Source organism: Scardinius erythrophthalmus, assembly GCF_964197995.2.
Source record: "Scardinius erythrophthalmus genome assembly, chromosome: 3".
NCBI lineage: Eukaryota > Metazoa > Chordata > Actinopteri > Cypriniformes > Leuciscidae > Scardinius > Scardinius erythrophthalmus.
The window spans coordinates 9,216,336-9,288,424 of NC_138223.1; the positions used below are offsets into that span (position 1 = coordinate 9,216,336).

At 37.2% G+C, this 72,089-nt stretch overlaps 4 protein-coding genes across 5 annotated transcripts; 3 read left to right on the plus strand and 1 right to left on the minus strand.

The window, feature by feature from the left end:
* Positions 1 to 25,001: 25,001 nt before the first annotated feature.
* Positions 25,002 to 29,382, plus strand: eif3f (eukaryotic translation initiation factor 3, subunit F). 2 transcript variants are annotated; one of them, XM_081361449.1, is made up of 10 exons: positions 25,002 to 25,503; positions 25,701 to 25,757; positions 25,853 to 26,068; positions 26,270 to 26,340; positions 26,636 to 26,715; positions 27,239 to 27,376; positions 27,469 to 27,560; positions 27,739 to 27,875; positions 28,689 to 28,802; positions 29,264 to 29,382. In XM_081361449.1, the coding sequence occupies exons 3-10, from the start codon at positions 25,957 to 25,959 to the stop codon at positions 29,339 to 29,341; spliced, it is 822 nt and encodes a 273-aa protein (XP_081217575.1). In that variant the 5' UTR covers positions 25,002 to 25,503; positions 25,701 to 25,757; positions 25,853 to 25,956; the 3' UTR covers positions 29,342 to 29,382. The 2 variants fall into 2 exon arrangements, with proteins under 2 accessions (XP_081217575.1, XP_081217576.1); XM_081361450.1 differs by having other exon boundaries at positions 25,373 to 25,757.
* Positions 29,383 to 29,805: 423 nt separating this feature from the next.
* Positions 29,806 to 38,260, plus strand: LOC308688429 (palmitoyltransferase ZDHHC3). The gene is made up of 9 exons (XM_081361447.1): positions 29,806 to 29,951; positions 32,614 to 32,702; positions 33,666 to 33,739; positions 33,954 to 34,066; positions 35,147 to 35,208; positions 35,577 to 35,697; positions 35,815 to 35,887; positions 36,418 to 36,562; positions 37,443 to 38,260. Exons 1-9 carry the CDS (start codon positions 29,827 to 29,829, stop codon positions 37,532 to 37,534), a joined length of 894 nt encoding a protein of 297 aa, XP_081217573.1. The 5' UTR covers positions 29,806 to 29,826; the 3' UTR covers positions 37,535 to 38,260.
* A 1,216-nt stretch (positions 38,261 to 39,476) lies between these two features.
* pip4p1b (phosphatidylinositol-4,5-bisphosphate 4-phosphatase 1b) lies at positions 39,477 to 44,713 on the plus strand. Its single transcript, XM_081361451.1, has 7 exons — positions 39,477 to 39,718; positions 40,937 to 41,127; positions 41,246 to 41,352; positions 42,025 to 42,130; positions 42,238 to 42,290; positions 42,382 to 42,472; positions 42,570 to 44,713. The coding sequence occupies exons 1-7, from the start codon at positions 39,616 to 39,618 to the stop codon at positions 42,711 to 42,713; spliced, it is 795 nt and encodes a 264-aa protein (XP_081217577.1). The 5' UTR covers positions 39,477 to 39,615; the 3' UTR covers positions 42,714 to 44,713.
* A 2,738-nt stretch (positions 44,714 to 47,451) lies between these two features.
* Positions 47,452 to 59,773, minus strand: LOC308688426 (FERM domain-containing protein 7). The gene is made up of 12 exons (XM_081361443.1): positions 59,655 to 59,773; positions 55,083 to 55,187; positions 54,414 to 54,456; positions 53,344 to 53,422; positions 53,148 to 53,245; positions 52,916 to 53,030; positions 51,695 to 51,842; positions 51,468 to 51,563; positions 50,672 to 50,835; positions 49,552 to 49,620; positions 48,649 to 48,724; positions 47,452 to 48,576 (listed from the first exon to the last, which is right to left on the minus strand). The coding sequence occupies exons 1-12, from the start codon at positions 59,769 to 59,771 to the stop codon at positions 47,524 to 47,526; spliced, it is 2,163 nt and encodes a 720-aa protein (XP_081217569.1). The 5' UTR covers positions 59,772 to 59,773; the 3' UTR covers positions 47,452 to 47,523.
* Positions 59,774 to 72,089: the final 12,316 nt, after the last annotated feature.

Below are 72,089 nucleotides of genomic sequence, written 5' to 3' on the forward strand. Positions count from 1 at the left end.
CCAATGGATCACGTCCTTGTTGTGGCTTGAACAATAATCTTATCAACTGATCATTTCCTTTTGGTTTTTATGGGTAGTTAATGCTATAGGGCTGGGGATAAGGATTGGGTTTGGACTTTTTTGGACAGAAGATGTTAGAAGATCATAACTCATCCTACATTTCTTTCTGCCCAATAAGACGCCTTTTAAGGAAACACACATTCTTTCTTCTCTAAACAGCTGAATCACAACCTGAAAATGATAGTACAGTGGACACATGGTCTCCTTCACAATGAAGTATGACAACTTCCCTCAGTTCTGTGGCGAGAACAAGAATCTGCCTGCACAACCTCCAAAACAAAACCATTTTTCCAAAACAGAGGTTTATTTATGTGTACAGAGGACATGGTGTACCTCATTGTTTACAGCTAAAGAATCGTCACCAGTAACAGATCAAACAGACGGTTCGGTCACACCAGACACTGATGGGCTGGAGGTCAGAAAATTCACCGGCTATTACGCACAGTTTTGTGTAATATATCCAGGCAAAGAAGGTGATCTACAACCACCGAGGAAGGTTGCAGAGGTTCGTACATCAGCCTGCTGATAAAAATGACTGCATAAACTGAAGCCATGAATCACCCTACTGTTTAATGTGATTTTCCTAGAAGGACATCTTCCTGGATCGACATCCTTTTTGTTTCTGAAACAGCATTCCTATTAACCAATTGGATTTTATGGTCAGGTTGGTCTCATTATAAGCATAGAGAATAGAATACATATTGCACACAAAACTGCCAAAATCACAAGCTCTATTTAAATTTAGGAACTTGTTTTCAGTTAATTAGTAGCAATTGATCTACATTATGCAGTTTAAATCAGTACACCAGTAGGTGGCAACAAGTGAATGTCTTAATGAGTCATTGAGTCATTAACTGAACCGATTCGTTCAAACTTGCTGATTCATTCGTGAACAAAACAAGTGACTGTCCTTGTGAGCATTGAACAGTTTGTTAAACAACAATTTATTTAGAAATGAAAAGAGGGCCTGTCCCAATACTCTCACTTGCGATTTTGGCCACTTGGGGGCATGTGCAGGTGGCAGGAAGTGAGTGTGTAAGACTGTCCTAGATCTGAAAAATGCCAAAGCTCAGTGTCCTTAATGCACACTAAATCTAATCTACTAATCTTCACTGCTTCAGGGTGGTATAAGAAGCTAAGCTTATTCCTCCATTCATCACATTCAGTAACTCGTGCACGAAAGTGCTCAAATTTGAGGAAAACTATCCATTGTAATTAAATTGTTTAGGTATTACATATAATTTGGTGGTAAAATGTAAAGAGAAGAGTGTGTGTATTTTTTAAAGTCCCCCTGTGGTGAAAATCAAACACAGTTTAAAGAGCCCCTATTATGGATTTTTGAAAATGACCTTTTATGTAGTGTGTAACAAAGCTCTAAGTGAATGAAAACATCCTGCAAAGTTTTAAATCTGAAAGTGCACCGTATGTAAAGTTAATGTCTTTCAAAAGTAAGAGTCGACTCTGAGTCATTGAAATTAATCGTTTTTCAAACAAGTCATAAGCCGTTTCGTTGTGACATCGAGACGAAACATTAGCATATTGTCCGCCCACTTATTGCGCGCGCAGACACCAGGGAAAACTTGAACCCCCTCAAACCTGCAGATGATTCCTGTGGATGCCAGATAGCATCATGTCGAGAAGACGCTGTGCTCTACAATGTGAAGGTAAAGCCAGTTTTTTTTTTCACTGCCCAAGGACGAGCATGTGAAGAATCAGTGGTTAAAATTAATCTTTACTATGATACTACAGCAGTATAATCTTGTGTTCCCTTTATTTTACTGACAACTGCTTCTCAAATCTCGGAGTTCAATGCAGGATTCGCAAACCGCTAGCTCTTGAAAGATGGTGTTCAAAATACTTCGTTTTGAGTTTTATATTGAGTAGGTCTCCTGCTAACTGGCTAACTCACATTATCACTGTCTTACTGAAATACTTCTACTAATCAGTTGTGGGCCACTATTACCTATAACTGTGTCTATTAATGCAGATCGTCTGTCGTTCTCACTACTTTGAGGAAAGATTAAGCATGGAGCAAGATTTGTTTTACCAACGTTTATATTACACCAGTCATTCACGTTAGAGCTCGGCTAATGTATGCACTGTTATTGATACAGTTTCCACGTTCACCGCAATAAATTAGAAAAAACCTGGGTAAATAAATTAGTACAAGTAAAATAATTGGTTTGTTTGATGTACATGCACTTGGACATGCTGATGGTGAGGAATTACAGTTGCAACATCTCATAATATACCTCAAACTGAGTAGTGTATCACTGAGAAATGTCCTGCTCGAGTCGTCCTTGCGATGGAGGTTTGGGTTGAATAACTAGTTCTTCCAGTGTTTCATCATCGGACTCGCACTCACATTGATATGGTAAAATCAGCGTCATTGTTCGTTACTGTGTTTAGTTTATGGTGTAGGAAGCCTCAGGACAACCAGAGCTGACGTTGTTATGGCAATGGGTGGTTTTGTTTTCGACGCGCGCGCTGTACACGGTAAACCAATCACAACAGACTGAGCTGTCTGGCCAATCAGAGCAGAGTAGCTCGCGGAAAGGAGGGATTTAGAGAGATTGATTCATCTGACGAGTCGTTTGAGAATCATTGAAAATGTGGTGTTGTGCAAATGTATATTATGAGGAAATGATACCTTTGATGCATGTAAACATGTTGTAGGAGACTCCAAAACAACATTAGGAAACTTTAAAGGTCCCATTCTTCGTGATTCCATGTTTCAAACTTTAGTTAGTGTGTAATGTTGTTGTTAGAGTATAAATAATATCTGTAAAATTATAAAGCTCAAAGTTCAATGCCAAGCGAGCTATTTTATTTAACAGAAGTCGACTACATCGAACGGCCGGTTTGGACTACATCCCTCTACTTCCTTCTTTAATGACGTCACTAGAACAGTTTTTTGACTAACCTCCACCCACAGGAATACACAAAAAGGGGGCGTGGTCTTGTTGCGCTCCCACGGAGAAGAGGAAGAGTTGCGTTTGTAGAGTGTGTTTGTCGCCATGTCGTCGAGACGCTGTTATCTTCATCCCAGAGTCCAATCACCTTTGTTAGGCCTTCCCTGAGCGCATGCATCTCCACGTTATGGTAAGAGGCGTGACCTTTCCGGGCAACGTGCGCTAAGCTGTCGAATCACAACACAGGAACCGCTGGCACAATCAGAACTCGTTACGTATTTCTGAATGAGGGACTTCATAGAACAAGGAAGTCATCAGCCCGTTCTTAGGACAGTGAAACCAGCGGTATACAGATAAGTAAATTGTGTGAAAAATACAATTGTGTTTTTTTTACACGCGAAACATGAACACATGTTATATTGCACACTGTAAACACAATCAAAGCTTCAAAAACACACAAAAAACGGCACCTTTAAAATAGCATAATTGGGTCACTTTAAAATCGCTGGTGTTTCTGATGTCACAAACTACCTTTTAACCAATCACGTCAACCTGAGCTGGTGTGAGTGAGTGGAGGCGCTTCTAATTTGCATATTCATAGAACCGTGTTGACTAAATGAGGCAAGGGTGTAGAATTACTTTCAAACTATTTTAAGGCATGAAGGGAAAAAAACGTTTAAATATGTCATTTTGATGATCAAAGTTGAGTTTTAAGGGATCAAATTATTGACTACAGGGAGAATTTAAAACATTTGCTACTTGTTTAAAACACATAATTAGAGCCATCACATTTTATATATTACTGTCTGTTACATATTGACTACTGAATATACATTTAGATGTTTGTTTTAAAGTGGGTAAATATCAAAATGGGTAAATAAAGCTCTGTAAATGCTTTACTTTTTAATTTTACAACACTAAGTGGGTGATACCCATTAGGCAATCTTAAGTTCTACTCACATTTCCCGCCCACTTAAACCCTTGTCACGACCGTTTTGCAAGAAGAGGCGGTTGATACTGCTTTTAATTTCCTGGAACTGTTTCGTCGCAGGGGAAAAAAAATACACAAAATGTCTTCTTGTATTCAGGTGATGATGATGAGAATTTTACAGACATTACCCGAACCAGTTCTCTTGTCTATTATCAGAAAATTACATGCACGAAAATTGATGATTAGCAAACTAATTTAATACAGTAACAACTGTTGTTTTACAGTGACTTTTTCAGTGTCTGTTGAGGTAGAGAAATTATGACAATGCCACAGCATAATCAATCTAAGAGGCCTTAACTACTCTCAGATAGGATATTAGAATGTTATTTGTGTTAAAAACGTTTTTAAAGAGTGGATTTATTATCATATGAAGATATTCTTGAACTCAGCATGCCACATAAATCACGTGAAATTGCTGATGCTGAACTTTCAATCCAGAGGGTATTAGATGTTCGTTCTTCAGCCAGCATTTTTTGCTTAGGCTATTTTGGCTAGTTGCGGTTCATTAGATTACATTTTGATGAGCATATTCTGAAATAAGAGGCTATAGCAGGATGCTGTCAGCACAACTCAAGCTCAGTCTCTCTGGCTATTTTCCATCAAAATGTAATTCACAATTTGAAATGACTTAAGAAGAACATTGCATAATATGACACACAATCAAGAATCAGACCTTTTATATATGTCTGTGCTGTAAGCAAAATCCATCTGTTCTTTAATGTGATTCATTTAAAGCGGAGCCATAAGCCAACTTCCTGCTACTAATATAATGCCTGCGGTGTTTTTGTTACATTTCCCATGGAGAGAAACAGAGAGAGGAAACCTTACCACAAAAACAAAATGATTAAGGATCAAAAAAGTTTGGTTGGTTAGTATGGACAAAACTCAAATATGTGATTGAAATGGTAAAGTGTTTTTTAAAGCTCTGTTTTTCATTTTGACTGCCACAGGTCACTTTGAGCTGTCTCGCACGAAGAATCGCACTTTCCATGAAAATGTAAATGTAAACTTCATTGATTCCATCAGAGGGGGTGAAAATGACTTCTGCCGCCACAAATATGGCAAGTTTTTGATTGGTTTCCATGAGCGATGAACCCTGTAAATGTTATAGATGACTGTGCACTGTTTGCCAAGCAGCCGCAGGCCAGCTGCAGCCGTCAACACTTTTCTCTTCTCCGCTTAAGAATTATCTGTGATAACTGGGAAAATGGTGACAGTTAGCCACCATGGACCTACCGGATCAGAAGAAATGCATGTCATGTTTTTTTATAATTAGGATCATGGGAAGATTAAAAATAGAACTATAGACTTTCACATTTTCTGAAGAGAACATGAGTTCTCCACACTAAACTCACTGATGTGACTATATATATATATATATATTAATAATTAAGATAATATCTTGATATTATTTTAAAAATAAAATTACTAAAATAATTAAATAGCTATATATATATATATATGTTAAAGTTAATATAAAATAAAATAATGTAAAATTGTCCAGTAAAATACTTTTCAAAATTATTCATACCATGCTGTAAGATTTTGAACATACCGGCATTCCTATTAAATATGAATCTGTATTTTTCAATGACATATATATATTATTAATATATTAATTAATATGTTAATATATATAATTAATATAACATATTCTATTTTTTAATTTCATATAACATTTTTTATATTAATTTTTTTTCATTTCCAACAAAAAACTAAATTATTTGCATCCTGCTGTAAGATTTTGAACATACCTCCCATTGTATTATTCTGTGATATTCAATGGCATTCTCATCCCTAAATTTCTGATCCTTTCTGTATTATGTGATTTTTTTTGTTTGTGCCTTTTTTGAGTCTGATTGCTTAAAAAATAATAGCACACCTCTTCTCAACAAGCGGCATGATTGGATGTATCATTCTTGTCCTCTTCATAAATAGTGTAAGATTTATTCACCAAAGTTTAATACTTAGGGTTAGGGGGGTAATTTGTTCGAATTACTATCCCCAGTATGAGCATTAACAAACACCACTAATAAATAATGGATGATGCGGACAAAAGAAAAAGTCACAAAGGTGAAAAATGGTTGTTATGCAGTGAAAATGTAAGACAAGTAATCTGGCCAGCCATTATTTTGACTTGAAGTAGCACAGATCATTAGATAACAACGATTCATCATTCTAATTGGGAGTGGATGCATTGGGGGGGGGGGGGGGGGGTATAATACATGCATAAATGGAAATAAACACATCCCAACGGAGGAACTCGATAAGGGAGCATCAAAACAAACAGACCATTAGCTAGCTGCCAGAAACTTCAAACTTGCGTCCATCACTTCTTTATTTTTATCTATATTTATATTTTTTGTCACTAGATCTGTTCTTGTACAGTAATTCTCATATGTCCTGAAGTTTCCTGAGAATGGAAGTGTGTTTTATGCCACTCTCAAATTGTCATAAATTGCCCCACAGAAGCAGATCTCGATCAGGTTGCAACAAAGGCTCATTCCTCAATCAAAAGCCACCCTGGAGATTAATTAATTCTGCATTTTTAGGCTTCAAGTCAATTTGCTTTTCATAACATAACACTCCCAACAGAGTGCAGTTTCCTTTCTTTGATTGTCTATCATATGTTCTGATGATCTCAGCAGGCTCTCTGTCTTATAGAACAGAAATTATACAAACCACACCACGCTCCCTCGGTGTGTCAATTTAAAATAGCATAGGCTCTTTCTCAATTAGAAAGCAAAGAACGGACTTGAGTTCTCAGGAGACCGGTCTTGCCAGGCTATGTTGAAAGTACACAGAAGGACACAAGGACACAGAACACATCTTTGTGAGAATTGAGATGTGCTGCGATCTTGTTGCTGAACTGACTGTTCAAATATTAGGCTGTGGGACAGCACCATCCAATGCAGAATAAATAACACAGAACACAGATGTCATAACCTACATGTACAATACTATTATTGTTATTATTTGATATATTTTACATACGAGTATTTGCGTAAATGAGCCAATTAAAAAGTGCTACAGGTTTTCTCTATAACTTTATTAAAATTATACCGAACAAAGCGGCAAAGCTTTCTGCGGGAATCTCTTGATTGAGAACAAGCTTACAGGCTTCTGTACGTCGTCCACCTGTGATGACTTCTGGGATTTTTAACGGTTCGATTATTTAACGGTTTGATTTAACATTTCCGGGTTTCTCAAAAGCGGAAGTCGTCATTGTCAACTTCTATAGCAGTGAATGAGAGACTACATTGACTATATATTTTTTGTGTTCCCATTTGCTCAAATAGCAAAAGAATAACTCCATGATAGTGTTTTCACAACTTCCAAAAAGAGTAAAAAAAAAAAAAAAAAAAAGAGAGAGAGATTGATAATGGCAGTGAGAAGAGAGAAAGAAGCCAACTTTTCCATCACTCCCACAGCCGCTGTATTTATCTGTCACGTAAAGTGGTTGCAAGCACACGAAGATAAGGAGGAAAAGGAAACAGTATCTTTTAATGACAAAAACTCAGGAAACATAACACACACTATAACAGACGAGAACAGATGAAGAATGAGGGAGAACACAGGGTATAAACACAAGGGCAAACAAAGGAACTCAGTCAGGTAATTAACTGGCCACAGGTGAATGAAATGACTAATTACACCGACTGGGGAAAACTAGATCACAGGGACTGAACCAAAAATACAATGAAGGGGGAAAACACAGAACATACATGTCTCAAAAAGGCGAGTCCTCGCGCCATAACTAGACCAACTGAAGAGGGAGGGAGGGAGGGAGGGAGGGAGGGAGGGGGCTCTGGAGGAGGGCGTAGAGTAAAATAAAATGATACAGAGTCCGGGGAACAAAATACTGTCCATGGAGGAGTGGAAGGTGGGAAGATCCAGTGAGAGGCCAGGAGCAAGAGTCGGATGGATATCCAGAGACCAGCCAGGATGCTGCCCCATGGTGGAGTCGAGGGAGGGAGAAGCCATGGTGTAAATCTCCTCAACGAGGCCATGGGGATGATGGATAGAGACAGAGCCAGTGGAGAAGGAGCCCAGAGCACAGACAGAGAGCCAATGGCCAGACATGACACCGCAGGCTTATGGCGACGATCTCCCGAGGTGGAACCAGGGTACCAGAGGTCTGAGGTGGAGCCGGAGCGACTGAGGGCTGAGAAGGAGCCTGAGGGAGGGCGGAGCCAGACAGAGCCATAGGGGTGGAGAGGCGGCTCGCAGCAAACGACTCGCAAGTCCGTGGAGTAGGTGTGGTGTCATCCAACCTAGGTGCCAGTAGGTGGAGCCGGAGGGTTGAGGGAGCCCGGTGGAGCCAAATGGCTGATGGTCCCAGGTGGAACTGAGGGAGGGAGGAGCCAGGGTAGAGGAGTCTGGATGTCGGGCCGCAGTGGAGTGACACTGCGAGGCGGAGCTGGATCAGTAGCTGGAGGCGGAGCCAGGGGATCCGAACATCCAGACGGCGCTGTAGTACGGCTGGCCTGAGGTGTATCCACACCACAGAGGGCTGGTGGAGGAGGAACCGAGGGGCTGACGGGAGACAGCAGCAAATGGGAAGAGGAACTGGTGGGGATTTGAAGAGGATGCGGGAGAGCATTCTGGAAGCACAAGCGAACTTTTGCTGGACAGGACCAGCAGAAACACAGGATAACTTTTGCTGGACGGAATCAGCCGAGACTTAGGACTATAGTTGGGTGGGATCAGTGGGGGGAGGGGATCATCCTCTTCAAAAGAAAGTATGGGTGGGGCTCCACTCCATTCCCTAGAACTCTACGAGGACTCCTTCAACGGCACACGGTGTTGCCGGCTCACACACCGATTCAGACACTCGTTGAGGCTCCGGCTCTGCGGCGATGAAAGCTTGGTCCTTTTTGTTAGCTCCGGCTCATTCCTTGACCTCCATCTGCGGTGGGCTCTGGCTTATTGTCCGTGCAGCTGGGTGATGGTAGGCTGGGCTCTGGATAAGGAGCAGGGCTGGTGACTCCCTCCTCAGCGAGGCCGATGGTTAATGACGAATCGCAGTTCACCAGCACCCACTCCACATACTCTGTGAAATTCCCCCGAGGACCCACACCGGGCAGGCGTGCCTTTGTATCAGCGCTGAGGCTTGTATGGAAAAAGACACTCAGCGCTTCATCAGGGAAGTTGGTGAGGCACGCCAGATGTAGAAATCCGCAGGTGTGGGTCTCGAGGGATTGCTGCTCCTGGTCGAGGCATAACAGCAGGACAGCCAGTAAGTCCATTTTCAGTTAGGTCCATTCTTCTGTCACGTAACATGGTAGCAAAGCAGACGAGGAGGAAAAGGAAACAGGATCTTTTAATATCAAAAACTCAGGAAACAGACGAGAACGGGTGAAGAATGAGGGAAAACACAGGGTATAAATGCAAGGGCAAACAAAGGAACTCAATCAGGTAATTAACTGGACACAGGTGAATGAGATGACTTTACACTGACTGGGGAAAACTACCTGACTGGGTCACAGGGACTGAACCAAAAACACAATGAAGGGGGAAACACAGAACATACATGTTACAGTATCACAGCAGCATTATGCATTTTTTTATGCAAAGTTAATATTATACTAAGTTTAGTGTTATAAATTGTGTATATGTTAAAATTGTGGTTCAGTGTTGTATAGAAAATATTGAGAATATTTCACTAATAAAACCAAGAGATACATTTTCCAGATTTCTTTTAAGGAAACATACACAGTTTTGAGGCTTGAATTGAGGAACCGATTAAGCTGATGAAATGAAGGAAAAAAACGCTACCTATTTATTTTAAGAGAATTAGTTCAATTATGCAGTTTTATTTAGAGACCATTGTTAGTTCCCAACAGTCTTTGCATGGCTGGAAATGGAGAGTGAAGATTGAAATTCTCTCACCCACTTACACACACTATATTTAAGGACACACACTGATGATGACTCATGTGCCCTTCAATCATGTGTCCATTCCTAAATACCTCGTCCTGATAGAATCATCTGCCAATAATCCAAAATGTAGTGGGTGGTTGCCCAGGTCTTTGCTAAAATATGACCAGATCCATCATTTTGAATAGTTTTGACCCAGAAAAACACATTTGCACAGAATAAAAAAGGAAAGTATTTTATTGTGATTTTGTGTTCTCTAACTGTAAAATATTATTACAATTTAATATAACAGTTTTCTACTCATAAATGTAATTTATTCCTGTGATGCCAAAGCTGAATTTTTAGCATCATTCCTCCAGTCTTCAGTGTCACATGATCCTTCAGAAATCATTCTAATATGCTGATTTGCTGCTCAAGAAACATTATTTTTATTTTCAATATTGAAAACAGTTGTGTTGCTTAATGTATTTGTGAAAATGTGAACATTTATTTTCAGGATTCTTTGATAAATATTAAGTAGCTAACAAGCTTTGCACATTGAATGACTCTTCTGAGGGAAATGTAAATCAGGTGACTTCTTGTTCACAAGATATTTTATTAATGCCTTTTTGCATTTGAAAACGCGACTGATGAAATATTTACATTTCAGTAAGTAGTCTACTATATCTTTCAACATAGAATCTTGTTCATGCATGTTTTTATGCTAGTAGTGAAGAGGAAAAGATACTTGGTACATCTACAGATTTCTTTTTCATTCATTTTATTGTTTATGAGTAAAAAAAAGAAAGTGTGTTTGATGACTGCTGCAAAATATAGCTCACTTCACTTTTGCAGGAAATTAACACTTTCATTCAGCAAGAATGCTTTAATGTTTAAATGTTGTTCTTTTGAACTTTAACTTTCTATTCATCATAGAATCCTGAAAAAAAATGCATCACACTTTCCAGCAGCACAGCTGTTTTCAACATTGATAATAAATCTGCTGAGCATTAAATCAGCATATTAGAATGATTTCTGAAGGATCATGTGACACTGAAGACTGGAGTAATTATGCTGAAAATTCAGCTTTGCCATCACAGGAATAAATTGCATTTTAAAATATATTAAAATAGAAAACATTTATTTTAAATTATAATAATATTTCACATTGTTTACCGGTAATGTATTTATCATTTATATAGCATAAACAGTGCAGGATGTCCCTAAGTGTAATACATAAATTGATTTGTTCAAAACCTAACTGTAAACTATGAGCAATGTAGTTTAGGCAATGCATGCATCGTAATGCTCTTCGACACTGAAGCCCAAAGTTAGTATGCAGGTGTAAGAGGTCTGTGCTGTCAGTGTTCAGCAGGTGTTGGCTTGACAGTGTGTGCAGACATTGTTTGTCAGTGCTGGGTCAGTGAACGAGCTCAACTGTCGCAGCCTGGAGGCAAATCACCAAATCACCCTCAGTCACCCTGCCAGACACACGCGCGCTCCCAATCATTCTTACGCAAACATGCTTGTGCACACACAGATATGGATTTACAAATGCGCAAACATTCACACATGTATGTGTGTGTGTGTGCTCTCGCCTGGATGACATTGTAGTTGCATAGAAAATACATAATGATGGCTTTGTCTTACCTTCCAGTTGACTGAGAGTTCAGAGGTGAAGAGATACATCAGGACTCATGTTCCATACATCAGTGCATGCTCTCTGCTTCAACACTACAGAAAGTAGTCACTCAATACAACTGGAATAGAATAGAATAGAATAGAATAGAATAGAATAGAATAGAATAGAATAGAATAGAATAGAATAGAATAGAATAGAATAGAATAGAATAGAATAGAATAGAATAGAATATTTTTTGCACAATTCCTTTATAATAAACATATATACATGTAGCTTAATTTAGATCTGTTAGTAAGTTATGTGTTCTATTTTTATGACTTTATGAACTTTATTTCTACCTTTGATTTTACCTTGTCTCCAAAATAGCAAAGCACAAAACAAATGGCTAAAAATTACAATTTAACAGTGTTTTTTCTTTGTCTCTTTGGTTTTGTGTCCATTTCACACTTCAAAGACAAGCAAATTATGTTTAGTAATGTTGTGTTGTCTCTATGACAACTAAGTCAGCAAAACTTCTAATGGCTCAATATTTTAGCCATTCTGAAAGGTCTGCATCCATTTTTTTTTCATGAAAACACAGTAAACTTACTGCATGTAATGGAGCAGTTTAAATTCAGCATGGCACATTTTGGTTATATATATATATATATATATATATATATATATATATATATATATATATATATATATATATATATATATATACATTACATGTTATAAACACATCCCAGATCTATCCTAAATTCAATTACATAATGACGATTGCTGTGGAAGATGTAAAATTGTTAACACTGATATTGTAAAATTGAGCTGTAATGGTTGTTTGTGAAATCCAATCTCCAGATGCAATGCATAAAACAAAATTACTCATTGCATGTATAAATAAAAACTTGACTCGACTCCTCTTTCTGCACAAAATAGTAACCTTTGGCAGCCACCATAATGAAATGATGTAACTCATCCTTTACACATACCTCCCCCGCTGTCTGCTGGGAATAGCATGTTTCTAATTGAACAAATTCATCGCGGCAGGCAGTAATTGTTTACCTGTATACTTATGAGGGCCATCACCAACAGGAAGTCTGCTGAGTCATAGGAGCATCCCAATAGTATCCAGCATAGGAACAGCGCAATAATCTTAAACATCTCAGACACGCAGTGTCTTCAGTTATTGCGAGGAAATACACTTTTTAATGGTTTTAACTATAGCAGTTGCAATCTAGTCATATGGTGAGTCACTATTGCATCACAATAATGTTCAGAATATTGGTATGAGTATAGGTTTAGTCAGTCTTTCATCAACATACACTACCATTCAAAGTTTGAATAGTTTTGAAAGAAGTTTCTTATACTCATCAATGCTGCAGTTTATTACAATTTAAAATAACTTTATCTTTTAACATGTGATTTATTGATGCAAAGCTGAATTTTCAGCATCATTCCTCCAGTCTTTAGAGTCACATAATCCTTCAGAAATAATTCTAATATGCTGATTTGCTGCTTAAAGAAACATTTATTATTATCAATGTAAAAAACATTTAAAACAGTTGTGCTGCCTAAAATCAGCAAAAGCAGCATTAATTTTAATATTTTACTTTTTATTTAGTGTAAAAGTTGTCACTGTCACTTTTGACTGGTTTTAATGCATCCTTGCTGAATAAACGTTCATTTCTGTCACTTGCTGACCCCAAACTTTTAAACGGTATACTCTGAAATGACTTTCCTTCACACAGATCCCTTTTTTCATGATTTATAAAAACCACTTTTCACAATCCAGTCAATTACTGATGGATAAAATCAAGCCATATGCCACATTTTTTTCTCATTAGCGATTTCACACAAAGTATGTTAGATTATGCAAGTAAAATAATTTGTGAACAGCATTTCATGTTGACTTTAATATTTGCACATAAGGGTTCAACATTTCCCTTTTCCCAGAGTTTTAAAAACTTAATGTATAATAATATATCTGTGTCAAAGTTGGTTGAAACAAGGATGAGTTTGAGGCAGGATCTTAATGCAACAGTAAAACTTTAATAAACAATAACTCAAAACAACAAACACTTAGGAGATTATAAACACACAGTAACAGAACAACCACTCAAAACAGACACAAGAACGGACAAGGAACTAAACTAAACAGGGACTATTTGAGACTCAGGGGCCGTTTAAACGACACCGTTTTCAACTAAAAACAGAAAATCTTTTATGTGTTTTGGCTGTTCATTTACACGACAATTGCGTTTTGGGGTCTGAAAATGCAAACTTTTGAAATAGGTTTCAAAGTGCATGTTTTTGTAAACTACAAAAACGCAAATTTGTGTAAATGGTGACGTCATACGTTTGCGTAGGCTAATATGTGTTCAGATGGTAGTGTTTCTTTACAAAGTAACATCGCCAACTACTGGCCTGGTATGAATGATACAGCTTTTTTAGTCATTTTTGCAGATCCCTGTGAAAAGGAAATAATTTTGGCAATGTTGTTGTCTGTATGCGAAAAACACAAAGGAAAAACTTTTCAGTTTTTAGTACATCGTTGTCGTGTTCATGTGAGTTAACAATGGGCAGGTGGACACAATAGGTTGCTATAGTAACAAACTAGGAAACTATGTCGACTAAGGAAGACAGGAAATAAACACAGGAACTCGGAACACATAAAGTTAAACCAAAACAGAACCTAATGCTGACAATCTGTGTGATTCAGCTTGCATTGCATTTAATAACCACAGCACATAACTCTACCGGCCTTGTGTGCACACCTGCTCTAGTCTCTTCAGGGTGACCGCAGTGGACTGAGGCGTGCCATCTGTCCTCAGGACAGATGGAATAAATTCCTCCAGAGGCACGTCGTACAATCTGCATTGCTGGGTGGGACAGTTAGGCAAAGCTTTTTTTGGAACCTTGTACAAGAGATTCTCCAGAGTAATGCTACAGATGGCAGATGGCTACTAACACAGCTGGCAAAAAAACAAAAACAGACTGAAGTGAAACCTTGGAAGGTTGTGTTACTTCTCCTTGTGCTCCTTGTGATTTGTTTTTGCAGATTAACAGATTGGAGATTCCATGATGCACCCTAAACTGAAACAATGTCACCAGCATAAGGTATGTTTTGTATGCTGGGACCATGGGATGCTGGTTGCTTGTTTGAGGGATCATACCAGCATATGTTGTCTTTTGGGTGCTGGTATGATCCCAGCAAGACCACAACAAAACTTGCTTATGTGTTATATACCAGGTTTCCTAGTGTGTGTTCATAGTTAAAGACCAAGACAATTTTCCAAATTAATTTTAAAGGGGGGGTGAAATGCTCATTTTCACTCAATCTCCTGTTAATCTTGAGTACCTATAGAGTAGTATTGCATCCTTCATATCTCCAAAAAGTCTTTAGTTTTATTATATTTATAAAAGAAAGATAGGCTGTCCCGAGTCTTTCCGGAAAAAAAACGAGCGGCTGAAGGCGGGCCGTGTGGGCGGAGCTAAAGCTGTGTGCTAACGCACCGAGCTAACAACACACAGAGACATTTGAAGCAGTTTTACTTACCGCCCGGTTCCAACGCACGACCGCGAACCTTTATCATTGTGACTGCTCGATCCTTAAGCATTAGACTATCTGCAAATCCGTCGATCTGGGCTTTGTTTATAAAACAAGCATCGTCAAAATGCAGGGAACAAACAGTCTTGCACAACCTCCGTTGATGCTCTGAAAAAACAAACTCCATCCACTGGTCCCTTAACGCTGGGTTCTTTGGGAATCTGTGCAGGGTTGTCTTGCCCTGGCAACCAAAAACCCACTTCTTTGGTGACATTGACTTCCCTAAAGCCGAGCATAGCGCTTTGATGGGCGTACTGCTTTCGCTCTCTCACTCTGGTCTACGGGTGCGCGCGCGCCCGCGTCCTTTCGGAGAAGTGCCCTTAGGACCCATATAAGGAAATTCCGCCCCATCTGACGTCACACAGGCCCATACTCGAAAAAAACTTTCCGAAACTTGTGACAAACCGGAAGGAGCATTTTTGGAACAGAAATACTCCTTCAAACGTACAATTTAATTTTTGAAACTTTGTCCATGTTTAGATGGGAATCCAACTCTTTAACAGTGTAAAAAACTCAGTATGCATGAAATAGCATTTCACCCCCCCTTTAATAAATTATTTAATAAGGAAAAAGACATATTACTGGTTATATGTTTACTGGTACACAGTAAAATCCTCAGTGTTAAACAAACACTGCCCAGTTTTCATATGGTCCTCCCAATCTATAGAGAGTAAAAGTAACACTGAGGCAATGTTGCAGTTTGTGAAATAAAGTAGATTCACTCTACACATGATGTGAAGACATCTGCGGTTAACAAGCAGAATCACTGAAGATAAGAGGAACAACAAGAACAGTAATATCAATAATCAATAATATTTCACCAGAGGATGATTCAACTTTATTCACTTATTACAAACCGGTTTGGCTTTATTTCTTTCATATGATACATGTGCTAAGGTTGTTGAAGCCCTTCAGTATTGGCCATTGACTTTTTTGTTTTTGCAATGTACACAAGCTCTTTTTGACTGATTTGTGTGCAGATCTTTTAGAGACCATTTCGTTGATGCTTTGAAACATTTGACCAGTTTACCAGTGACATTGATTAATAATGTAATCATAACTAAACCAGTTAAGATTTTCAGTTCTACTTTCAGCAGAGGGAGCAAACGAAATTACAAAGTTATAATCATATAATTCAATAAATCATATGTTTTAACCTTATATTGTTTTTCCTTTACATCATTAATGTGTTAAATATAGAAATATGCAAGCAAAACAATGCTTGTCCTCAAAACACTGCTTGTGTACAGACAGCTGGCTTATTCACTCTCAACCCCGCAAGATCATGCTGGTGTACCAGTTTCACCAGCTCTCTTTTGAGAACAGCATGAATATGCTCGTCCACCAGCTAGACCAGCATTATACCAGCATAAATCAGCCTGGACCAGCATGGAATCCATGCTGTTTTTGCTGGATTTTTTAGCAGGGCATCCCTCTATATAAGCTTTTTATTGGAAAAAAAGATGAAACTGCTAAGATCAAGACATGACACGGTTCAACTTTCCCTGGAGCAGAAGCATTTCCCACTAAGTTCCAGCTATCAAATATTGAAATTTTAACATGAAACATCACTTAAACATGTTTTTAATCTTGACCTGGTTGGAAACACTCGTAAATTAAACACAGTTATGTGAACTCATAAAACAGAAACCTCTATGTGATCTCTGTGATTGAAGTACATGTACAAGTCTTGGGGATCATTGTCCTTTTCTCACATTCATAAAGACCAAAGAATTTCTTTAGGGTCAATGATATGACACTCACGCATTCATTTCTATATTTAACGATAAAAAACTTGAAATACTTTTTAGACTTGAACACTGATGAGCATGTTTTAAATTTCTGAAATGAATTCATTTTGATATGAAGACAAACATTTTGTGAATGGACTTAATGATGATAATTTATTTTTTTTAAAATGATTTGAGACATTCAGAAAAATTAATCTCTTCTATGGTGAATAAGTACAAAATTTCTAAATCAAATTGGATATTTTTCTGGTTTTATTATGGCTTAAAGTAACTGAAAATGCTCAATAGAAGTGTTAAAATCGTGCAAAAAAAGTTATTTTTTATTTCTAAAATTGTTAAAGTCGACATGAAATCAAAATTGACCCTATTTACTTTGTTAGCGCATATCTTGTGGTGAACAATTAATCCGTGCAATTTAATACACAGAAACAAATTGTTTGCCGTGGTAATCTTTAATCAAAATCTGAAAAGTTACTTCCGATCTGGAATGGCATTCCTTTTCTTATGACGGCTTGGGTTGAAAACGCTTAACACTCCCCTCAAACTGTTAGTCTGTTATGAGCAGAGATGGAGAGGCGGATCACTAAAGTAAAACCCTGCCCTCTGTTCAATATTTCACTTGGAAATACGCCACAACACTGGAGAAAAGTCGTTTGCAACTTCCGGTTCACAGGGACTTTAATAAAACAATATATAGGCCAGCCAAGCAACTGCCATTAAGATAAATGGGAACCCCATTGGACAGCTTTCAGTAGTATAACCAACATGCCATTTTGTTGTTAAATGACAAGAAAACCATAAAACAAAAAAAAAAATTATTCACAGACACAGTACTGCCCTTACAATAACATATTCAGATGTTTTGAGTGTCTCTCTTAGTATGTTAACAGCAGACCAATAATGATTAAAAAACAACAACTAGTGCACAAAAGCTACCTGCTCAAATATCCACATCTGTCTTGACTCAGTTAATGCTAAAGATAAACGTTAAACTAATGAAGCAATGGAGCGCGATGAGAACATTGGCTTAAAACGAGATAAGACAGTGAAACTGTCTGATATGGATTTTGACCAGCTGTACAGCTTATTATTCTGTATCATTTGTTTGGATGCTGGCCTCTGCAAAACACATTTTGCATTATTAACTATGATATTTTCCCTAGACACTTGGGTGGACAGATACCAGTAGGTGGTAGGCGATGGCCTTATTATTACACAAATCAAAGCTTCAAGCCTTCCATGCTTAGCTAATTAGACTGTGCGACCACATTTGCTCACTCATCAGTGCTGTCCTTGATAGCAGGGGAGATTTTTAAGTGGCCATGCATCCTTCAATAGTTCTCTTGTGGGGAAAATGTACGTTTGTTGTGGCCTGAGAGGGAGACAGCAATTTGTTCCACAGAATCAATGTGCCAATAAGAGCTAAGGCACTGATCGAAAACATGATTGAGACATTGAGCCATTAAAAATACATTAGGGCCAATCTGTGAACCAGCAGGGATTTGCTGGACTGTCTCTAGGCTGCCAATGAGAGCCTGTATAGTGAAGTAGCCTGGCACTTAGTGCACTAAACTGAAAATCGATAATTGGCACTGTCGTGAGTGACAAAGACAGTTCTTATCAGTTTTTTTTTTTGGCCTGGTGATTGGTGGATTTGCCTTTCCAGAGTCTGGTCACAATGGTGATAGTGATAACGCTGTGATTCGTATCTGCACTGACGTTTATTGAGTACATCACTGATGCAAAGTGTTTCCTGCAGTGTATCCGTGACAACTTGCTTTAAGCTTTGCGGATTTCATGCAGCTGGCTTGAAATTGTTAGAAGTTGGCAGATGTCAAAGTTATAACCACCAACGCAAAAAAGCAGGCAAAATTTTGCATTGAAATTCTCTCTCTCTCTCTCTCTCTCTCTCTCTCTCTCTCTCTCTCTCAGTGTGGATGGAAGGCCAAAAAGTGAAAAAGATGTGTTTTCAAACGAAACCATAATTTTTACCATATTAGTGTGGACAATGCATCAGGGGCTGTTTGCACTACACCGTTTTCAACTAAAAGTGTAAAGCTTTTTATGTCTTTTGGCCATTCATTCATACACAACAATGGCATTTTGGGGGCCTGAAAATGCACACGCACACAAAACAGGATTCAAAGTGCAAGTTTTTGAAAACGATACCATTATCATCTCTGTGTAAACTATAAAAACGCAAATTTGTGAAAACGGTCTATAGGCGGGTAGGATCTTTTTTGGATCATGGATCTTTTTTTACTACATCGTTGTTGTGTAATATATATATATATATATATATATATATATATATATATATACCAGTTGCTGAATAAACTGTTTTAAATACATTTTCCAGAACCACACTAGGGTTATTTGGCTACTTTTAAGTACATTCATGATATGAGGGTGAGTCAATTTTTGGGAGAACTCTCACTTTAAGTTACTGTATGCACATCTACAACCTTTTGCCTTTGATGGAGAAAGTTTAATCGGTTTTACTCACTAAATCACAGTATGTGAGTGGGTGTCTGTCTATATGGGGTCAATGACCCTCATTGCCTTTACATTTTGTCCAACCTAGACTGATTTGAGCTGTTTGACACACACTTAACTTCGAACACACGTTTGCCGCTATTATGGCTCTCAGACATTAAGAGGATGACTCAACAAAATGAGAAAAAGAGGTGACAGTGTGCAGTGAAGCGCATTTACAGACACCAACACTGTGAAAAGAGGTGTGAAGTGTTTATATGCTATATGCTGGTGTGTCTTGTTGGTCTTTTGTTTATATTGTGCTGGGAACATATGAACAGAAGTATTGAGACACACTTCTTAATTATTGAATTCAGGTGTTTCAATCAGACCCATTGCTACACGTGTATAAGATCAAGCAGTCTGCATTTACAACATTTGTGAAAAAAATGTGTCGTTCTGATGAATCATGCTTTTCTGTTTGGCAGTCTGATGTTTTGAGGCGAGTCTGGGTTTTGAAGGATTTTGAGGACCAACTTTATTATAATGTCTTTGTATTAAGAATGCAATGTCAAAGTCTCGGTTGATGTAATGGTCAGTTGTAGTGTATTTATCTAAAACATACTTTTCAAAAGTCATTATTTTCTTTTTACTAATGAGAAAAAACTACTGTAATGTTAAAATAAATGATTGGAAAAAGACCAGATAATTATAAATCGTATTAGAAATGTGCAGCAATTTCTTCACACTAGCAGAGAGATGAGAGATGATGATGGATTATTTTGTGTGTGTGTGTGTGTGTGTGTGTGTGTGTGTGTGTGTGTGTGTGTGTGTGTGTGTGTGTGTGTGTGTGTGCCTTTTTCTACACTGAACAAAATTATAAACGCAACACTTTTGTTTTTGCCCCCATTTTTCATGAGCTGAACTCAAATATCTAAGACTTTTACATATACATTCATACTATGTACACAAAAGGTCTGTTTCTCTCAAAAATTGTTCACAAATCTGTCTAAATCTGTGTTAGTGAGCTCTTCTCCTTTGCTGAGATAATCCATCCACCTCACAGGTGTGGCATATCAAGATGCTGATTAGACAGCAAGATTATTGCACAGGTGTGCCTTAGGCTGGCCACAATAAAAGGCCACTCTAAAATGTGCAGTTTTACTGTATTGGGGGTTCCGGGGGGGTCTGAAAACCAGTCAACATCTGGTGTGACCACCATTTGCCTCAACACATCTCCTTCGCATAGAGTTGATCAGGTTGTTGATTGTGGTCTGTGAAATGTTGGTCCACTCCTCTTCAATGGCTGTGCGAAGTTGCTGGATATTGGCAGGACCTGGAACACGCTGTCGTATATCCCGATCCAGAGCATCACAAACATGCTCAATGGATGACATGTCTAGTGAGTATGCTGGCCATGCAAGAACTGGGATGTTTTCAGCTTCCAGGAATTGTGTACAGATCCTTGCAACCTGGGGCCGTGCATTATCATGCTGCAACATGAGGTGATGGTCGTGGATGAATGGCACAACAATGGGCCTCAGGATCTCGTGACACTATCTCTGTGCATTCAAAATGCCATCAATAAAATGCACCTGACGTCTGCCCATACCAAAACCCCACCGCCACCATGGGCCACTCGATCCACAACGTTGACATCAGCAAACTGCTCACCCACATGACGCCATACACGCTTTCTGCCATCTGCCATGTACAGCGAAAACCGGTATTCATGCGTGAAGAGAACACCTCTCCAAAGTGCCAGACGGCATTGAATGTGAGCATTTGCCCACTCAAGTCGGTTACGACGACGAACTGCAGTCAGGTCGAGACCCCGATGAAGACGAAGAGCATGCAGATGAGTTTTGCACTCCCTCAAAACTTGCGACATCTGTGGCATTGTGCTGTGTGATAAAACTGCACATTTTAGAGTGGCCTTTTATTGTGGCCAGCCTAAGGCACACCTGTGCAATAATCATGCTGTCTAATCAGCATCCTGATATGCCACACTTGTGAGGTGGATGGATTATCTCGGCAAAGGAGAAGTGCTCACTAACACAGATTTAGACAGATTTGTGAACAATATTTGAGAGAAATAGTCCTTTTGTGTACATAGAAAAAGTCTTAGATCTTTGTTTTCAGCTCATGAAAAATGGGGGCAAAAACAAAAGTGTTGCGTTTATAATTTTGTTCAGTGTAGTTATTTAAACCTTATTTGAAATGAGCTGTGCAGTGATATGTGACATTTGGATTCAGATAAGTGGATCAGCATCCATCAGGCTGACATAACCCTACGTGATTTATCTAACCAACTAAGCCAGATCCCAAAAGAACACAGTATCTTCCAAGACATGATAGTGACCCAAAGTATGCAGCTGAAACCGTAGAAGAACAGGCTGTTGGCAGAGCAAAAAGACAGATGGTCAAATGCAGGAAAAAAGGCTTTGCCATCTTTAAGGTGCTGCAGTCCACATTGTTGTTGTCCAGAAACAACTGAGCTGGGACCGTAGTTGATCTGAAACAGTGACAATAAAATGAAAAGATCAACCATTATGGGGCATTTACACTTGAACTCTTATGGAACACAAATATGGTCAATGTCTCATGTGCATTGTAAGAAACTCCAGTTACAACTGTTATTACCATTCATGCGGTGCTTCAGTTACAAGGAGTATCAACTGACAATTTAAAACCATTAGAATTAATTGTTCTGAGGTTTATGCATTTTTGATGGATACAGAAGTTTCATTTCAGTTGTATTATTTAATATGGCATGCATAATGGAATACTGTGGACTGAATCATTTTAGTAGGATAATAAATCCATGGACACTCAATAAAAAATAATGCATGCTGAAAATAATTACCTAAATTCTCCAGATTTAGGTCAAACGAGTATCAATGCATTTATTTGAACATAGGGCTATATCTAAATTTTAAATATAGAACTAAATATTTAAATAATATGCAGAATGATGACGCCCCTAGGCGACGTCAGCCAATGGCGAGCTAAACGGAACTATAATGAACCAATGTGACTGGCAGGTATTACAAATAAACGGCACAAGCTAGATTCTAAGTCTTTTTATTACGCAGTGTACTTTTCTGTATGAGTGATGTTACACTTCTTTGGGGAATATGCATATATTATTGTTGAGAACCAAAGTAGCAATTTTAATAGCTTAGGCTTGGATTTCTCTGCCCTTCAGCACAATTTCAGTAGTTGATGACTGAGTCACTTTATACAGTTGACTGCACAGAGGTGGCAGTAATTAGCATATTAGATTCATGTCTAAAGCTGCTGTAAGCCATATCTGATCCAGTAGTGGAAACAAACGGAACTGAATAAAATAATGAGTACAAACAGGTTGCCCTGAACTAACAGTCCCAAACAACACCTTAATTTCTCAGGGCAAGCAAGGAGTCCCGCCCCAAAACTATGCAATTGGCAGAGAGCCTCCTCCAAATTTTCTGATTGGCTAAAACGTGGCTGGCGCAATCACAGAGACAAGTTTGATTTCTCGGACTGTTTCAAGAATTTAAAAGGATTTTAAATGTCTAAATTATTAAATATAAATAATAGAATAATTTACTGGCTGAAATCGGAAGTCCATCTTCTCCCAGTTAGGAAAAAAAAAATCAAAATACCTCTTGAGCAAAACAGTACTGTTATTTGTAATGTGTAAATTTATGATAAAATTATAGCTAATGACCGTACTTGAGCAACTACAGTTGCCATGAAGGTTTGCTAGGGTCTATTGCAGACATTAGATACGCATTACACTTTGGTTATAGTCCTATTGAAACTAAAATATATATTTTTTTAAATTAAAAATTTAAATTAAATTTAAAAATTTCTGATGCATAGATATAATAAATATAGATGCCTCATTGGCTGCTTTGGCCCGTTGCTGCGATATGTCAACGAGTCCGTCATATTGGAATGGGAAAGACTGGCTTATTAACAAATAGAAGTAAATGGAGAGCTTTTTATTTATTTATTTTGGACAAAAAGCACATCAATGTTTACATTTTTCAACGATTTATGACCTGAATGGAGAATGAAATTGCGTTTTAGATTAGTTTATATTATAAACTATAATATAAACTCAGCCTTCACAAGAATCATGTAAACTTTATATTATTTCTTATAAAGTCTGTTTTCATAGCTAACTAACGTTATCGCTAGCTTTTAACGACTCTGGTGACCAACTAGCTACCAACATAATGTTATAATGACCAAATTCAACCAGAAACAACTGAAGACCTCCGATGCAAAAGCCTCTAAAAGCCACCTATGTCAAAAATGAGACAATAATATTGGGTGAATGCTCTCCGCACATATACGTTTATCAAATACTTTCACTTCAAACTCACTAAATCCCAGCCTCAGCCCATTCAGAAATTACGGTACTTAGGAAGAAACCTATACATAGGAGCCTGTAAAAAATGTTAATATTAAAGAAAAACGTTAGACGGACTTAGAGGCTTTTGCATCTGAAGTCTTCAACTGTTCCCCGAAATTTGGTTTGGATTGTATGACGGTTTGTAAAACCTCAAAATAGTCAGGCATCTTTTCTTCAGTCCTCTTATGAGAGTTATGGCAAGCTGCCCGGTCCAATATGGTGGCGCCTTTGACGTACGATTCAGCGGACAATGAGGCGTCTAGGTCTGATATATGTACGTAGATCTTTGCCACATTCGAAAGCTCCAGTCGATGGGTCCACCATGTCGGAACGGTTAACATGAAGCTGTTCATAACTCACACTAATAAAACTCAATGAATTTTTATCTAAAATGTCACAACTTTGTGCAGCCTATGGCCGTAAAAACCACCAAGCTGTAAATTCTGGCCGAAATGGGATAACCTTTCAGAGGTGTTAATGTTCTGGCTTGTGTTTTTATGTATAACTCAATAAGCATGTCCACTTGCAGATTTATCACAATAATGATAAACTAAATGATGTGAAAACCATCTGCTAATGTCTATTGCAGATATATTCATACATGCCATGTGAATAACTAGGTTGCCGAGCCGGTGCAATAAAGTCAACTTTGCTCTCGAGTGGCACGGGCCAGATTTGACTGATATGGCGGACGGCTTATAGCAAAGCCACTATAATCTCTAAAAATACTATCTTTGTCCATAGTCTTTGCTTATAGCAGTCCATGGAAACAGACACTAATGAGGCATCTGGGTAGTAAAAGTAATGAACTTTATCGCCACCTGCAGTTGTAACTTGCACAGTCAAATATCCACCAGCACAGCAACTTCTGATAGACTGGTTGAATGTCTTTGATATACACTGTAAAAAATTTGCTGTAGTTTTGCAGCTGTTTGCCAGTAACTTACTGTAGATTTAAATTTATGTTATTTACTGGCAACAGTTTGTTCAAAGTTAAATGAACATTAAACATTAACAAGTCTTTGTCTTTAAAGAATAAAATTATAAAATAACAATCTAATGCAAAGCATTCTGGGAACCAGAAATCTTCATCAACCTTTTTCTGTTTTTTTCCTTCAGATTTTGGTTCCCAGAATGCTTTGCATGAGGATGTTATTTTAGTTTTATTCTGTAAAGATAAAGACTTGTTAATGTTTAATGTTCATTTAATTTTGAACAAATTGTTGCCAGTAAATAACATAATTTTAAATCTACAGTAAGTTACTGGCAAGTAGCTGCCAGTAATACTGTAATTTCTACAGATTTTTCTAACAGTGTAAATAAACTGCCTGATGATTTTGGCTGTCAAGGATTTTAAAAAGAGATTCACCTTTATCCGACTCTTTAGTATGAGTATAATGTAGCATTGTCAAATATTCCATTAATAATTGCGCAGTTAACATTAGCCCATGTTTAGAATAGTTTTCTCAATTCTTGCACAATCTGTCACTTTTTGTCTTTCTTTGGCCTTGAAGGTAAAGGTTGTTTATGTATTTCCCTTGGATTTAGAGTGTAAGCTTTTCCCTCTTGTTGCTGGATTGCTTTTCAGCTTACACACTTGACCTTGAAAGCTGTTTATTCTAGTGTTTGGCACATGCGCCAGCTGCGATTGTATTCCAGCGTCGCTTCTAGAACTTGAGAATCTTGTGGAACGAGTCACCCAATCCTATTTTAAAATAGCAATCTGTTGTGGATTTTTGAAAATGTTGTTAAGGACCTCAGAAAGAAAAAAGGAAGTTTTTTTTTTAACACCACGACAGGACTATCAAGCAAAACGGTGATTAAAATGATGACTTAAAATTCACTTACAAAAAGAAATGATGATAAGGAACAGAACATCATTAGGCTAAATATAGTATAATTTTGATCTAAATAGGCTACACTATCCATAGTAACTGCTAAAATCTAGACTGCTAGGTAACTCCGCGTAATTTAATCAATGATCCATGTTATCAAGCATGATTTTTTTTATAGCTATGTTTACAAAGAGCATGGAAACAAGGAAATCAGACATCTGAAGAAGGTCACATGGTAATGTTTACTAAGGAAAAATATTAAAAATGAAAAACTTTGCGTTTATCCCACTATCCCATGAATAAATTACAATTTAAATCCCATAATTTCAGTGTGGTGTATCCGCTAGGGGGCAGAAGCACAAATCCTGTGCTGTCTTTCGTACTCGCACTCTTCTTCTCTGTTTATCATCGTCCTTCACTTCCTCTACGAAATCATGGCGGTCCACGGCCCGGTCGTGAAAATCCACCCGGTGGTTTTGGCATCGATTGCGGACTCATACGAGCGTAGGAATGAGGGAGCAAGTCGTGTGATCGGAACATTATTAGGTGGGTCGTGTAAATTCTCTGAGTAAAATCACAAACAGTCGCTTTTAAATAAGACAACAGAAGCGTTGTTTTGTCTTGTGAAGCATGTGTTGTAGTCGAGCAGGATGGCTGGAGCGGGTGAGAGACAGAGAGAGAGCGCTCATCCGTGAAGATAAAATATCAACATCACTTAACTTAACTGGTTTAATTTGTGTCACACAGGAACAACAGACAAGCATTCAGTTGATGTGACCAACTGCTTCTCTGTTCCTCACAATGAGTCTGAAGATGAGGTGAGATATACAACATCATCATCATCATCCTACTCACCCCTAAGAGAAATACTATGGTACTTTGAAATGCTATTTACCTGAGAGGTTACTTAGAAAACATTTCTTGAAAATACCATGGTATCTGTCGCCATAAATTTGGACATGTACCATGATTTTATTGGATGTGCTTTAGAGAACCCCCATGTAAATAATATCATTGTACATGAAATCCAAAAACATCATTCTTCAAACACAAAGTTAACAACAGCCAAAAGTGATCCATCATCCTTATTTACAATGTCTGTGTCATACATAGGTGGCTGTCGACATGGAGTTCGCCAAGAACATGTATGAGCTCCATAAGAAGGTTTCACCGAGTGAAGTCATTGTTGGATGGTATGTGGCCGCTCATGTTAATGAATTTAATTATCTTTGGACTGATTTTATATTTGTCTTAAAATGCAAACTTGCAAATTCGCATACTATGCGTATAACTATATACTAGTATAGATAGTTTATTATCTATACTATCCGATGAGGATTCGATTTGAACTACAAAAAGTGTTTAAAGAACTACAAACATGGCAGATGTGCGAGATCAACGGTTGAGTATAGAGAAGTTTGACTCCTGTTTCATTATCTGTATCTAACCTGATGAAAAGATTTGTGTTATTGCATCATTATGTAAACTCATGAGGAGAGTTCTCAGCATGAAAGACGCATGACTGGCAGATCAATGTGCAACTACATTTCTCTCCGATACGGTAGTAAATTAATTTGAGTGTGGAGGATTTTAACTGAGACAAGATGATTGACAGGGCAGTTTAAACAGTGACATGATGTACGTAACTAAGCAATGGAGCAAAGTAGTATGTACCAAAGCTTTATAGGATGCAACAATAAGTGTTTTTTTTTTTAGGTATGCCACAGGATTTGACATCACAGAGCACTCCGTTCTGATCCATGAGTATTACAGCCGAGAGGCTCCAAACCCCATTCACCTCACCGTGGACACGGCACTGCAGAGCAACAAAATGAACATCCGTGCCTACGTCAGGTATTATCATCTGGACTAAGGTTGACTATTTTTTGCTGCTGACCTCATGTCCTCTGCTGCATTAAGTTTTTATTTGTTGTTTGTGCTGTTAGTTCACAGATGGGCGTCCCAGCCAAGACAGTTGGTGTCATGTTCACCCCACTGTCAGTCAAGTACATTTACTACGACACAGAGCGCATTGGAGGTCAGTTTATTTTTCTCCACTTATAAACATTTCTGTGGATTACTCATTTTAAATTGAATGGCCTTTCTGGTTTACACAATATTTTGTATTGGAACTTTATTGCATTTGCATGTTTTAAGAATAGCTTTTTTTTCTTTTGCGCACATTCTTCTAATGGATTAAACGCATCTCTCTATAGTTGACCTTCTACAGAGGACTCGTGCGTCTCCCAGTCGCACCAACGGACTGACCACAGACCTGGCCCAGGTAGCCAGTGCGGCAGGACGCGTACAAGAAATGCTTTCCACAGTGCTCGCATACATAGAAGATGTGCTGGTGAGTGTCTCTTTGGGATGATGTATTTTCTATAATGTGTCTCTCAGGTTTTTTTTCTAAATGTATATGAAATGAATATACAGTGTTTTGGTTTTCCCAAAAAGAGCATGCATGAATGAGAAAAATAAATTGTGAGACATGCTTAATGTTAAACAGAATTATTAAGCACAATAAGCCACAGAAAAGATCTCAATGCGTTAAATACTCGCACTGACTGACACAACTGAAGCGTGAACACTGACAGCATGCAATCCTGAATTCTGTTCTCTGTAGTGGTGTATTTCACTTGAACGATCAGATAAAAACTGAATTTTCTAAATATCTGTCTTGATGAGTATTCACATAAACATGGTCGGTCATTTCTGAACTGAATGTAAATAGTTGATGTGTAACATGGAAATTTGATGTGTAACATTATATTAGGTCTCATAGTAAACTGAATACACACACACACACACACACACACACACACACACACACACACATATATATATATATATATATGAAGAGTTCAGACGCAAAAGCCTCTAAGTGCCATCTGAAATTGTCTTCTAGAATGATAATTTTTATCAAGCTCGTATATTTAAGTTCAATAATTTCACTTAAATGGCAATGCAAATTACCTATTATTTGTCATTTAAGTGAAATTACTTAACTTAAATATACGAGCTTGATAAAAATTATCATTCTAGAAGAAAATTTCAGATGGCACTTAGAGGCTTTTGCATCTGAACTCTTCATTTATATATGATTTTATCATTTAATTTTTTACCACTATTGTTTAATGACTGCAACATTATTATTTTTTCCTAGTCTGGTAAAGTGATGGCAGATAACAGTGTTGGTCGTTTCCTGATGGATCTTGTGAACAAAGTGCCCAAGATCTCAGCAGAAGACTTTGAGAGCATGTTGAACTCCAACATTAATGTGAGTGGCATTCAGTACAATATGATATTATATGTGTTTGAAATCCTTTAATATCAGGGTTCCCACAGTCATAAAAATCCTAGAAATATTTTATCCGCTAGTTCACAAAATGGTCTTTAAAGGCTAATTCACACTGCACAGACAGACTCCGACCAATCCAGACAGTGAATAGATTACAGTACGTCAGTTCTCAGACATCCCGTGACCCGACAAATGCAGAATCAACATGTTCATTAGTGAAAACAAGCGCCGACCAGCGGCAACAGACAGCGACGGGTGCTACGCTGATCCGACAAAGAGACACCGTTGGTCGGTATTTGGGAGTGCAGTGTGAATTGGCCTTAATAATAATGGTCTCCCTAAATTAAAATGATTTAAAAAAATAACTGGCGAATTCAAAAAAGTAGGAACTGTCTTTGATTAAATTAAAGTTGTGTTCCTGTGCTTATGTTTCTTTGCAGGATCTGTTGATGGTGACCTACCTGGCAAATCTCACTCAAGCTCAGATCGCGCTTAACGAGAAGCTAGTTGTTCTGTGATCTGAAATTAAAATGAATAAAAATGTTTGTCATTCCATCAATCTGTGTGATGAGTTGTTTAAAACAGTGCTTGGATATCTTGGATATCTGAGAGCTTGTGAGAAAAAAAATATATACAAGAAGTAAATTTAAAGCTATTATTGTAATTGTATCATTTTTTTTAACCCTTTTGTGCTATTCCCTTTTAAGATAATTTTTGTAATTTATATAAATAAAATGAATTTTTTTTATTTTAATAAAAAATCCACATTTCTCATTTTCATTCATGGAGATAACATGGACAATCTGCTATGGTTTAATGGAAGATTGCTGCCATCAACTGGAGAACAAACACTTTTAAAGGATAAGCAGAAACCTGATAGAAATACACACACACACACACACACACTCACACACACTGTGTGGTCAGAACCCGTTGACGGACAACGCGGGCTACGTAACGCGCGTTCTATTCTGACGTCATCAGGAAGACCGCAGATGGAAAGATGGCTGCGTTTCGCTGTCGGCGAGACCCGTGCGGCTTTATTTGTCTCATTTTAACTTATTTCAGCGTCTTTTACGCCGACTATGTTGTGATTCAGTATGTCCTGATCCCCGCGTATTCTGAAAGGTGAGTACGTTACCGTATGAACAAAGCTTTAAAGAGCCAGCGTTCGCTTAACGTAACGTCACCCGCCACTCACGAGATCTTCGCTTTTTAATTGTAGCTTTTTAGAATCACCCATAGCAACAGTCGCTCGTGCTTGATTGTTATCAGCGTTCTAAACGTGTTTTCCCACCCGCGAAAAGTGTTAACCGTGCGTTTGAACTACTAGCAACTAGTAGGTTATGTGATTGTCAGACTGCTGTAGTGTGCAACATTCAACGTGTGTTTGTTTACTACATTTTCAGTCTCTGTTACACTATAGTCTAAGGTTTCAGCAGGTTATCTCACCTGAAATTAACAAGCCATATAAGACTAATGTGTTGACTTGGACTCTCCCATCATGTCTTTTTTTTTTTTTTTTTTTTTTTTTTGACGTGTACCTTGGTATTTAAATAGTTTGCAACGTGAATAAATTATGGCGACCACCTGTCCCCATTTTGCTATATATTCTGGATGAAAACGTCAAAGATGACAGATAAAAATAAATAAAAAAAATTCCAAATGCTTTGAATACAGTAAAACGCATTTAAAGGGATAATTCACCCAAAAATGAAACTCATCATTTACTCACCCTCATGTCGCTCCAAACCTGTATGAGTTTCTTTCTTCAACTGAACGCAAAAGAAGATAGTTTGAAGAATGTTGGTAACCAAACAATTGATGGACCCCATTGACTTCCATAGTATGTATATATATATATATATATATATATATATATATATATATATATATATATATATATATATAATTATATTTATTTATAAAAAAAATGTTTTTTTTTCAATACTATTGGAAGTCAATGGGGTTCATCAGCTGTTTGGTTGCCAACATTCTTCAACATATCTTCTTTTGTGTTCAGCAGAAGAAAGAAATGTATACAGGTTTAGAACAACTTGAGGGTGAGTAAATGATGACAGAATTGTAATTTTTCAGTGATCTATCCTTTTTATGTATGTATTGTCTAGCAAAGGAGCTTAACCTAGTCGCTAGACTTGCTACTTAAAGAAATTTTAGTATAAACTGTGATTTAGGGCTGGGCGATTTTGCCTAAAAAAAAAATCTTCGATTTTTAAAGAAAAATTCGAGTTTCGATTCGATTTTCGATTTTTTTTTTCAATAAACTTAAAAAATGACTGCAGACATCAGATATTGTGTGAAAAGTGCAACTTTATTGCTATGACTGTCCTCAAGAGTTAAAATGCGTAGAATCCCAAAACAAAAAGTAAATGAGGCTCTGTCATTCAACAATTTCAAGCTTTAACCACTGATCTATATAGAATGACATTATATAGATCAGTGGCTTTAACCCAGGTTTAAGCAAAAGTGCAATAACTTCACAGTAGCTTAAATTTTCTGTTCAAGAAATCAGATAATTACAAATTTTGTAACATATAACATTACAATTAAAAAAATAAACTCTTCTCAGTATAGTGTGAACTGTGAATATAAAAAATGAAACATGCATGTGGCAGACATAGCCTGCTCAAAGAGTGAACAAATGTAAACTTTTATCTATAACAACAAAACACCTCGCTTTTCGACAGAATAAATTGGCAGCATGTCTGTGGCAACATAAAACGTGATCGCCTCTGTAATCGCTTTCCATCGCGCTCCGTTCTTATAAGGCACACAGTTTGTAAAGCTCTCAGGAAGTGTAATTTGCTTTTAGCAGGTGTGTTAGAGGAGCCGTTTTCGCTACGGAGCCGGCTGCACTTCTCCCATTCTTTGCGATATTTATTCCTCAGGTGCCATGTTGTTTTGATTGTGTTACGCGCTTCTTTTAGTATCTATGGTTACGCGGGGCGGGGGCCGGCAGGCTCATATCGCGCTATGGTAACGCACAAGGACGAAACGCGGAAAAGTCCGAAAAAACTATTGTGGCAAAAAAACTCGAGTTTGCAAAATAAAAATCGTTTTACACTACAAAATCGATAAATCGATAAAATCGATTTTTTGCCCAGCCCTACTGTGATTTTACTTACAAGTCTTTAATATTTAGCCTAGTTCGTTATATTTAGTAGACTCAATTAACATTGAGAAAAAACAGGAGAAATTCAGTGGCAATAGTTCCAATTAAAGCTTATTGGTGATTTAAAGCATGTTGTCGTTCAGTGTTACTGGAAATAGGCTTTCCAACTAATGTAAATCAATATTTACATAGTGTAATAGTAGTAAATTCATCTCTCTCCCACGTGTGAGGATGAATTAATTTATTTGGCCATTATTGGTCTTAAAGAACAATAAATGTTTTAAATGAGCATTACTGCTATGTTCTGACAAAAACAACAACAACAAAAAAAATCCTTATTGCAGTTTTTCTTTTCTCTTTTTGCGCTTATCTGTCACAACAATTATGTCTACTCCATCACACAATGTAAAGAAATTGTTTGTTTATTGATAATTTTTCTTAATTTTAAGTAGGTCATATTGATTAAATGAATGAGGCATTTATATATAGTTTTCATATGTACTACTGTACACCCAAAGCGCTTTACTTTATATTAGGAGCTAGCAACACCAAGAAACAAAATTACTGCATTTATACATATGCAAAATATTTTGTGGTTATGGTTTTAATGCTTATGGGTATTTTAGCATGTAAAGTGTATATTTTCTTTGTGTTTAGTGTATGGTGCACTCTCCATGGATCTGTGTTCAATATTATTCTGTTACTACTGCTGGCTTGCCATTCAAAAGCAGTGTTCTCCGACCCTGGTGAGTTTCCTGAAACTTGACATTGCTTTGTCTTATTTAATAGAGCGGACACGTTTTCTCTCAGTTTCATTCATACACTATAGACTGATTGTGTTTTAACCCTATAAAGTCTCCTGTATCATATTTAATGCATGAATTTCTAAAGCCTCCTAAATGATCAACAAAATCTTAACTTTACTGAATCTTCCACATGCCTTCTGCCTCGATAATTCATACTTTTTTGAGCAAGTAAAATTAGTATTATCCTGAAAATGTCCATCTTCAGATTGTGGTACATATCTTTTGCTATGAAATCCTTAATGATTTTTATAAAGTAAACATAAGAATAACTTTTATATTGTTTGCAATATTTCAAGATGAACATTTACTGGACTGAAGCAATTATACTTGATTATCCATACATCATTCTGTAGAAACATCATGTAAAATGCTAGAATCAGATATGAATCCCACAGGCTTTTGATGGACATTTATTTGTCTCTTAATCATCATTGAATTGAATTGCATTGGATTATATTTTTTGCCCTCCACAATTACAACTACAGAACTTTGGTAATAAAATTAAGCATTTAGATACCATCTAACTAAGACTTATTATTGGGAGATATAGAGTGACAATGATATTTACATGCATTGCATGTATTTAGTCTGCTTAAGTCTTATTGATTTACATTGCAAGCTAGCTATGTAAATAACATCTGCACCAAATGGAAAAAATTTGCTCAGTTTGGGCCTCTAAATATTTTTTTTCTTGAATGTGAGCCCATTTTCTATCTATATCATTCAGCATTAAAACATACTATACTACTTAAAACATTAAACTTTCATTTTTTATTTTTTTTTATTGTGTTTAAATGTTCAAATTTATTCAATTAAAAAAATTGTTTTTTTTTCTGGCTACTATTTCAAATTTTAGGCATTACAGGGTTAATCAGTGTAAACTTTTATCATTTACCATTACAGGAATGGTTCCTCTACCTGAGACAGCCATTGACTTCTCTGACTTGAGGTCCCAGTCCAACCGTCTAAATGACAGAGTGAGTGTCACTGATCTATCTAATACTGTAGCTATATTTAAGTTAGGAATGCAGTGATATGAACACCGATAGGATAACCTATAACTCTTTATATTTGAAAGCTGATAACCGATAAATTGGCAGAGATTGTGTATTCCGTTTCCTCGCTTGCATCTTATTTCACAGTGCATTTTCTCTGTGACATGTCATTAATCATTGTGTTGGTTGTGATCAGGGCTGTGAGGGCTGGACAGTGTGCAGTCGCTGTGAGACGTATCGGCCTCCTCGAGCCCATCACTGCAGAGTTTGTCAGCGCTGCATCAGGAGAATGGACCATCACTGCCCGTGGTCAGTCTCTCCTCTTTCTCCATTGGCCAGTGTTATCAACTTGAGTGTATATTTATCTGTCGTTTCTGGCTGCCTATGAAATATCTTAAGTGTATGCAACATATTTGTGCTATACAATATGCCATGTGTAATGGGTCCCACTTTATATTAAGTTTATGCCCTTTTACAAAGTCTTGATTTTGTTTTGGAGTCTACTAGAATAGGTTTCATGCTTGAATGTTCAAAAAACACCAAATTTTTTATATATTACGTTATTGCAGCACCTCTCTTCCCAGTCTTTCAGTAAATTATCTGTTTAGTTTCGGTCTCTATAAAGCTCCTCCTTCCAAAAAGCACAATGTGCTCTGATTGGTCAGCAGAACCAGTGCGTTGTGATTGGTCAACCGCTTCTAATGTGTTTTGGACATGTCACGACCCTTACCATAACCACAAGTTTAAAAAAAACTGCTAACTCAGCTCATCCAGGCCTCGTCCCTTTTTTTTTGGTGCAAATTATTTTCTTGGGCGGCAATTATTTAAATGAGGAATATTGTTACGTGTCCATTACGAGAAGGAAATGCAAGAATACAATCGAAGCATTTCAAGGAATTCAGAAACAATGCGCACTGATATGGAGTGCTTTGTAACTTTGCGGACCTCAAACAGCTACATTACACACTAAAGAAAGTTGAAAATGCAAAAAAAGCATTCTAGGACCTCTACTATACTACTATAGAACTACTATATAATAACATTATAATGATTCATCTGATACAATGCACTTGTGTACATACATGTTTTCACATGGTACTTTTAATTAAAAAATACCTACATTTAATTATAGCTGTAATTCATTTCTGTACTTACATCTATAATGACACTGTTGACCCTTCCCTTACATCTTAACCCACCCTTAAACCTATCCATACCACCAACCAACATGATCAAAATAAGAAGATTGTACCTAAGATTTTTTTTTAAAGTACAATAGTAGTTAATAGTAGTTGAGTACTTATATCACATCTAATATAAAGTGTGACCGTTAAAGTTTTTGTCATGTCTCTGATTAATGCATTTGCATATGTTCTTGCTCTTTTATAGGATCAATAACTGTGTTGGAGAGCTCAATCAGAAATACTTCATTCAGTTTCTCTTCTACACAGGTGAGTTTTAAGAACATGGGGTGTTTTTATAACACTGGTGTCCAAACCTGCTCCTGGAGCGCCACTGTCCTGCAGAGTTCAGCTCCAACCCCAATTAAACACTCCTGAACCAGCTAATCAAGGTCTTACTAGGAATACTAGAAATGTTCATACGGGTGTGTTGAGGCAAGTTAGAGGTAAGCTCTGCAGGACTGTGGCCTACCAGGACCAACTTTGGACACCCCTGGTCAAGTAAGACCTTGTTTAGCTGGTTCTGCTGTGTTTAATTAGGGTTGAAGCTAAACTGTGCAGGACAGTAGTCCTCTAGGAACAGGATCGGATGCAGATTTTACTTTCCATTTCTCTCCTCTAATGCCACATCTCTATAGGCATGGCCAGCTTGTATTCCATGGCACTGGTGGTGTCAGCATGGGTGTGGAGAATAAGGAGTGAAAGAGAGGGAGATGAAGATAAAGAAGGAGAAGAATCTCCCAGCAAACATCTTATTGTGTAAGTTACATTGTACTACTGATGTACACTATAATTATTATCAATATTGATTAAGATTGATGTACTTTTATTAGCGTTTTGCTTTTCTCACTCTGTTCTTGGTCATTTGTTCTGAAGGGCACATTATATCATTCTGCTGGTGGAGTCAATACTTTTTGGAGTGTTTGTCTTGGTGATATTTTATGACCAGGTATGCTTCAACATTATATAGCTCAGTGGGAGCATATATTTTGGACCATATGTTGACATTATAGACTAACATTTTGAAAAATGTGTTCACACACAGTTCCAGTGTCGTACTTGCATACTTTGCTATAGTGTTTGAATGGGGAGGCTGGAATAATATTCTTTATAGGGATAGTTCACCCCAAAATGAAAATCCTGTACACAACCTTATGCCGTTCCAAATTTGTATGCATAATTTTCCTTTGCAGAACACAAAAGAAGATATTTTGATAATGTGTGAATGCTGGTAAACAAAATGTTTGGCATCCAGTGGCATCCAGTGTAGACAGCATCGCTGATAATAATGGGTTCTAGATGCTTTTGTCACGTTGCACTGCTCACGTCTGGTGTAGACACGGTGTAAAACTCTAACACTATTCTCTTTTGGCTTTCTAAACGCATTTTTATTCAAATGCAAATCTTATGTAATGGTTGAAATTGAAATGATTTTGCATGTGATGATCTGTCATCTGCCTCTCTTGTTTTTGTCCTAAGCTGGTGTCCATTATAACAGATGAGACGCCCATCGAGCAGATGAGGAACAGACTAATGAAAGACAAACTCAACAACACCCACCCGACTCACATTACACACACAAGAAAGCCAAAAATTGCATTGCTGAGGGAGGTTTTTGGACGTGGTGAGTTTAACTATTTTCATCTTGGGTTATTCCAGAAAGCAAGGTTAACTAATTGTCACATATACCCTAAACTCACAGTTGATTAACCCAAATATTACTTACTCTGGATATGTCGGTTCCAAAACTCCTGTGAAGAGTTAGTTCAATCAACCTCCTATTGATAACCCAGAGTTAACTGAGCGTGCACAGTGAGTACATAAAGACATCGTCGTCAATGGATAACCTTAAAGGGATAGTTCACTTTGAAATTAAATTTTGGTATGTTTTAGCTTACCTCAAGGGCATCCAAGATGTAGGTGTCTTTTTTTCCGCAGTAGTTTCCATTTTAATATTTTTAGGTCAAACCGTTCTTGTCTCTCAGTCGTATAATGCAGGTCTATGGTCACTGTCTCAAAGTGCATGAACAGAGTCCAAATTAAAACAATTCCCCATCGTCCGAATTAAACAATTCCCCATCGTAAGTTCACATTGATGGCCTAAGACACGAAACGAGCGGTTTGTGTGAGAAAACGAACAGTATTTATATCGTTTTTACCTCTTGTAACACAGCCACGTCCAAGTGATCTGAGGGCGCAGGCGCTTCCTGCTGTGTGACGTGTGCGCAGACTGGTGCATAGAGATATATGTCGCACTAGATGTTGCATTAAAGACATTCATTCCAATGAACTGCCGTAGCCAAGGCGAAATCTAGTGTATATATCTATGCACCAGTCTGCGTACACGTCACACACCAGGATGAGCTCGCGCCCTCAGATCAATTTTATGACTCCTTGCTGAGTATGAGTATGAATTTTTAATACTTTTATTAAAATCAAACTTTTGAATGGTAGTGCATATAATGATGAATGTTTTTCCATTTGTATTTCTCTCATATTGACAGGTTCTGTACTATGTTGGCTGTTCCCGCTCCATTCCTCCCCCCCTTCTGTTGGCGGCATCAGTTATTCAGCACTTCCTGATTACAATGTGTAACACTAATCAGTTTTTCATCGGTTCCTTTGAACTTTCCATCAGTATCTCATCGTGTGTAGGACACTGTGAATATTATGTTACTGAGGTGCAAATTTCAGCTATGAAGGAAGAGTGCTTCTCTCTGTGTGAGTGTTTTTGTACACTGACTTCTGCTTACTGCTTGTCTATCTCACACACACACACACACACACACACACACACACACACACACACACACACACACACACACACACACTCAGATACAAATACTGTTACAAAAGGGATCTTTTTCCTTTCTGTGTTTCATATAACCCAGGATAATTAATGGATTTCATTTTAATTTACATTTTATTGTGTGTTTTTGAGTACATGGACTGTACTCCATTTTACATAAGGATTGTATATAAAGATGTATTTTATAACTTTAATTTCTGACAAAAGTGTTGCTGCATTTTCAGGGTACTGGACTACTTGTTGAAGTGCTTGTTTTTAATTGTTTAAAATCTTAATGTTTTTGCTGTTTTATCGACAGCTTGAGGGATGTGTGTACATAACAGATGCACTTGTATATTGATAATGTTTACATTGATATTTATTGTAATTTAACGGTGGATTTTTGTGTCTTAATGCTGCTTTGACTTATGTGAAGTAAAAGACATCTTTTCATATTCTGGTTTTTTTTTTTTTTTTTTTTTTTTTGCTTTAAAATCATAAGTTTAAGTGAAAATAAACCATAAGTGTTACATGTAGATCAGATGTAGATGTGTTTTATTATTCAGGAAATCTACAATAATTAGAGACATTTAATTTAATAAATTAATAATTTATTAATTAATTAATAATAGTTGTTTTTGTTTCTGTGTATATATTTATATTTTTACCATCCATTCCTTATTAAATCAATTAAAAACACAGTCATGACACAACACACGATCTTTGTAATTACAGAATAATAAAATAAAGCTGTAGAAAAGGATTTAGTTCAGAAGCTCATAGTGTTTGACAGTCTCTAATACAGGTAGCTTTTAAAAAGATGTGAGTAGGGAGCGGTGAACATTAATATTTCACTTGAAGCACAGCTCACCTAAATGAGTGAGAGCTAATTAAAACGGGATTATATAAATTTTTCAATCCTTGTGAGCTCGTCGCTAATTGGCCGAATCCGCGATCACGCGCTTGTGTTGTTATTTTTGTTGTCGACTTCCTGGTAGCAGAAATCATGTGATTATGTGACGCCAGTGTTGCCAACTTAGCGCCTTTGTCGCTATTTTTAGCGACTTTTCAGACCCCGTCAGCGACAATTTTTCAAAAAAGCGACTAGCGACTAATCTAGCTACTTTTTGAACAAACCTCAGTAACCTCCAAATGTTGCCAGCATGAGTCCTGCGAGCGCGAGATTTGCTTTCTCCTTGCCGTCACACACCTCTCTCTGCGTCTTCCCTGTTCTGTGAATGGCTGAGGGCAGCAGCACGGCAGCTAACAGACGTGAATGAGCAGTGTTGTTTCCACGGACGGACTTATCACTTATCTTTTGTTTTATAGTTAAAGAATTTAGTTTGACCATTTTATTTTCCTTTCTTTTCTTGTGCTTATTACTTGTATTACTCACTATCACAGTGCTTTAGTTCACCCAGTTCCCGAACTCTCTCAATTCAGATAATTTTACACATATATAAAAAAAACAGTCATTCAATAGCTACTCGTTCTATTGTCTGACAAAAAAAAAAAAAAAAAAAGTAAATGAGAACAGTTTTATTGGACATTCGGCTATAGCCTATATTATATTATATTATATTATATTATATTATATTAAAATACAGTATGTGAGCATGATTTTAATGAGAAAAAACATTAGGCAGGCAGAACGCAAGTACGCCGCGATGACGTCATAAATATGCTAATTGACGTATTACGTCATTTAGCGACATTTAGCTACTTTTAGGGGAGGCGTTAGCTACTTTCCATTGAAAATAGTTGGCAACACTGTGTGACGCTTCCTGGAGCTTTACTTTCACAGATCACTTTTGCTCTTCGTGAGAACATTTACCAGCAGCAAACATCCACAGCGTGCTTTTTTTTGCGGACTTGTGCTCGTTTACGACATGGCTGACGGTGAGCGATCGCCTTTGCTGTCGGACAGTCTCGATGGAAAGAACGGGCTGTCACCGGTAGATGAGACCTACCGACCGCTGACCAAACCACAGAGTGAGTCAAACCTGATCCGCATTGACAGTGGCTGTGTCTGAAAGCCTATTGAGCAGTCTACCTACACAGCATGTTTGTGCATCGTAAGCAAAATTAAACTTATGATTATATTTGTTTCAGTTCGACTGGAGCGTTCAGTCGCTCCTGTGATGATGCCCACGCTCACATGCAAAAAGTATTTAGAATCCCCTTATCGATTCATTAATGTGACTTATATAGAGCATAAAGTGTGTCACTGTTCGCAGATCAACATATGTCGATTATGTGATTTCATTTGCAGTAATCTGTTATCTGCCGATCCTAAGCACAGCACAAGTAGATTAGTGCCAGATTACAGTACACCTGAAACGTCTGATTGAAGGAATCATGAGTTTTGCCCTCAGGCTTATCAGTATATCAGCCCAAGTACTATTGACTATCAGCCTGAACATCAATAAACGTTTAAACTGACAAATTAATGTTAATGTAATCATGTAACCATCTTCTACACACAGTGTTGCTCGTCTTGGTAAAAAAAAAAGATACATTTTCTTAACTTTGCACAAACAACGTAAAATGGCAATTAAATAGTTAATATGGTTAGTAATAATGAAGGGATTATGTTGAATAAACCTTTTATTGGTGTTAAATATTCTATCTATCTATTAATATTTTGTCTATACATATGTATTCAGATATTTAGGCTACTTACAGTAACAAAAGTATATTCATAATTTATATAAACTTAAGTAAAAAATTAAGTTTGAATGTCATTTCTATAGCGTAAAGTCTATTATGGTATGATACGATAAGTCTGAAATTGATATTTTCATTATTACGTTAATGTTGTGTAAAAATGTGTAAAGAAAATGTTCAATAATATTGCTCTTATCTCTTTGCATTCTGATATTAGTAAAAGTACCCATCTGTTTCACTGCAAATATTTAAATAAATGAATAATTTATTCATTTCTTTCTATTTTCACAGGTGACATACAAAGATTTATTTAAAAAATATTGCATAATATTATTAGTAATAAGGTCCATTTTATGCAAAAAGTTATTTTTTTTAACATTGCTTTGATAATACATGCAATAAGAGAGTTAATAATATTGCAAAGGAAAATCTCCAGTTCTGTATATTCATTGTCATTTTTAGTGGCAGCATTGACAATCCTTTTCAATTTTCCACACTTTCTGTTTGCCTTACATCCTCTCTCATGCTCTCTTTCCATCCCAGATTTCCCAGCGTTCCCGTCAGCTCCTCCCTCGTCGATGCTGGGAGAGGCTCCTCCACCGTACTCCCCGCTGGGCTCTCCGGAGAGCGGCAGTGCTTCTGTCATCGGCTGCAGAGTGTGTCAGTCGCTTATTAGTGTGGAGGGCAAAATCCACCAGCATGTGGTCAAATGTGGAGTCTGCAATGAGGCTACAGTGAGTTAACAAGCACATCCGTTTAGGATTCCATTCCTCAAACATACATACTGTTTGATGTTTCAGCGAGGTGATGAAAACTGAACTAGATTGTGACTTCACTTCCTGGTTTATCTAGCCCATAAAGAATGCTCCAGCAGGAAAGAAGTATGTGAGGTGTCCGTGTAACTGTCTTCTCATCTGCAAAGTTACCTCGCAGAGGATCGCCTGCCCTCGACCTTACTGGTGAGAGAATTTAAAAGGAGACATTACCATAATTCATGACTCTTAAAACAGTATTTGGAACATACATTGATGATATCAGATATATACTGTACCATGAAGCTGAATTACACTACATTAATGTTCAAAACTTTTAAAACAATAATAAATTAATACCTTTATTTAGTTATTTCAAATAAGTGCTGTTCTTTAGAACTTCCTATTCATCAACGAATCCTGAAAAAAAATTATCCTGGTTTCCACAGAAATATTTGTTAAATAATGTTTTCAACTTTGATAATAAGAAGAAATGTTTCTTGAGCATTAAATCAGCATATTATAATGATTTCTGAAGGATCATGTGACACTGAAGACTGGAGTAATGATGTTGAAAATTCAGCTTTGTCATCATAGGAATAAATTACTTTTAAAAATATAATAAATTAATAGAAAATTGTATATATATATATATATATATATATATATATATATATATATATATATATATATATATATATGTGTATAGTACTTTTTAAAAAATCTTATCAACTCCAAACTTTTGAATTTTAGTGTATATTCATATACCTTGGTTGTCAATTTTTGTCAGTGGACTTTAATAGATAGTCAAATAAAATATTAATTTTAATGAGTTATTTAAATGTTTTTGTGTGTATGTGTGTCTTTTTGGGGGATCAGTAAGCGAATTATCAATTTAGGTCCAGTTCATCTGGGTGCAGAAAGTCCGAATCCTCAGCCTAGCGGTGCCAGGGTTTCCTGTGGCCACTGTGCAAACACTTTTCTGGTGAGAACTTTTCTTATTCATACAAGTTAACATTTCATTGCTCTTTATTGATTAATTTTGCCTTAATACTGTATCTGTAACATAATCTCTTTCTGTTGTTGATTTAGTGGACAGAGTTTACAGATCGGACATTGGCTCGGTGTCCACACTGCAGAAAAGTGTACGTTAAATACTATCCATAGACCTTCCTCTATTTAGTACCACACACTTACATTGATTACAAGTAAATTCCATTCCTTTCGTCAATGTAGCTCATCGATCGGCCAGAGGTACCCTAGAAAGCGGAGTTTGAAATGTTTCCTGTTGTGTTTGATCTTCATCATATCGACTGCGGGATTGATTGTAAGAATAAAAGCATTTTACAGTTCATTATTTCAAAGAGTTGCCATTTCAGAATGCCTGGAAATATCTTTACTCTGTTCTCTTTCTTTCTCTGTAGGCTGGGACGTGGTGGAATGCACGGCAATATAAGGGGATTTATGTATCCTGGGTATTCTTCATTCTCCTGGTGCTGATCACTTTGGTCAGAGCCCTACATTGGGCCTGCATGAAAATCAGTGAACCACTGCACAACTACTCATAGAAGTGAGCAATGAGGAGCTGGAGGTCGAGATGAAGTGTAAAAGACAAGAATAAGTCTAAGTGAAAAAGAAAACTAAGCCAAAAGGGATGCTAATGGAGAGATGTTCTGTCTAAATGGGTGAAGAACTGTCAGTAAAAATCCATATTTCCCCCTAAAATCAATGCAAAATAAAGTTCAATAGGCCGAAAAACAAACAAATCAAATAATAATAATTATTATTCTAGATAATTATAATTAAATTATTATTTTAATTCCTTTTGGGGTAAAGTATGACCCACTTTTCACCCAAATAATTTAAATTTCAAACCCAATCTGTCCACATTCCTAATGGGAACCCGCTTCCTAAACACTGCACACTTTAAAAGCGCATAGAGAATCAAAATATTTCTGCATAGTCAGTAGGACAAGAACTTGCAGAATCAGTTACTGCTGAAACAGGTTTTTTTTTGCCCAGTGAATTGACTCTGACATTGTGGTATCACACATATATACGGAAGCATTATAGTTAGAATGAGATTGTTTGCTGACAGAACTTGTAAGTGCCTCACATGACAGTGTGCTCTGTTGTTGTAGCCGGTAAAATATAATGTATAATTAAAGCAAATATTGCTATATAAAGAGGAACTGCAGCTTTATTGAAAGTTGTAGGGTATGAACAAGAAAAAGGAAATGAAAACACACTGAAGCATTTGGAAGGTTTAGAAGAAAAGGGGAAAAAGCAAAAGCTGATCTATTTTTTAGAAAGTGCATTTTAACGTCACAAATTATTGGAATGTGCTATAGATTGAATCATAGGCAACAATGAAGTTGATTTATTCTTTCAATGTGTTTTATTGCTTTTCCATTGGATCTGAATGTCTGTGGCCCAGGCTTAGACCAAACCCTTACCTTCCTCTTTTGTCCTCCTACAGCATTCAGCATATCTTACTATGTATCCTCACCCTCAAAAACAGCTTAGGCACCAAATTATGCTTTGCTTACTAACTAAAAAAAGTTCACATCTGACACCATGCAATATTACAGAGATTCTAGAGATTTCGAACGATCCGTATGTTACTTTTATTTATGCTGTTTTTTAAATCAAGCATCGCTGCTTATTATTTGTACCTGCCTGTGGTTATATAGCTGGATTAAAACCTTCTACCTTGTATGCTATTAATAATTGTAGCATTACCCAGTAGATTACAGGCAGGGATTATTATTAATTTTGACTATTTCTAAAAGAGACACAATCTACGTAAACTTTCAAATGTTGATGAATGTAAATATTCATCAAGGAGCATTGCTGTGATTAACTTATATCTTCACTATCAGAACAAAATATGCAAAATTGGTACCTTTAGGGGTACAACAGCTCGTCACTGGGGCAGTACTTTGTATTACCCCTAAAATATGCATATTAGTACCTTAGAGTAGTAATATGTACCCTTAAGGTATTGTTAGACCCTTTTAGGCATAAATAAGGTACAAAGCTGTCCCTTTAAGGGTTTTACCCCGCAGTGACAGGGTGTTGTACACCTAAAGGTACAATTTTTGCACGTTTTTTCTGATTGTAATGAGATGTAAATGTACCTGTGCTGACAAATCGCATAGAATCATTTCCAGCTGAAATGAACTCTTTGCATTGCACTCTTAATGGAGAATACAGATATATATTAATACTAATACTATACTTATTCCTATTCTGTGAAATGCAGAAGTGACCAGTAAGTTTTTATTTTTGTCGTGTTGATTTGTTTACATGATTGTGCAGTTGTACTGTGCATTTACTTGTTTAATTTTTGTTTAAAATGTATATACATGTGGTTGCACTACATTTTAACGTGGTAATGGATACTATCCTTGTCGTTGTTGATTTTGTTGTTGATCATTTTTGTATGTTCCTTTGTGACTAAAAAGTTTTAACAATTCCTGAGTATTTGTATGCGTGTTAGGGGTTCTGACCGTTTACAAAATTATGACAACAGACAAAACGTAATAAAAAACTGAGGTGAAACTCATTTGTAGGGTAAGTTTCCAAGCTATAGCAGTGACTCAGTGAGTACAATGTTAAGGTTAATCAAATGCTGATGCTCTTTTTGGCTAAATTCATTTATTAATTTTATGCAAAGCGACTTGCAGTGCATTCATTCAAGGTATACATTTTTATCAGTTCATGCACTTAATTTTGAGCTACAGCAATAAAACTGAATGAGAATGCCCTTCATAAAAATAATGATATAGTACAATCTGTTTTGTGATGGTTGTCACGTAATGTTAGATTAACATTATTTATAACATGTATGGACTTTTTTTGCTGTGACTCCTTTTAGATCTGACTGTTTTGGATGTACTTTCTTTTCAGAGGACTATGTTCAGAACATTTTCAAAAGGTTATAGGTTGAAAACGCCAAAGAAATTATATAAATAAAGCAATTTTAAATTTGTATTTATTAGCATGCACTTTAAGCAAAAGGAAATTTGTGCAAGTGATTATCTTTGTAGGCAGATAGAAGTTGAGTATAGCATATTTATAGGACTAGTAGCTTAAATAAGGTTAAAATGCAACCTTGTAGTGCTAAATGAGCTTGACTTTGCAATTAATTACATACCTCATTTATTGACAAAATTTCACATCCTTGCAAAAATGTTTTAAATACATATCACTGGTAGCACAAATGTCAAAGAAAGAATTCCTAGTGTTTTCCCAGTCCCATTACACAAACATCTGAAAATCTGTTTTAATTTTTAGCAAACAGAATCCGTTTTTATTAGTTACATAAACATGGACTTGGCTTTATGTTTCCTAAAAATTAAGATTTAACCAGAATCACCACAGAATGATTAGTCACTGATTAGAACATTTTATGAAATAATGAATAATTAAAGGCATAGTTTACCCAAGACACTTTAGTCATCATTTACAGAGCCTTGTGTTATTTCAAATTCCATGCAACACAGTTTTGAAGGAAATCTTAGCAAGTCTTTTCATGTTGATCCACTTCAACTATTCTGAATGATTCATTCAGGTATCTGATTGATCCATCCTTTTCTTCTTGTACTCCACAGAAGAAAGCCAAACAGGTTTGGAATGACATGAGGATGAGTAAATGATGACAGAATTTTCATATCAGGTTGAACTATACATTTAAATAAATTCACAGCAGCTTACAACAAAATATAACTAGGCCTTGTTTATACCTGGTATTAAGATGCGTTTTGGTCGATCAGATCACAAGTAGAGGAGGCATACACATAACCGTTTAAACCTGTGTTTTAATCCGTCTCTTTTGTCCACTTTCAACCACTTCTGTCCAGATTTCTTCAAGGGGAGGGTCTATGGGCAGGTAAATATACGGGTTTTTCAAATCTTTCGATCTAATGGACACGGAAATGACGGAAAACCACACGGAGAGCACGATGCTTGATGATTTTGTTTCTGCTCTGATAGCCGCAAGACCACACCAAACGCTGTGAGTGCGAATTAGAAAAATTGTGCTTGGCAAGTTTTTCTTCAAACCAAACTTGGGTGTTGGCTCGAAGTGTAAATCCCATTTGGCTACAGCGCGCATTAAATCAGTAGGTGGAGAGTTGGTGGTCTTTTGTGGCTGTTCAAACACATTCAACCACAATTTATTTAGCATCCTCCACTTCCGATCGACCAAAATGCATCTTAAAGGTGCAGTGTGTGATTTTTATCTAGTGGTGAGGTTGCGAATTGCAAACAAAAGGTGGCCAACAGGAAAATATGTCATTGTCTGAGACAGCAGAGAGTAGCCAGTTAAGCAATGAGGTTTCTTTACAAAGATACATTAAGAAATTATGTTTACTTTACTATTCAGTAAAACGATATGTTATTGCAAATATGATTGTTACTTGTTCATCATTGTGTCAGTGTTTTATTCGCTGACTTTAGCTAGCTTCTTTGCATGGTGTATGTAGATAGAAGTGGCTCATTCTAAGTTAATAAAAACATAACAGTTCATTATGTAAGGTCTTTATACACCACTGAAAACAGTTATGTATATTATATTGCATTTCTGTCTACAGATCCAGGTGTAAACAGGGCCTTAAATCAGAGATGCAAATTGACTTGAAATACTTCCCCTTTTTTTCTTATTTACAGAAATATTACCTTACTGTATGTCACCTGATTAATAATGTGCCCCTCTGTTTTTGTTACTACCACACACTCTCAGAAAAAAAGGTACAAAATCTGTCACCGTGGCAGTACCCTTTTAGGCTTTTAATGCTTTTAGTGTACCTTTGGAAAGGGTACCGCCCCATGACAGACTTGTACCATTTCTTCTGAGAGTGCAATGTCTGTAGGACTTAAAAGAACACGCCGACTTTTTGGGACTTTAGCTTACTCACTGTATCCCCCAGAGTTAGATAGCTAGCTTAGCACAAAGACTGGAGGTAAACGGCTCCAGCTAGCATACTGCTCCCAATAAGTAACAAAATAACGCCAACATTTTCCTATTTACATGTTGTGATTTGTATAATCACAGCGTGTATAAATAACAAGGTCACATGAGACACAGCCATCTTCTAACCGTATACATACTGGGAACTATATTATCAGAAGGCGAAGCACTGCTACTGGGGCGGAGTGATTTGCTCGCAGCACCTGAGAAGCCCCGTCGTGAGGAGCAGAGAGTTCGCTCAGAGTTGGAGTAAATCACGGAGATGAAAAAGGTATGTATGGACTTATCTAACTCTGGGGGATACGGTGAATAAGCTAAAGTCCCAAAAAGTTGGTGTGTTCCTTTAATAGTTTATTTTATTTGTTGAGTCCCATCATTCAGGGCCAAAATTCTAAGCATGGCTACTACAACTTCATCACCTTAACAGTGGTAATAGTTGTGTTTTCCTGATCATTCGGGCAATCCGAGTCCTCTTCCTCTCCATCCTCTTCATCAAGTTGGAGGCTTCCAGAAGAAAAGCGCATGCGTGCCAGTGGTCCAGAACGTACCACTTTACCCAATGCAGGAAAGTATGGGTAGAAGGTGTCTGAATCCGAATCACTATAACTACCTGTGCCGAGTACACATAAAGAAGTGGGTCTTTCCGGGAGAGGGGCAGGACTTAGAGGAAGGTAGGTGGGCCTGGCAGGAACCTGGTGTCGAGAAAGGTGTGGATAATATCCCAGCGGGCGATACTCGGATGCGTATGCAGCGGCGTTTGAGGCAAGTGTAGGTCGCTGGAATTTGAAGTCTGGTTGGCTTGAGGTTCGGCGCGGCAAGCCGGTCTGAAAGGAGGAGTCGTCGCTGTAATGGCCTGCTTCCACTCTATTCAAGTCCAGCTTCCTATTCAACCCAGCCCTCAGCCCTAGTCCTCCTCTGGGGTACAGTCTCGATTCGGCTGATCCCAGGCCAGCAGGATGGAGCCTTTCCTGCTGCTTCTGAAGTTGTGGCGACAAGCAAGAGGACGGCAAGGACGAGTGAGCAATTTGTCTGGGAAAGTATTGCAGAGGCACATGGTTGTGATAGGTTTGAGGGAGGCGGTCTAGGGATGAAGACGTATGGTCTTGCAGTAGGTAAGGGTGAGTGGTAAGTGGGAAAGTGGGCAGCACAGGGTGGAACTGGAGGTGGGGCGCGTTAGGATAGAGGAGCACGAGATGTTGGGCGTTAGGAGACAATCGTCTCTTTGCCTTCTGTCTCTGGGCTCCTCTACCACGATGTTCTTCTCCTGATGTAGACAGGGAACGAAGCTTGGGCGAGGCGGAGTTGCTTGAGAAGGCAGGATTTCTTGACAAGGGCCTGGATCGCTCAAGCTCATTAGTGAACATGACTTCCATCGCAGATAGGCTGCGCTTGGCTACGCCTGTTTGTTCACTCTGTTGCCCAGCAACAGTTGGGCCAGGAGGTAGATGCTCGTACAGCTATGTGAGAAAGAAACATGAGAACATGTGGATTCAAATACACATCTGAAATGTAAGAAACAAGTACAATACCTGCTTAGAGACGTCAGTCAGTATGTCAGGAGAGGATCTGCACTGTCGAGTGTCGTATTCAGACTTGCAGTAACTTCTGAAAAAAAGGTGCAACACAGGCTGTAGATCAATCCATTCTTGTAACTTATGCCTGCTATAGACTGTGCAATTTCGACAATCCTACAAGATCATTACAAATCACACATGTATGTAGACTGTATGACACCTATAGAACCGTAGGCTGCGACGCAAGTTAGAATAGAAGACTAACACATCATCAGCATGTGCTAGTGGTAAACAAATAGAGCAAAATGAATCACACTTTGCCAATTGTGGTTTTAATCTTCACTGAAAAAAGAGGAGGAAGCGAAGAGGAGAATAGGGGCGCAGTCACGGCTAGGGAAAAGAGGCCAACTTGGCATGCAAAATTTTGACCACAGAAATCGCTAGGATTGGTCATCTTTCATCTGAGACAGCCCAAAATCGTACAATGTGTACCAACCATTAAAGGGGAAAATGTCCAAACGCATCCCAGTTTAATGTTCAGAGACAATTTTAAACCAATTGTAGGTTGACTTTCCCAAAAGACGTAAACTTTGTGGTGCTTTTAACATTGCTCTGTTGGTTCCTGTCCCAAATGGTGCACTTGATGTGTACTTGTGGTCTTGTGGACTTGGAGTGGTCATTATTTGACTGTCCATGACGTTGTAGGTTTCAGAATTGCGCTTAGTTTGAGTGGCTCAATATAGTAACGTTGACCCAACCAGTGGTGTTAGTTAAGGCTACCTAATTGTCTAATCAAATAGAAGACTGCAAGAGTGTTTGGGAAATCATTAGTCCCACTAGTGGCACAGAAAAAAATCACACACAAAATGTATGCAGAAACGTTTTCTCAACAACACCCAACATAACATAACATCTTACCTTTCAAAAGGCAAATGTTTCTTGCCTCCAGAGCCCACACACTCAAGAAGTTGCTTCTGTGTCCTGCCACTACAACACCACAACCGAAAGCAGAAAAATATTTTTTACAAGACAATTGTTGCTGAGGTGCATGGTGCAAAAAGAATCTCATCAAGTCTTGTTCACACTGAGAGTTGTTTTCTTGAATATTTGGATTCCCTGCCACTGGAATGTCCTAATGTTATTTGTGGGTTGCATAACTGGCCAGAGCTTTTGAAAAACAAATCACTAATGGGCTGGTATACACTACCATTCAAATATTTGGGGTTGGTAATATTTTGAAAAGAAGTTTCCTTATGCTCACCAAGGCTGTTTTTATATGATCAAAATACAGTGAAAGGGTATATTGTGAAATATTATTACAATTTAAATGCTGATTTTGTGCTCAAGAAACATTTATCATTATTATCAATGTTGAAAACAGTTGTGTTGCATAATATTTTTGTGGAAACTGATTTTCTATTCTTTGATGAATAGAAAGTTAAAAAAGCACATTCATTTAAATAGATTTTTTGATAACAATGTAAAAGTCTTTACTGTTATTTTTTATCAGTTTAATATTAAGAAAAAGATACTATTCTATTTCTACATTCATTTTTTCATGCAGCTTTCTAGATAAAATCCAGCAGTCCATGATGCATCATGACCTGAACAAAATGAATGTTTCTCAATAGATGAATCAATCTAGCTCAGAATGCTGACATATTCTGATATGGTTTTCTACACATAATTGTTCATGCATGTGGGCAGAGACATTATATAGAAGAGTAAAATCACTCACTGATATTACTTCTCCATCTTGCCTTCACTCAACTATAGTATCTGATCATGTTGCTACATTGCTGCTCTTTTGCATCAAGTAAAACTATTCTCAACTTTGTCATAACGCTAGACACATGTAATGTCGCCTAGTTGTGTGTTCAGAAAAAAAGATTAGAACTGCTCTATTTAATATCTTCATTACACACTCTCAGAGGGTTCATGGAAGATGCTTACCAAGGATCATAGCATAAAGTATTAGACAACTGGGGCTTCTTATTGCATTCCACATATCTAAAGTCGTTCTCTCTCACACACATACCTGTATCTGAAACTGGATCCTTTGCTGGACAGAATGGACTTTTGATGTGACTTGGGCTCCTCAGCAAGTCTGAAGAAAGCGTGATACTCCACACACATTTTCCAAAACGCCTTACACACATCTCTGCTGGCCATGGAAAATTCAACAGTGTCCCTCCTCGAAGGCTAATACAGTAAGAGTTGAGTGAATGACAGATTAATATTGTTAAATCCTTTTCAGACTCAAATTAAAAATGGCTTTTTTTTATGCTTTCAGATGCTAGCTTAGTAGAAACACATTCCAATACTAATGACTAAATACTAATAAATATAAAATATTTAACATTTCAAAAGTAGAGGCCTCCGCTAGCAACATCAAGGTCATGGGTTTGATTCCCAGGGAATGCATGAACTGATCAAATGTGTACCTTGAATACAATGTAAGTTTCTTTTGCATAGAAGCCTCTGCATAGATGTAAATGTAAATTTAGTGGTGCTGATTATTTAAGAGGAGAAACAAAAGTTGTGCATCTGCCTACTTTTTTTATGTGCTTTATCTTTCTATTCTTTTCTATCACATTGTTGTCTCTCTCATGATAAATTGCTTCTGGTGTTCCTCATTTGTAAGTCTACCAGCTTTGGATAAAAACGTCTGCTAAATGACTAAATGTAAATCTAGAAGTCAGCACTAATGTTGCAACTTGCAGATATAATATATGAAGAGAAATATAATTTCAAGTGTTGCAGAGGAACTATTGAATTCTTTTCCCCCCAGTTTCCAAACAGTGGTCGTAATGGAGGGATTGTTTGTGTCTCACCCCAGTTTCAGTGTGGAGTTTGATAAGGAAATTTTTCCTCTTGAAGCTCAGCTTACGGATCTTGGCCCAGCTGAAGGTATTGATCTTTGTGTTTCCCTGATAACGGTAAAATATGTAAGAGAGAGTTTATATTTCATTTAAGGTTGTTGTATATATTTATTCTGATGCGTCTTTCAAATTATGCGTTAATCTTAATTTAAATTTAAGCATATCTTTTTGTACAGTACCTGAAAAACGAGTACCCCCATATGTGTGACAGCGAGATTGATTCTCATGCCTTCTCCATCATGGGCAGGGTGAGGGCGGATCCCGTACATGTCCATTTTGCGGGCAACCTCCAGCAAATGCACATCTGATTCAGCAGGAGTGTGACTTCTGTCACCAAAATCCATGTTAATGAACAAAATTAAAGATGTTCAATTACACCTCTGTCAGGGCATACTGTACACTTTTAAAGGGATACTTCAGGATTTAGCATTAAGCTTTGTATTAGTAGAAAACCTGTAGTATTTTAGAATTACCGTGCTTTCCACCCTCATATCCCCCTGAGAGGAGAGATTTATGTATTTTTTGTCTGGAAAAAATTGTCATTTTGCGTCATCTGAGGATTTTCTGGTCAGAGGCTAAAGACTACAGCCAGTAGTAGGGGCTGTCACGCATGTGTTCAACCCGCCCATAGAGGGTGGGATCTCACTCACATAATGTACACACAGTGTCAGCTGTCTTTCTTTGGAAGCTAAGCTTGCAGGCTAATCCTCCTTTTCCCGGACTTCGTTCAAAATGTCCGGGATTCAGCTTTTGCTCTCTGCGGTCGCCATTCATTGTTTACATGCACACCTCTTGTTTCAATCTAACTGAATTCATTCCGATTGGTGAATCTGAATGTAGTGTTTACATGAACGCTAAACAAGTGATCGGTTGATGTGAGTTTTAACATTGCGAAGAAAATTCCCGCACCTCCGTGAGAGACTGTCGCGTCTCAGTAATCACGCCACCGGCCTCGCGCCGTTCTCCCGCGGCCGTCAGCCTCGTCCTGCTCGCTCGCCACAGTAAACATGATGAATGGCAACTGTAGAACGCAAAAGCCGAATCCCGGACATTTTGGGCGAACTCGAAATCCCAGGCAGACTCGTCACGGAGACTCACTGGTAGCCTAACCTTGTTGTTTTCAACTGCGCTCTCTAACCGGTAGGCGTGGCCTCCTAGGGCAGCGAAGCAAGTGCATTCAGGGAGTTGTTGTCTTTCATTCACATAAGCCAAAAATACATTTTCTGGCTTTTCTCAGTCTAGAAAGCTCCAAATTAAAAAATTTCTTCACATTTCTTCTACATAAATGACCTATTTTAAATACACATTCATCTTTCCAGAGGTGAAGTATCCCTTTAAGAGCTGCATGTTAATGGACATATCATTTTGATATGCTCGTACGGTGTGTAGCTGTATGTTACCTGTGCTTTTTGTGAAACCGAATGATTTTGTGGTCCAAGTACTCCTGGTTTGGCACGTATTGCTTATTTTCAAGATGATGAGCATCCAACTCGTCGTCATAATCCCCAATTTCTGCTACAAAGGGGGACAGAGAGGAAAAACCGTAAAGTGTATATGATAATCAAACTGATAAGATTGGGAAGCTTTGTATTTTGATGGCATGTAAACTTTCAATGAGATAAAAGGAGCTACCTTGCAGTATATGAGAGACCAGCAGGGCGGCGCTGTTGTCGTTACAGGTGAGGCTGCCATTTGACAGATCCTGTTTGATCTGAAGGGCAAACAGATACCTGTATAAAAGAGGCAGCAGTCAGACTGAACTCATATCACCTATTACCATCTATTTGTCGGTCTATATATATTAGATAATCATGTGCTTGGGGTTTACCTGGTTAAGCCTCTCTGCAGTTGTCCTGGGTCAGGAGGGAAAAATTTCACTATAAAATGGAACGCCACATCACTGGTATCTATGGGAAGACCACAATGTTTTTTGACCCATAAAAATAGCGTTAAACCTACTTTATTAATAATCTTAATATTAACTAAAGGCAAAGGTTCAAGTGGACATTGATAGTTTAATGGTTAAGCATCTGGGATGGTAAAAAAAAAGCTCAAGTCTAGGGAAAAGCTGAATCAGTAATTGGAAAATACTAACTTCTGAGACCACATATTCATATTAGAGGATACAGAAAGCATCTAGAAAGTGGGGTAAGATGTGCCAGGGGGTACATTCTCAAGATACAGTATATTTTATATAATTTTAAAAGTATGTTCATTTGCAAAAAATGCTGCTGACATGAAGCATTTTTAGCTGTTTGAGGAGTTTTCTACATGGCCAGTATAATGAGTGTTATGTCAAAGTGTTTTGGGGGCAAGTTGGATTTCTAAATCACTTTTTTTGATATGCCCTATTTTATGGCCCAGGTGGTGCAGTGGGTAGAACTGTCGAAGAAACTGTGTTCTCGCTGTGTCGGCGTGGGTTTTCTCCATGCTCCAGTTTCCAACACAGTTCGAAAACATGCAGTGAATTGGAGATGCTACAAATTTGTCCTAGGAGTGTGTATACGTGTGTGAGTCCCAAGCCATGTGATGGGGTTGGGGAAGACCCTGTGACCTATCCCGGAAAAATCATCGCCAAGAAAACTGACGAACAGTCTCTCTGCATAAGGCAAGTGATGGCCCATAGAATCACTAAGAGTTGGATGCAACTGAAATGGCCCATGAATGAATGATTTTATGGCCCAATGTTGCAGATGCTCTAGTCTAATTTATATAGATAGCAGATATCCCAAAATATATTAGGATTACTTAATCCTTTTTCCTTGCCAATAAAACTTGACTAAAATTGGCACACCATTCACCAGTATTATAAGTCAGCATAAGTTAACAAGCATGTGCTGAACCAATAATCAATTGAAAATGAATCAAGTGGACCTTGATTAATAGAAGAAAACTTACTTTTGATTTGCTTAGCCACTGGTTTCAGGAGTTCAAGCCAGACCTGTATAATAAACATTAAGACATGATTTAATTTCCTATTGCAGTATACAAATATCCATTTGACAAGTGTAGATAAAGCAACTATTTCAAGGGACAGTTCACCCCAAAATAAAAATTCTGTCATTGTTCAGCCTGATGTAGCTTTGTATTTTCTACAGACTGAATTTAAAGTCATTATTCACTGATAATGAGATCACTGATCAATTTTGATTTGTGAACAACTCACTCAGATCAGTTTTGTGAACTGGATAAACCCATTAAAAACTCACACTCAAAAGGTCATAGCTACTTCTCACATGAAGTCACTGCAAAGAGTTTGGCAGATTTCAAAGTCTTCAATGAGCAATAGCTATAATTTCTGTCAGTTCATCATGGAAAGCTATCTTTATTAGACCTAAAAAGACTCAAAATATGGGTCACTTTTATGATGCTTTTACATCCTTAAAAGTTGTAGATTCCGTGACCAACTACATTATTGAAATAACTACTTTTTGTTTTCCATAAGGGTGAGCAAATGATGATAACATGCTTATTAATTATTTTAGGGTGAGCTATTCCTTTAAGGGCTGGACTGCTGTTTATGTTCAAACTCTGTTATTGACATCATTGACAGGTCAAAGGACTCACATAGCTGCCAGTATGGTGACGGAACTCTAGGCCAAAGTACTCCTTCTCCAGCAGCTTTAGATGACCACACACCTTATTGAAGAAATCAGAACCCAGAATCTTTCTCTGCAGGAAGAGGAAGAACAATAAACCACAGAATGCTTAAACATCTTGCATGACATTTTATTCTGGTCTCAGTGCTGCCAGCATTTATGCTGCTTTTGATTTTGATGTCACTGTGAAACTACTCCTCAGATTTGCTTCTTTCTTCCATCGCTATTACCTAATGCGGTTGTTAATGAGATGGTGCGATTTGAGCAGAATGTGACTGTTAGAGCAACTTTCTCTGGTAATTGAATCTGCAGCAACTGAACTGCTCAAACAGAATTATGGCGAAGTCAGATGCTCACTGAGTCAGCCTCAAAATACAGGGTTGCTATCTGATGAGTGTGTTTGTGGGCACATATGTGTGTGAGGATGTGTCACTAAACCCTGTATTTACTGTGACAGCGGGGCATATAACCTCCCCATTATCTTGTCAAAGACAAGGAACAAAAGAAGATAGAGGGATATAGTCTAAAGGAACAAGTGTGAGATAGAGAGGTTGAAACATAGACCACAGTACAAAAATAAAGATCTGTGAATCTCTTAGGGTGAAGTTACGTCAGAATATACATACTTTGTAAATATGTGTGAAGACATGATGCTTTTTTGTAATGTTTATTCAGGACAAATGCTATTTTCATCATTAGTGAATCATCATTGAACGTGCACTTTAAACCAGTTGTGTCTAAGGAATACAATCAAATAATAGAGAAAACGTGGCTTGTGCTTGTCCATGCAAAAGTTGCCACCATGATGCCAGAATGTTGTGGTTATAATGCTATTTTATAATTATTTATAAGCTAGTATAGTATTTATTAATATTTTGAATTAGCTTTTGTTTTTTAGTTTTAAATGTAGTTTAGTTTTTATTAATTTTATGTGCTTTTGTATATATATATATTTCTGTTTAGCTTAAAATTTTAGTATTTAAACCTAAACTTATTTTATTTAATTTCGTGGCCAAGGCAACATTTCTAATTCTCGTTTAAGTTTTTCAAGTGTTATCTTCTAATATTTATGTTTTATTGCATTTCAGATTAATTTCAGTTAACAAAAATGCCTATTAATAGGTTTAGTTTAAGTTAACGACAACAACACTGGTAGTCACCTGCACTAAAGCATTTGCTAGATGCTCTGTGTGGTTGGTTACTACAGCCTGGTCAACAGATATCTCCCTCTTATAATGTAAATGTACAAGATATTTTATCCCTTTTTTTAAGTCTTTTCTAGCACAGCTCTCATCAATCTAAGGTCCCATTCATGTCATTATTTAATACCTACAGTACGCATAAAGAAAAACCTAAACCTCAGGATTAAAAATGATAGCAAGCCGCCAAGCACCACTTAATATGCTGAAATTACATTCTGTTGACCAAATATCGATTAAAACAACAGATCGTCTCTCTACAACCTGACATCTTTCACTCCGATTTCTTGTATTTTTCACTGCCTCTATACTAATTGCCTATTTTGCCCGAGGGTGTAGGGGAATGCTGGCGTGCTCTCTGGAATGAGGCCAGGACAAGCTTCTGTTCGGTGTAGGCCATGATATTTACCCCTATTCAGACACACACATGCCTCACGGGCACTAACTCTCTCACTCATTCACTCACTGATTCACTCACTCTCTTTCCTTTTTTTCTGTCCATCTCCCCACCACCCTGACTTTATATCTCACCTGCTTTTTCTGACTGGTAGGACAAGATTGTGCTGTGCAAAAGCAGTGAAAACCCCCAGGCATGTACACACACACACACACACACACACACACACACACACACACACACACACACACACACACACACACACACACACACACAGAGAGCATCCCCCATGAAGCAGAAGCAGCAAGCAGATAATGGGACATGAAATGATGCTCCTTTACAAGCAAAACACAGCAAAAGTGAGAGAAACCCTCACACACACACACACAGACTAGACCACAAGGATGATGTGTTGAATAACAAAGAATTTAGCCTGTTTTAGGGGTTTTTAAAGATTTTTTTTAAAGAATGATTTCAAAGAGATGCATTACTGCAAACATATTAAACGTCAAAATTAAGTATTGTCCTTGTTACCAGCTACACATACGTCAGTGATTATTTATACAGGGAAAGAAACATTGCAAAATGTAATTAGACCGGGCTTGTTGTCACACTTTTTACTTCACTGAACATTTCACAGGCTATAGGGTTATTTTTGAAAGCTTGAAACCATTGAAACCATTGCTAAATAGCTTGAAGTCTCAGGCACAAAAAAGCTACACTTTTATTTCCCATAAAAATAAAAATACAGTTCACTGAACACATTCTGTCCTTTTCTGACAACATGCCTCAATAGAGTTGTCAAAATATGGGGTCAAATTTTAACTGTACAACAATTTTGAACAATTAATCAAACATAGGCCTAAGTAAAAAAAGGTAACAAACAGATATATCAAACCATTATTTGGGGAACAAGTAAATATGGCAACTTGCCCCAACCTGACATTTATGACAACTAGCCTACAGTTTACTTTCAGTTAAAGTCTACCTTCATTTTTGCAGCTGAACCTGTCTGAATGCATGCCAGTGTGTTTTTATTATTAATCTGTTTACACAATATATAGGCTATATATAAAAATGCAATTGAATTTTAGTTTGGAGACAAAATTCACACACAAAAAATGATCGGTTAAGAACCGCAGATTTAAAAAAGGTTTTTGAAACCAGCATACAAAATCATTATAGAAAACAAGCGCTTGCGGACCTTATAGTTACCTCAGACATAGCCCCAATGTGACAACTTGCCCCGTTCTGTATAAATATATACATATTATATCTCACCTCCACCTCGAAAACTCTCTCGCTGTCGTCTAAGAAGATGACGCGTAATCGCAGTTTCTCGTTCTTGTTCTTCTTCCGCGCAGCTGTCCTATTGACAGGTGTCTTCAGCAACTCGAACTTATCCCCCATCTTCTGCACCTTTAGGGTTTAAACACCACACTTTTTCATTTAAATAAAGGACAGAGTGTCCATAATGTGGATCATTATCGGTTTGATGCTGTAGTGAGGGAGTAGCGCGCGGCGGTCTCGTGACGACTGTTCTTAAACTGAGCAGCATCAGCAGCACTACTGTATCTGATCTCAGTGCAGAGCATCTACACCACACGCGTTACAATCAACGCTAGTCTTGATTAAAAATACAGAAAGAAAGAAAAAAATACTAGAAAAATGGCATCATTACTCAAGTCCTCAGTGTCACATGATCCTTCAAAAATCATTCTAATATGCTGATTTATTATCAATGTTGGAAACAGTTGCGCTGCTTAATATTTTTTGTAACCTGTGATACTTTTTTCAGGATTCTTTGATGAATAAAACGTTTAAAAGAACAGCATTTATTCAAAATAGAAATATTTTGTAACAATATAGGCTACACTACTGTTCAAAAGTTTGGGGTCAGTACATATCTTTTTTTTTAAAGAAATCAATAGGCTTCTTTTATTCAGCAAGGATGTGTTAAATGTATAAAAAGTGATAGTAAAGATTTATATTAGTAGAAAATATTTCTATTTTTAATAAATGCTCTTCATTTGAACTTTTTATTCATCAGCTTCATATCACAGGTTCCAAAAAAATATTAAGCAAGCACAACTGTTTCCAACATTGATGACTGAGCATCAGATCAGCATATTTGATAGATTTCTGAAGGATCATGTGACACTGAAGACTGATACTGTAATGGCTGATGAAAATTCAGCTTTGCATCACAGAAATTAATTAAATTTTAAAGTATATTGACATTTATATAAAATAATTGCAGGTTTGATGAGCATTAGAGACTCAAAAGCATTAAAACTAGCAATGTTTCCAAACTTTTGATCAGTCATAAATAAAAAAGTAAATAAACATTGCTATTTTTAATGTTAATAGGCTATATATAGTTTTCATTGTTTTTGTTAGAATTAGTTTACTCAAAGTTCAGCAACTAACCTAATAGCGGGGCATGTTGTCACAAAAGGTCAACCAGTGAACTGCATCTTTTTTCTCTGGATTATGGAATTTTCAGTCTTGTGCCTATTCAAGAATAAACCCTGAAACCCTGAAATTTTCAATGGAGGAAAAAAGTGACACCTAACCCCATTATTCCGTACATTGTTTTAGGACTACGTAGTAGCCTAGGCTATGTTTCGGTAGCACTTCGTAGCATCTATCTCCGTTTACGACAGGTTGAGGCTATACCACAACATAACCGTGACGTCTGGTTCAGAAAAATCACGTCAGCAGCAACTCATCGTATTATGCCACGAGATGGCAGTATTTCCTTATGAATTCCTAAGCAACGACCCAGGTAAAAACAAATACTGTAACGTTACAACTGCGTACTTTCATCCGCAGTGCAAATAGCATATCCAACTGTGCGAGGACAAAGACATCAAACAACTAATTAAAACATGTCAACCCCTCAAAAAACATCACACAACTGATCTGTTTCTCTCGTCCTCACCTTTTGTGCTCTGTATTCCTCGGCAGGTGAATGTAATCTCTTGTTTTGATACGGCGGAGCGGAACCTGTAAGAGGAGCTGAAGCCGGAGCTCTGCTGACCAGCTGCTTCTGTTCCATCACACATCATCATCATCATCATCATCACCGGCCCTGTTTGATTTTCCGAGCACCTGTCTGTCGGCCTGTGTGTTTTCCACCGTGTATTCTGAGGTTGAGAGGTAATATGTCTCCATACGACCACCTTAACCTGCAAACTCCACAACTTCTGGAGAAAAGCTCATTTCTGCTCTGGTTTTTACACAATTTCCCCCCACTCACACACTCACATTTTACTACAGAACTGCCTGCAGCTTAAAGGGTTAGTTCACCCAAAAATTAAAATTCTGTCAGTAATTACTCACCCTCATGTTGTTCCAACCGCGTAAGACCTTCGTTCATCTTCGGAACACAAATTAAGATATTTTTGATGAAATCTGAGCCATGTTTCACTCCTCCATAGGCTTCCAGTGTGACCGAAACTTGCTGGCCCAGAAAAGTTATTAAAGAGATCGTTAATATAGTCCAAGTGACTCCAGTGGCTCAATCTTAAGTATATCAAGCGACGAGAATACTTTTTGTGCGCAAAAACAAACAAAAATAACGACTTTATTCCACTATTCATTTCCTTCTCTCTGGATGTCTAGTTGGTTTGCGTAGTGTTTTTGCGCAGCGCGTCTGTGTTACACGTCACCACGTAGGCTCACTATTGGCCGACGCCGGTCATGTGTGTGTTGCGTGATGACGTGCAACACAGACGCGCAGCGCAAAAACACTACGAGGCCCAGAGAGAAGGAAATGAAAAGTGGAATAAAGTCGTTATTTTTGTTTGTTTTTGCGCACAAAAAGTATTCTCGTCGCATGATAAACTTAATGTAGTGCCACTGTAGTTACTTGGACTATTTTAACGATGTTTTAATAACTATTCTGGGCCGGTGAGTTTCGGTCACACTGGAAGCCTATGGAGGAGTCAAAATTCTGTCAGATTTCATCAAAAATATCTTAATTTGTGTTCCGAAGATGAACGAAAGACTTACATGGTTGGAACAACATGAGGGTGAGTAATTACTGACAGAATTTTCATTTTTGGGTGAACTAACCCTTTAAAAACAATTGGGCCTATTTTTAAAAGTCAGAAAGTGGTTTATATTCTAAAGTCAGAAAGATTTAAAAAATAAAAAATATAATGAATGTACCATCGTAATCAAAAATATAGTGGCAAGCGACAATCGGCGTCCAAGCATAAATGGCCCATGCATGTGGATGTTAGTTAGGGTTTGATGAAGCCTACTTGCTGGTGTCAAAAGGGTCAACTCGTTTACAAAGGAATTCACTTATTTCAGCCTGCAAAATTATGAGCAGCGGATATTTGCAATTGCTTCTATTTACACTAAGTCAAAAAAAGTGATAGATTGTATTTACACTGTTAAAATAGCAGAATTTTCTTTGTGAAAAGTGTAAATAGTAGTTAGATGCTGTTTGTCTTTGAGTATCCATTATACTTTGAGTCTTCTGAAGTTTTGTCTGGCCCAACTAGACATCAGTGGGTGGAGTTAGTGTAAATAGCATCTGCCAACAAGTGGGGCTATTTGTACTTGGTGTAAATAGACACTCCGTTATGGACATCATATAATAGGCCTTCATTTCTGCCTGTGGCCTATGATGTTGGGATGGACTACAGCAACACAACGACACTACGGAGGATAAAGCGGTTTGAAGAATGAATGAATGGATCGACTGATGTCATATTTGTGCAAATTATAATATAATAATGCTGCAAAAATACTACACAGAACATAAGACATAAAATTGTCTTCATTTTAAATGGACATGCACAGTTAAAAATTTTAATTTTATAATTTTATTTTACATTTATCACGCACATGTGTGGCGTTATTAGCAAACATTTAAAACTACTTGTTATAAGTCCACTGTAGTCCACCAAATAAGATGTATACCAATTTTCAGCTTTATCAACCATACTGTAATGGAATTATTAAAGAATTCCTGTAGCACCCCCTATGGGAGAAATAGGGTAATATCAAGAAGAAAATCCTTACAAATACAATAGGGCTCCTGCACTTTGTGGTTGCCTTGGACCCCTAATAACTTACCCTCCCTCTTGCAGCAACATTTCCTTTCTGATGATGTGTTTACTGGTATGAGGGTGGCACAACCTGTCACTCACATGAGATCACAGCAATAGCAAACCACACAGATCCAATGATCCAATCAATTCCCGATGGACAAAATCAAGTCTCGCCCTAAATTTTTTCTTGTTTAAGAAGCCGTTTCATATGTATATATGTCACAATAGGGATGAAAACACTATCACTAGACAGGAAGTGATGTTACAGGAAGCCGTTTCATGTCGACTTCAAATAGTTTTTTGTAGTCAGAATTTTAAAGGAGTATTTACACCTTCTGAATTCATATGATTTTATTGATCCGATAGCTATCTGTCCAAGTGTAAATGCCCTCAAAGACAGATCTGAGACGGATAACAAACCTCAGGATACAAGATGTGAAAACAGATGTGCATGCAGATCTGGTTTAGACCACAAAAGTAAACTTAAACTGTGTGCATGTACAAAAACTGACTTTCAAAGATAACCCTATCCTAAGATTACTTAGGTAAAACGCCTTGAAAAAAAAACGATTGTGTGTGCGTTTGTATCGATGTGTGTAAATGACAAATTGTCTCATCCATTTGTTTCTTCCGCCTTAAACTTTTATTCCTTGTTATTACTCATTTTCCACTTGAAAGATATAAAAGCACAAATGCCCTGAAAGAGTTACTACAAAATGTCAAGAGTGTCATTTGGAAAATGTCATACACCACCTGGCATGAGAAGGGTGATATATTTTAGAGCTCTTCTGTTAATTTAGTAAGCAGTCAGTGGTCCTCTGGTTCATCTCACCCTAGGGGTCTGAGAAAAAATAGACACTGGAAAAGGTCTAAGCCATTCCAACCACTTTGCCCTTGATGATTCATTCACCTACACACTCAGATCCACATATTTAGCCAAACATCTGCCTTAAACTGTCTTCCCATTAGCTAATCCCCTATGGTTGTTTTTCCTCCCTGTTTGCACAGATGTCGTTTAAAGTTTAAGACCTGCATTTTGCCTTGCTTCCTGGTGGTTCAGTTTGTGTGGTATACAGTTCTGCTTCTTAAACTCGCACTGTCTGGTTATTTGACATCTAATGGTATGGAATTAATTTTGTTCCAATAATAATGAATGTAACTTTTCAAGAAACTAATTAAAATATAAATTGAAACTGAATAAAATATCTTTGAAACTGAAAAAGAATAAATCGCAGGCAAATTTTTTGACTTTGTTTTTAATACACTGCATGTTTTGCTAACTATTTCTCATATTGCGTTCGCTGATCTGAACTTAAAAATGCGCTTCCAGAGTTTTCGCTTACGCTTCTGAAGTTTTCGTTTACGCTCCCAGAGTTTTCGCTTACGCTTCTGAAGTTTTCGTTTACGCTCCCAGAGTTTTCGATTGCTGTTCTGACACATTTCTCTCGTGGGGGCGGGGCTAGTAGCAGTGCGTTCTCATTGGCTACTGAGGTTTTTATTGACAGCTTCTTGACCAGGAAGTGAAGACGTCAGTGCTGTGTTTATGTGTGGATTTGAGCGTCTGTAATCGCAGCTTTCTATTTCATTTTAATGATATTAAGTTAGGTTTGTTTTTTAATTTTATCTGTATTTACCTGCTGCTACTACTTTGTCGACAGAAGCTTTTAGGAGCACAAGAGATCTATTCAGTCTATTCATGTGTAATTGTACATTAAAGTACTGTATATTATACTTAAAATATTGTATAGTGTCCAATGTTTTCGGAGAATATTTGTTTATTCCTCATGATTCTTTTGCATGTTAGGCTCTGATTAGGTTGAGCTGTTATAATTTAAAGAGAATACTAGCAAACGTGTGTGATATATTCAGCCGTCAAGAAAGTCAAACTTCAACCAGGTTTTAAACAATATGAAAATTGCAATCGTGGCCTGCTGTCAGATACAGACCTCAAAGGGCATTTCATTACATATGTCACAGAAAGAATGTTCTTGTTGCCATTTTTTTTTAATTGATAATTGTATTTAGTTATTTCATTTAATTAATACTACCTTCTAAGATTTAAAATTGTAAATATATTTTAACAATCATCAACCATTTCAATTGTGACTTATACAACCAGTTAAATTAATGTAATTGAAAATATTAATTCAATTAAACTAACATTCTTTATTGTCACTAAAGCATACACAAAAGTATCAGAGTGAAAGTCTTGGATGCAATTATGTTGTGACAGGAAAGACCAGAATTCACAAAACATTAACTGCATAATATACATGTAATGCACAGTATTCTCATGATATACATTACTATACAACATGAAAATTTACAAATACAGAATACATTTGAAAAATTCAAATACATTTTAAATGTTCCAATGATTCTTTGAGCAGTTCCTGTTGCAGTACAAATAACAAAGCAGTGACTGGAAACAAGCAGTACAAGGATAGTCCACCCAAAACATGAGCATTCTCTCATCATTTACTCTCCTTCATGCCATCCCAGATGTATATGACTTTCTTCTTCATATAAACATAGACAAAGATTTTAAAGAAAATAATCCATCTCTGTGAGTCCATAATACAAGTGGATTGTAACCCATGTACGTAAGACAGTTGGTCGGAAGTGATTTTTCGCATAGATTACCATCATGCTCACTGTGTGTGGTTTTTAAAGCGTCTTTAGGACTCGCAGAGATGGATTACTTTCCTTACAATCTTGATTCATGTTTATCTGTAGAAAGAAAGTAAAATGCATCTGGGACAGCATGAGGGTGAGTAAAATAAGAGAGAATTTTATTTTTGGGTGAACTATCCCCTTAACATTCATTTGCTGTTGGTATGCTAATCCAAGATCAGCATAGAATAATAAGAATAAAGTGCAACCTCTTGTGAACTGTGTTTGTTTTAATCTAGAGGAAATTAAAATATTTGCTAGTTTATATTAAAATAAAATAAATCAGGTGTCTGAAGATCAAGATCCCAGTCATTCAAAGGTGATGTGTCTGAACAAAGTAAGATTCTTGTCTGATAGGGACAGTGTATCTCTGGTACTATCACTCCATCCTCCGTGTCAGCATCAGAATTTTGTTTATGGAAAAGTTGCTCCACTCCCTGGAAAATGAGAGAGGAAATGTATTATAATCTAACAATACAAACTACTTTGAACTCCCACATACAGTAACAAGTTGCAGATTTAAAATATTTTTTCCAAACAAATTATATAAATGTTTTAAGGGATTTTACAGCACTAAATATTTACCTCGGGAGTCATGAAGCATTTATCATCTGTAATACTGTTGTGTAACCAGTAGATGGCTGTATAGCCCTATATATAAACATATGGATGTGTATTCCCTAGTAGCTGGATGTTTTCAGTCATAATTACTTGCATGTGTTAAGGTTTTAATTTGGACATATATTTATTATTAAAGACTATTAAAGATTAAGCATTTTTCTCAGAAATGTTCATTTGAAGTGCAATTTTTGGCATTATTATTAGTCAAATATGGACACAGAAAAAGCATTTATTCATACTAGCTACATATAATAGCTTTATCTATCAGTCATCTTTATCAAACAAAAGTAATCAGAATAAATCATTTCTAAATAATTAAATAATTTTCAAGATTCAAAATAATTGAGTGTTTACATGTTATGAACAGAGACGCGTTCTGTGGTCAAGTCGTGTCTCTCCTCTTTCAAAAACTCTGCATCGCAAATTAATCAGCAATTGAGAAATTCAGGTTTAAATAGCTTTATTGGCATGGTAAAAAAAGGCTTTACATTGCCAAAGTTGAATCAGGCAGTGATTGACAGCGCTCTGGTCCTATGGCATCGGTCATTGACTGATACAGTACTTTTTGTACTTTAGGCTACAGTACAGATACTGTACAGTACTCTAGCCCAATGTTGTTTGGGGTGGCTGTGGGGAAATATGATCTAATCGAAGACTGTAACCGAATGTAGATTAACAAGTCATGTAATGATTGAGCAAACAGTTAAATCAAGACAACACAGCTCAGCTGTATAATGTTATGGGCTCTCACTGAGCTCTAATGCCTCTCCACCTGAAAAAAGCCAGTACTGTATTATAAATAGTATAAGTATAGTATTGATTAAAAATAAATAAATCTGACTTACCACGAGTAGGCTATCCAGTATCCTGATAGTGACGATTGCTAATGATAATGATAATGATTCGTCTCGTCTGTAGGCTACTATTCCTTCTATAAGAAATCATCTCAACAATATAGTGTAGCAGCAAAAAAATACAGATATAAACTTAATATCATTAAAATGAAATAGAAAGCTGCGCTTACAGACGCTCACATCCACACATAAACACAGCACTGACGTCTTCACTTCCAGGTGAAGAAGCTGTCAATCAAAAACTCAGTAGCCAATAAGAGCACACTGCTACTAGCCCCGCCCCCACGAGAGAAATGTGTCAGAACAGCAAACGAAAACTCTGGGAGCGTAAACGAAAACTTCAGAAGCGTAAGCGAAAACTCTGGAAGCGCATTTGTAAGTTCAGATCAGCAAACGCAATATGAGAAATAGTTAGCAAAACATGCAGTGTATTAAAAACGAAGTAAAAAAATTTGCCTGCGATTTATTCTTTTTCAGTTTCAAAGATTTTTTATTCAGTTTCAATTTATATTTTTATTAGTTTCTTGAAAAGTTACGCTCATTATTATTGGAACAAAATTAATTCCATATAATGGTAGTGGACCAGGACAAAATCATAGGCTTTTAAGTCAATGTATAAAATGTGTACAAATTAGTAATTAGTCAACATGATGCAGTATTTGCAACAAAGAGGTCTGGATTTGGCTGGTTAGCATGGGCCAGTTAGCAAATGCTTGTAGAAATTATTTTACAGTAGAAGATGCACAAAAGCATCTTTCTCATTAAGAAATTTTATTGAGCAATTTTAATAATAAAAAATGTATACTTTTATTAAGCAAGCATTACATTGACAGTATCAACATTTATAATGTTACAAAAGATTTATATTTCAAATAAATGGTGTTCTTTTGAACTTTCTGTTCATCAGAGAATCTTGAAATTTATTTTGGTATCCACAAAAATTCAATACAACTGTTTTCAACATTGATAATAATAAGAAATGTTTCTTAAGCAGCAAATCATCATATTAGAATGATTTCTGAGGATCATGTGACACTGGAGAATGGAGTAATGATGCTGAAAATTCAGCTTTGTGTCACAGGAATAAATTACATTTTAAAGTATATTAAAACAGAAAACATTTATTTTAAATTGTAATAAAATTTCCCAATTTGACTGTTTATACTGTATTTTTATCAAATAAAATTCAGCCTTGGTGAGCATTAGAGACTTCTTTTCTTCAAAAAACATCTTACAGGCTCAAACTTTTGAACAGTGGTTTATGAAGTGAAATATAAAATTTCATTATATTTTAGTAGATTTTTCAGTAAATTTTGATAAGCCTAAAAGCATAAAATGGACTTGCTTTGCCAAGATGGCAGCAGTCAGGCCCAGGGCTTGACATTAACTTTTTTGCTCACCAGCCACTGTGGCTATTGGTTTTCCAAAGTTAGCCACTCAGAATTTTTACTGGTCACAATTTTGACATCGATATCATGGGGAAAAACTGCCATTTAGGTATATTTATTATTATGTCATAATTTGGCAGCAGGTATATTAGTCACCTGACGCACAGATCCATTATACTGTTACACATGCATTTTCTTTCTCAACTGCTTACATTCACATAAAGCATGACTAATGTGAATACTCGCCAAGACCGAAATAATTTTGTGTGTAAACCAAACTCAATTTAGTACTGAGAGGCGGCTTTATGTGCGCTCACTTTGGGTTTGAGCACAAAATCCGGGACTGCAGGAATGAGTTAAATTTAGCTATCGAGAGATGAGAGAGTGAGAGAGCGCAGCTATCGTGTGTCTATTCTGAGGTAAATGAGTATTGGAAGATATTAAGATATTTAAGTATCGATATGAATCGAAAAATCTATTTTTGACAACATTGCATTTCACTTAGTTTATTTCAGATGCCTTTTTAAAAGACTACAATTGAAAAATGTATGTATTATAAATAAAATACATTTGCCGAAGTGTCTAGTAAGAGTGACTGCGTTACACTGCTGAAATCCACCCGCATTTGGCAGGTTGGCGGGTGTCAATGTCAAGCCCTGGTCAGGCATTCAATTCTGAGTGGTCCTGTGTAATGTCTAGCTTTATTCAGGTATATTAGACCTTTTTGTTCTCAACCCATTTTATAATGTGATGTGTTTCTGAGTGAGCGTCTACCAAAAACAACAAAAAAAGGATATGAAAATATCTTTGAGCTCTTAATAACTTGCTCACTTGTTTCAAGAGACAATCCCAATCATTTTCCAACCCCCTCACCCCTCTGAGGTCCATGTCTCATGAGAAGTCTTCCTGTGTCTTCACTCTCCAGCTGATGTCATGACCAAGGACAATGTCACAGCCTATTAAAATCGTCCACACTACTGGATCAAACTCCGTCTTTGCTTCATAAAAGAAGTAGGTGGAGAGGGAGAGATAGGGAGAGCAATCCTTTTATTCACACTGAAATGAAATTTAAGCCCCTACTGTTTTATACCGTGGAACGGATGTTAATGTGGATTCATTTTCTTTTGATTTTTTAAATCTCCTTCTTCTCTTGTGTTTTAAATGGGATTACATGTCACAGCTTAAAAGACTAGACAGAGAATTTTATATGGAGAGCAGAGGTGGGTAGAGTACCCAAAAACTGTACTCAAGTAAAAGTACAAGTACTTATAGAAATATTTACTCAAAGTAAAAGTAATAATCTTAATAGTTACTTGAGTAAGAGTAAAAAAGTATCCAATGAAAAAACTACTCAAGTAGCGAGTAACTTACTTCGGATTATATATATATATATATATATATATATATATATATATATATATATATATATATATATATATATATATATATATATATATATATATATATATATATATGTGTGTGTGTGTGTGTGTGTGTGTGTGTGTGTATATATATATATATATATATATATATATATATATATATATATATATATATATATATATATATATATATGAAAAAGACTTCAGATGCAAAAGCCTCTGAGTGCCATCTGAAACTTTCTTCTAAAACAAGCATTTTTATCAAGCTTGTATAGTTCAGTAATTTCACTTTAATGACAATTAATAGGTACTTTTCATTAGTGAAATAACTGAACATAAACGTACAAGCTTGATAAAAATGCTCTTTTAGAAGAAAATTTCAGATCGTACTTTTAGAGGCTTTTGCATCTGAAGTCGTCATGTATATAAAATTATATTATTTCGATTTTTTGTTTTTATTTAAATGACTATTATTTTCATAAGTAGATTGGCTCTCTTTGCAACAAAAAGCATTTTCTCCCATCTGTAGCCTGAAAAAGAAAATCATTGCCTGTCCTTTGGTTTGTATAATAGTAATATAACTTATACAACTACATTTGGATTATTAGACAATGTCGAAATAAAGTGAATCTGTAGAGTGTTGCATTCAAAGGCATGCAATTGACACAGAGAAGAAAGAGTTAAACTCTTCACATGTGCTCGCGCTCATGACTGCTACTGAATATCTGAACACACACACACACACAAAAGTACATCGACGAATCTTCTTCTGTCGGTTCTCCAAAATATAATCAAATGTATATTTCTGCAAGCATGTTTAAACTGGTTAACTGTGTCTACGGCAGGCAATTAAAGGCATTCGTTTTCAAGTCGAGTTCGCACGCCACTGCGCAACAATACACACAAACTACCGCGGGATGGCGGGTGTTCATAAACTGTGGGCAATGGTAGATTATTTAATGTATAAATTAATGTATATGTCCAAAAAACGGGTAATGTCATACTTTCTAGAAGTGCTATCATGGCGTAATAATCTGTTTGGTTGTAAAATGTATTACCTGAGTGAAATGAAATCGAATATATCGTCCTGTGCTGTGGAATCATTCATTCACAGACAGCTTACGAAGATGTTCAACTAATAAAGATCTTCATCGCTGGCAAATATATGATGCATTTGCAGATTTGCTCTCACTTGATTGTACTGTAGGTCCACGGCCACTTCATCCAACGCTCTTGATGTCCGTAAATCTTCCTGTTACGACTCCGAGTCGAGTGTGAATTGAAATCGCTTCAGACGATTCAGTGCGTGCAGGAACTGAACAGTTCATTCAAACTGATTCGCGAACCGATTTAGACAGATCTGCCAACTTGTTTGATGAAGTCTTTGAACAGAATCGACTCAAAAGAGTGATTCATTTGTGAATTGAGCATCGCTCAAGCCCAGAAAAAAGATACATCGCACTTACGCATTTAACAACACATATTGCATTAAAATAAAGTAACGAGAGGAACGTTGCCCAACGTAACGAAGTAAAAGTACCGTTTTTTCATTAGAAATGTACTCGAGTAAAAGTAATAAGTACCCACATTCAAATCTACTCTTAAAAGTACAATTTTTCCAAAAAACTACTCAAGTAAATGTAACGAAGTAAATGTACTTCGTTACTACCCACCTCTGATGGAGAGAGAATCTGCTCAACTCTATGCTAATCGGGATGTTTAATGGTTTGTTTCCTCAACTCAGCCATGTAACAGTAGAACTTGGTGAGTTTTTAGAAAACTGTTTGATCAGAAGGGTTGGGTACCGAACTCAGTACTTTTAATGGCACATTAAATTAATCGGTACCCGAGAACGCATCTGGGTAGGGTTGCACCAGCCGTTCGTAAGTTCTTTCTTAAATTTGGAACGTAAAGTCCACACTAGAGGCTAAGTAACTACTAGCTAGTTTGTAACTAACTCTGTTGCACCATTTGTTTGTAAGACAGAACGTAGCTAGTAGGTCGTAAACTCTCGTAAAGTAATGCGTAGTCGCATGACGTTTACCCTCGATGATCCAATTGCAGCCTTCAAAATGCGTGAGCAGAAGTTGTTTAAATGCTGGGTATTTAAGTTGATCCTTTAACTTCTTTTGCCTCACTTAACTAACAGTAAAAATACGTTCCCATTAAAAACGACACTTAATCATGAATAACATAAGTGTTTGTTTTATATGTAGCCGAAATAACATTCAGAAACTGTATTTGAAACAAAACTAGTAATAAGGATAAATAATTTATACAAAAAAAAAAAAAAAAATTACATTTATTGATTATGACTGATTTTATTTTAAATGCACAACACGGACCGATGGGACAGATGCACACAGCGGCGAGTTCCCAGCTAACACAGTTACGTTGTGAAGACGTAACCGGACCGGACCATATTCGTCGTAGCGACGTAACACATAAGTTAATGTTCCACTTTGTGATTCCCATAATCGTTGTGGCGACGTTATAGTGGTATGTCGCAAACGTAGCGCCAGTGTAGAATAAGGTACAGAGAACCGCTGACACGAGAGACTGGTTTAGTCAAGCCTTTAATGGCGAAGGAAGTTAAACAACAACCGGACTTCACGCGCATGCGCCGTCTGGGTCAGCGCATCCCCGCTCCACGTCACAGAACACGTCACGATCCACGTAACACTCCACATCCTGGCGCCACCCGTTTTCCTCCGGATTCTACGCCCTCTTTTCCAGCTTGAGAAACACACAAACAGGGAAACAAAAAGGTGGAATGTGACAACACAAGATAAGATGACTGAACCATTCGTGCCGTAATACACACAGAATATCTCACGGAGCTGCATAGAACACTAATGCAACGTCTCAAAGAAAATACTTTTAAGCCAAAATAAGGATACAGGCAAAGGCAGCCCATCTACTGAAGCTCATAATCTTTCAACTTGTCAGGAGGCCGACGGAGACGAGCAGACCGCCGTGGGACCTGCACCGGGAAAGTTGATGGAGAGGCCAACTCGTGACATGGAACCTCCACAAAACAAGACGGGGACACTTGTCTATCCTCCTGACGTCCGCTACCATCAGACCCTGGAGCTGAAGCAGGCTCTGCTATCGCCAGGGGGATATCTGGATCACTTGAGGGAGCGCTAAGTGGCACTCCGCCCTCCTCTTCACACTCCTCTTCACTCTCAGATGCTGCACCGTCTTCACAATGACCTAGGACACTTGGGAAAGAGTCAACTTTATAACAATCAGATAAGCGGACCCTATAAGAAGCACGCCGCAGCTGGGAGCCTGTAAACTTGCGGATGTTGCACCACGTACCGTCAGATCTAAGCACGAGATATCGGCTTCAAGCTCGGGACTTATTGCGGTCACTATAGAGGTAAACA

Excerpts from the sequence above, each read along its gene's own strand:
- pip4p1b (XM_081361451.1), top strand. The coding sequence starts at position 39,616 with ATGGCTGACGGTGAGCGATCGCCTTTGCTGTCGGACAGTCTCGATGGA. Across the intron at positions 41,353-42,024 it reads GCCTGCCCTCGACCTTACTG|TAAGCGAATTATCAATTTAG; the intron begins GTGAGAGAATTT and ends TTGGGGGATCAG. Across the intron at positions 42,473-42,569 it reads TATCGACTGCGGGATTGATT|GCTGGGACGTGGTGGAATGC; the intron begins GTAAGAATAAAA and ends CTTTCTCTGTAG.
- LOC308688426 (XM_081361443.1), bottom strand. The coding sequence starts at position 59,771 with ATGGAACAGAAGCAGCTGGTCAGCAGAGCTCCGGCTTCAGCTCCTCTT. Across the intron at positions 51,843-52,915 it reads CGGTTTCACAAAAAGCACAG|AAGTCACACTCCTGCTGAAT; the intron begins GTAACATACAGC and ends TTTTGGTGACAG. Across the intron at positions 50,836-51,467 it reads AACTCCACACTGAAACTGGG|CCTTCGAGGAGGGACACTGT; the intron begins GTGAGACACAAA and ends TTACTGTATTAG.
- LOC308688429 (XM_081361447.1), top strand. The coding sequence starts at position 29,827 with ATGGCTGCGTTTCGCTGTCGGCGAGACCCGTGCGGCTTTATTTGTCTC. Across the intron at positions 29,952-32,613 it reads ATCCCCGCGTATTCTGAAAG|TGTATGGTGCACTCTCCATG; the intron begins GTGAGTACGTTA and ends CTTTGTGTTTAG. Across the intron at positions 33,740-33,953 it reads CCAACCGTCTAAATGACAGA|GGCTGTGAGGGCTGGACAGT; the intron begins GTGAGTGTCACT and ends GGTTGTGATCAG.
- eif3f (XM_081361449.1), top strand. The coding sequence starts at position 25,957 with ATGGCGGTCCACGGCCCGGTCGTGAAAATCCACCCGGTGGTTTTGGCA. Across the intron at positions 26,341-26,635 it reads ACAATGAGTCTGAAGATGAG|GTGGCTGTCGACATGGAGTT; the intron begins GTGAGATATACA and ends TGTCATACATAG. Across the intron at positions 27,561-27,738 it reads CGACACAGAGCGCATTGGAG|TTGACCTTCTACAGAGGACT; the intron begins GTCAGTTTATTT and ends ATCTCTCTATAG.